This window comes from Falco cherrug, chromosome 11 (assembly GCF_023634085.1).
Source record: "Falco cherrug isolate bFalChe1 chromosome 11, bFalChe1.pri, whole genome shotgun sequence".
Classification (NCBI taxonomy): domain Eukaryota; kingdom Metazoa; phylum Chordata; class Aves; order Falconiformes; family Falconidae; genus Falco; species Falco cherrug.
Window position 1 is genome coordinate 15,774,285 of NC_073707.1, and position 72,089 is coordinate 15,846,373.

Sequence of the window (72,089 nt, forward strand, 5' to 3'; positions counted from 1 at the left end):
TGTAGAAATTAAGTAGAAAAGCAAATTGGAAGAGACTGTGTCATTCAGTCTCTAAAGATTAGGTGACTTTGTCAGAATTTGTAATAAAGATGAAATTACCTGAATAATATAACTTACAAAACCTCACCTATAAAGGCCATGCTGCCTGTACCAAAACAATAGTGCCAGCATGTTGCATACAACATGCTGAGGATTAAAAATGAGGGGAAATGTCATGTCTTGTCTCAGCTGTCAAGGGAGTATCTGCAGGGTAATAGAACCATCTAATCCATAGTCAAAACCAGGAGCAAGATCTCTGCTTCTGCCAACGCTGAAATGGGGACCATCAGTATCAGGGGTGTCAGAATTTGTTCAGGAAAATGGTCCTTCCAAAGATTAGGGAGACGTGAGAGAGGTTTAAGAATTCCAGCTTTAAGGATGGCTGTGTCCCATTATTTAGGTCAAATAACAGCTCTACAAATATTTCTGCATGTTTAGCACTACTGATGATGTTCGGGACGTAGCATTAGGAAGTGTGTAGAATGTGTCCGTAACCTCAAGTTCTTAGTATCGAGATAGAAAAATCTGTATTACTGAATCTAACACGAATGGATATAATCTGCACAAAATTATATTCAAGGAGATCCAGTGCCATAAAGAGTAGCTGAGCCAATTATTGAATCTGGTAATAGTAGGGGTCCTAACGAAATCAGTGCGTGCATATGCACTTGTTGGTTTGGGTTCCTGACTGAGCCCCAAACAGCTCTCGGCAACCCTGAGCCTACTCGCTTAGGCTGACTTACCTCAGGCAGTGAACAAATGCTCATCTATAGCCTGCATGTCTGTGTGCAATTATATTAACAAAGCTCCTTCAATTAGTTCTCTTACAGCAGTAAACGACTGTAGAACACAAAATCACGGACAATGTATTGTTAATTATCACATGCTTAACCTAATAACATTATTATAGAACTAGCTGTGTTTATCCTCTCTTGTTTTCTTATTTTTAATTGTATTATGAACTAAGAGGAATTGTAATGAACTGAATGGGTTTGCGTTTGTTTTCTTTTGACTTTGGTCTTGGAAGGTTATTCTAGATGTGTGAATATTTATGAATGGCAAACATATATTGAAAATAGCGTTAGAGATGTGCAGATGGAAAAGGATCTTCACAGGAAAAGTAATGCTGTTCCATTTAAGTTTGCTAATAAGGAATCTGGGATAACTTACAATATGCTTTGGAGAGTTCACATAGATCCCAAAATACATGCACCAACTTTTTATTGTTCTTGAATCCAGGTGAACACAGTGGCTCACTCTAGATTTACATTCAATAAACCGAGTAGTTTTAAAATATTCTAGCTAGAAATTGATTTACTGTTAATGTTTTAGGTGACAGTATGTCAAACTTCCCATTCTTAAGAGTAACTTGAGCATTTGGAAGAGTAGTTCCCTTTTAACAGGAAACTGCTGTGTTTTAAATGTTTTACCATGTTTTTCTGGAAGATAGCAAAATACGTTGAGTGAAATGTGACCATCTGTCATAGCGGGAGCAGACATTAAATTTTCCAAAATATAAAATTATCTGAAAATATAAACCATTTAGAACCTCATCTATTCCCTACACTGAATAGGGGTTTTGTATGTAACATTTGCATGTTCCAAATTGTTACAATGAGGCCTGCCATACCCAGGTTAATCTGGTTTACACAGAGACATAAGGTAGCATGTATACCCTGACCACTGTAGCACCTTCACTTCAATAGTAGGTCCATCTATATTAAATTGTTTCTGGAACTCCCAAATAACTGGTTTTTCAAATCGATATTTAGTAGTTGCCCTGTTTCTAGTTGTCTATGTCTGGTGACCACGAGTCTATTCCACCTTCCTGCTTGTACTCTAGCAAACACAATTTTTCTGTAGGCATCAGCAGACCTGTTGCAGTGCTTTATGAAATACATCTTGTTAGAAGCAGGAAAAGCGACCCCCAGAAGAGTACAGTTGGTGGTGGTGCAAGAAAGACAAAGGAACTGGCAGCAGAACAACACACTGCTGGGAAAGCATCTGTGCTTTGAAAAGTAGCGTGGGGAGGGGAGAGAGCAGTGTGTGAGGTAGAAGACTTTACCTCAGACAAGATCAAGATAATAAATTTAAACACTATTAATGGCTTTAGTTCATTTACTCAGTCTATTTTTTTTTTCCTATTTTGACGGGGTTAGTAGGAACTTATTCTTTGCAGAGGCTGCCAGAGATGTATGTGGTCAGGCTCACATGGTCAGAGAAGGCTTCAGCCCACATGCTGAAAAGCCTAACCTGTGTCCTGACCTACCCCGTGTTGCCTTCTCTTGCTCTTCTGACCAGTCCCATTAAGTCATGCCCCTCTCTGAAGTATATATAACTCTCAGCAAGACAGCTGGATGTTTGATCTACTCTGGTGCCTTTATTCCTTTAGATGCTTCCTGACAACATGGGCGGAAGCTGCTTCCTCCAAACAGGTATTCGTCGAAAGAGGCAGGGGCTGTTCACTTTTTTTCTTAAACCTGTACGCGTCTGGCGCATTCCAGTGGAAGAGGTCTTACATGGCCCTGCAAGCTTCTGGGTTCCCAAAGAGCACCTGGACAGATGAAGCTCTGGAGAGAGCCTTGGTCTTTCTCTGATTGCTGCGATTATGGTCTCAAGCTCTGTGGTACAGTACATTGAAAGGAAAGCTTCTTTAGTGTCCCAGATAGTTAAGTTATGAAAATCCAATGTGGAATGGCCCCATTTGTGCTGTCAGTTTTGTAAGGCAGGAGTGGAAACCATTATGGAAAGCAGAAAAGAGCCCTGTAGTTCTTCTGTCATACAGAGGTGTCCCATCCCACAGCATTCACCCACCCTCCTCAGCCTGGTACTTTGGCTTCTGCAAAAAGCACAAAATAAAACCAACCCGACCCCTGTCCTGATCCCTACAAAGAGTGGAAATCTCTGCTGAGCTGCTGTTCATTACAGAATGCTTTGCACATAGTTTTTTTATTTTTTCTGAAAATACTTTGTGGCAAACAGTAACTTTAAAAATATATCATGTCATTTGGCAGGAGACAAATATTTTGCACAGCTCTGATAAGTCTTTGATATTTTTGTGGCTGTTTGTGTTGGGGTTTTGGTGGATTTTTTTGGTTGGTGGTGTTTGATGAAATGAAGGCTACACAAAGCTTACGGTTAATTGCAGTTCTCAGTCTGCATCATTTTTCTCTAATACAGAGCCTGGGATGAGAAGTGAGTGGGCTATAGAAGAAATGTGAATACTGTGTAGAATGCTTGAAGTATTTACTTCTGAAGTACTTTTAAAAAATGGAGGAAACAACACAGAGAAAATCCTTTTCCTGTCTGTAACAGCAGAATTCTAATTACATTTAATTCTACTATTCATTCGCTGATGGGCAACCTTTTCTTTCCCACTCTGCCTCTTAGCATCTGTTACACCTCTTATAAGGACATTAGCTTCACTTCTAGAAAATTTGATTTGCTTCAAAATGACTAACTGTACAGCTAAATCTAACTTGCTATTTCTTTTTTTCTTTGTTTTTTGGGTTTTTTTTTTTCTTTTTTGAGGAACTCCCCATTGTTTTATTAGGTATTCTTATTTTGAGAATAAACTAGAAAGCTAGTAGACTTGTCAAGACTGGCTGAATTTCTCAGTAATTGAAAGGAAACTTTGCAAAAGATATGAATTATTTGTAAGGTGTAGGCATATGACTGTCACAGCAACAGAACAAGTTGCTGATGTTTAGCTATGGTAGTAAATGTACATTTAATAAATGAACATGTATTTGTTTTCTTAGTTTTGATGCTGTATTTTAGGAATATGTAATAATTTACATTTGTTCTATGCATGGTTAAATCTTTATAGTTACATGTAACAAGCAGAAGCTAATCCATAAGTGTAAGCAAATGAGTAATATGCGTGAAATCTAGCTGTTAATGCAATTCTTCAGAGAATAAAAATCGGTAAAAGCTGGTGATAATTAAAGTCTGTAGACTTTGTTTGGCTTTGGGCAACAGAAAACGAGTATAATTCGAACTGAGTCCAGAAGGTTTTCCCTCTTATACAAGAAAGTGAAAATAGCCCTTTAATTTCATTTCAAAACACCAAATTTCTTCTGCTATCTAACTAGACAATGGAAAAATCCAGATTACCTGCATATTCTCATACCTAGAAATAGTAAATTTAGACCAATGTTAAAAAAACAGAGGCAATTTTTCTTGTTTAACAAGTGCATGGTTAAATCCAAAGTTACGTGTCATTTATGTAGAAAAATACTAGACCATTTTACTTTACTATATTTTCCCAGTAAAGTGTGCTGCAGCTTTCACCACATTTTTACTGTTTTCAGAGGAACAGTGCAATAAATTTTACAAAGAGAAGCATTGTGTACTAAGCTCAAAAAGCGTGAAATGGAATAGTATTAGACTAGACAAGAATGCCTGGTGTTGAATGACATTATCATTCTTAGCGGCGTGGCTCACAGTCACTCTTGGCTGGCTTACAGTCCTAAGAGTATTTCTGTGTCACCTGAGGAAGTTTCTTAATAAACTATGCAAAGAATCAGGAAAACTGTTTGCAGAACAAGCATCTTACATGTTTGTAATGCATCACATAATCTGGATAGATTTTTAGTTGCCATCAAAGAAAAAAAAAAAGTAGCAGCTCTTATGGAACTGTTTGTATATTTACTGTGAATCTCACAGCTTAGAATGGGACAGTTTATAAATGTACAGAAATATGGGATGCCGGAGAAGGCTGGTTTGTTCCTTACATGGAAAGATAGTACTCAGCATATCAGGTCTGAATAGCTTGCTGTTATTTTCTTTGCAATTCTTAACAGGAATGCAAAAGCGAAAAATAGACAACAACTGTCCAAAGAACAGAATGACAGATTATTATTTTACCAGATTGCATTGTCATTAAGCCCTCATCATAAAACTCAGGGAATTCATGGGCTGATGGCAAGATGGTACAGACCCACAGCTTCTCCACAAGGCTCCCCGCCTTGGTGTCAAATGGGATGTAGATATGCTCAACTTCGACATTTTATGCTGCATAACTGAGGGACTGCAACTCAGAAGACATCCTATATTTTTCTGCTGGGGGGTTAAAAAGACACATGTTTCTGAGAAACATTTTAAGGTATTTTCCTTATACATGAACATGGGCTGGTATTTGGAAGCCTGAAGTACTGCTGTCTGTACTGTCCTTGCCCTGTACATGCTAAGGTCAATAATACATGCAAGATACGATGTCATTATGATTTGAAAGGCTCTCCTCTAAATAAAAAGTTCTGTTAGGTGCAATCTTCCAAGCTATCAATTGTCTGTCTATTAAAACAAAGGATTTTAATACATGTATTTCTTGTCTTTGTAGGTAAATAACCACATATTTTTTCAATTCTGCTTCAGTAATGTACCTAGTTTGTAATAAATTAATAGAGTGGCATGTGATAAGCAAAGACAGCCTTAGTAAGTGGTGTCCCTTATAGCTAATTTCCTAGCAAGGTTTCGTTTTAGCTGTAAGGTTGGCATTCAGCTTGCATCACAGTTGTCCTGTTGCTACAGGGATGTTTTGCATATGTCATGTGGAAAGCTGACATGTAGATAGGCCAGCTTCTACATTGCCTTTCAGCTATCTTCTTAGTCTGTGGAGAAAAGAGATGAATTTTTAATCCTCTTTAAGTATTCATTGCAAAGTGACAGTGTGTATTATGTAGGTGAAAGGCAGGACAAAGCCTTTATATATTTACTTAACTTTCCTGGGAATATGTATTTTTTTTAAATAGCTCCAATAAGGGTGCTGATTTCTTGCAGTCTTTATCATTTAAAATATTTTTAAAGCATACCCTCCAGTTCCCTGGATCAAAACAAATAGAACTGATCGACAATGTAAGTTATGGAAATTATTCAAGAATCCTATTGTGTGCTGGAGTGTGTATGTATATGATCTATATTCATTACAAAGGAAGGGAAATATGCACACATCTAGCTAATTTGTGTCTCTGACATGAACATCTAATTAAGTTTTTTTACTTCAACAGTAACATATTTCTCACTTACGTGGTACAGGTGACTTCTGCCCTGTAACCATTTCCATTGCTAAGTGGGTTGGTTTCCAAGTTGGACAGTTTCATGCAAGAATGTGAAGTTCTAATAATCTTAATTTTTTTGAGAATGGAGAAACTATTTCACATATGTCTTTTGCTTTGGAAAGACTATATTTAAGAAAATCCCTCTCACTGGATAGACCTTAGTGGACAGAGCTAGACAGTGCAAAGTGCTGTCCCTGGGTGACCAGCCAGACATAGACCTTAAGAGAAGGTTCTACTACAGTCCTTAGAAATGCACTTCACTTGAAAAAGACTGTCAAAGTAAGTCAGAAGCAAAAACATTTTCAGGTTATCTTTTACAGTTAATATTAGAAAACTCTAAATGTATGTATTTGGGTACGAAGTAAAGTATTGAGAAAAAATTCCATAAAGTATTTATTGAAGGAAATTGAAAGCTGCATCTGAGGAAAGATTCACTGGGGGTGGGGGGGAAGAAGATAGTTCCACATATTTGTTGTCTGTTACAGTATCCATGTCCAGAGTTTTTCCTGCTCCTCCATATGACCACAACTAAACTATTCTGTTGAGGCTTCCACTTTGGATTTTGTCTGGTCATCGTAGTTTGCACATGGAGACTCTTCAGGCTGTACTGGGAGGTCCTTGGGGAAACGTTTGGAAACACTGATTACTGGATGCCTGTTCCATTAGCAGGAGAAACAAAGAGAAAAGTTCCTTAACTTGGTGCTTTGGCATGCTGCTAATGACTCTAAACTAAGTGGCTGTGGTTTCTGATTTCTTTTGTAGAAAGTCAATTTTGGCAGTTTTTTACTTAAGAAAAAGTATTAGTTCTGTTAAATTACATTTTTTTACATCTGCAGTCAGTGATATGAAAGATAACATATTGAGATCTGCAAACTAGATAGATCTTGTTCTAAAGCCAGGTTATAGACATTACGCTGTGTTACACTAAAAGTCATCTCGGGGCTTGTCTCCCTTCTTCCATGCTCTTATACAGTTAAGAACATTGTCTGCCCCTTTTTGAAGTAAAGCTTTCTGTAATGGTGGAAAACAAAACCTTAGCTGTCTGGAAGTTCTACTAATTTTTTGTGTCGTTTTTTTATTATTATTTTGTTTTGTTTTGGGTTTTTTTGGGGGTGTGTGTGGTGGTTGGTTGGTTTGGTTTTGTTTTCCCCCTGTCATTTATGAGTTGAGTCTCAGCTGGACAAGGGAAAAGCTCAACTTCAGTGATGTTACAGTCATGAATGAAACCTGACATGAAATAAAAGGGGGAAAAATTCTTTTTACCAGATTCCCTTTATAAAAGATAAATTTGCTTGAAAGAGAAATTCTTCTCAGGGAATTATCTATAGGTTTTTTGCCACAGAAATCACAAGTGTTGTCTATAGAAAAGAGCACTATGTAGCTGCAGTGACAGTCTATGAAAATAACAACTAAAGCAAGATTTCTTACTATATGACGAGTCTTAGACCCATGGAGAGGTTTTTAGGTTTTGGTTGCAGCATGTGTGTATGTGCACATGCATGTATGTGTGTGAGACACAAATATTAGTGGGTTTTAAAGTACACATTGACATTTCTATTCATTTATAATTCAAAAGCTAACCTAGCATCCTCTACGCTTCATTAAACTAGTATTAAGCTGTTTTTTTGCAAATCATGGCCTTCATTAACTTCTATTTGTACAGCTACAAACAACTGAAATATGCAAAAACTATTATTCCTATTCATGCATTCCTTTTGATTCAACACAAGAACATACAGCCTTTTTCCATAGCTAAAGAAAAATATTTACTTGCTACTAGAGCAGCAGAATCTAGTCTGGTGCAAAACAGACAAATTTCACCATTTCCTATTGCCAGCATGTTGAGACATGGAAATATCCTAATTGTAGTTTTTATGTATCTACCATCTCAGAATATCTCACATATTTGCTACAACAGACATGAGATGGAAAAACGTCAATAATTTTAGAATACTATATTGTAAATAATTCTTTTCTGCAGAGGGTCAAACCCACAAAATCTTTCAAGGAAAGGGCTTTCCAGAAGAAAGCCAGCTGCATTCCTATTTGTGTCATGAGAGAGGGGAAAAATAATGCAGCACTGAGTATGTATTTATGGAGGAGGAAAAGCAGAAAACCTCTTTAATATATTTTCTAAAAGCTTGGGAAAAGCCATATGGGATTCTCAACTACTTTTGGCCAAGTCAAAGGCCCTAAGCCTTCCCAGCTGGGCTAGAGACAGAAGTGTGGGCTTCTCCCTGGGTGGTAAGAAATACAGGAAAAAGTGGGAAAAGGATCCATTCTTTACCAAATGCATGTGTGGGTGAAGTGAATCCTGCTGTTCATCTTCGCAGCAGGCCATGGTATATCATTAGTGTACTTCTCATCAGCCAGTGGGTTTTGTAGATGAACAACAGATTTATTTCTTTTTCTCTGAAAAGTGTGGTTGAGCAAAGACTTAAACACATACAAAAACCTTATTTTTGTTTGCTAGTGTAAACACAGAAGAAGAGGGGCAAATCAGGACTGTAGTTAGAGTCAGCATTTTAATTAAATTACTCTGTGTCACTCCCCCCAGCACTCTGGCACCACAGCTGACAATAAGCATTTTCTAAAGTCAGTCTATCAAAACACTTAAGATCTGCAACAGCACTGTCAGTGCTGGAATATGCCTGTGCAGTGAGGTTTAAACAAAACAACACATCTTCACCTTGTAGAGCCCCAAGCTGCAGCCAGTGTACATGTGGATCCATTCAGGTTGTGCTCCAGCAGCTCTGCAGCGGGCTGGGGGGGGGAAGGTGCTGGTCTGCAACTGGAGGAGCAGAGAACACGTGCAGAAGCCCTGAATGAGCCAGCCCGAAGGCAGTGGCTTCAGGTGGCCCCGACCAGGAGTGGTGGTGGGCAGCTTGTAGTTCGTACGAGACTGGCTGGGCTCTTCATCACTCCCTTGTGAGGCTGCTTGTTCTCCGATTTAGGCTGCAGCGTTGCTGGGCTGGGGTACCTGAGTTAAACTGAGCATAATTCTGTTGCAGTTGTAGCTCTGTCGGTCTGTATTCTGCATGCTTTGTTTATTGTCAAAATAATCACATGCTGCTTTGTGCTTCAAATATGAGCCTAAAGTTACAGTCACACAAAGCATTTGTTCCTGGGGAGAACTGGTAGATCTTGTCTCATAATACTTGATTTTTTTTTTCTACAAGTGATAAAATGAATAATAAAATAATAATTAAAAGGCATGTGTGTTAATTTGAAAGCTATATGTAATAGCTGAAATAAGGCAGTCTGTAGGGTTTCTCCATGTAGTAAACTTTTATGAAAGTGAACAGCAGATTTATCTGAAAAAGAAGTGAATAGGAAATTCAGGGTTTGACCAAACTTAACAAACTTTTATCAACACAGTATTTAAGTGAATGTCCACTTACTAGTTTTGAACTTCTGTTGTGCATATCCCATGTTCTGGAGTTATTTTCCAGGTGTGTGGTTTCTACCTGCAGTTATTTGCCTTAAAATGAACTGAGTAGGTAACTGGAGTACATGCAAGCAAGACGCAGTTCCCAAAGAGCACTGGGGTTTCGGTTTCTCCCTTTTTGTTCATTCTTGTTCATGGTGAAGCAGACTGGCTCTGTGTTCTGTCACAGAACTGTTTCTTTTTTTAGAAGTGCTATATAGGCACAAGATGGACATGCAAATTGCCCTATTCACTTATAATTTGTGTCTTAGAAGAATTAAATATCTTGCTGCAAACATCGGCGGGGGGAGCAAGCTTTTGCTTTCTTTCTCTTTTTTCCCTTTTTCCACCCTTCCTCTTTTTTTTTCCTTCTTCACCTCTTTCAAACATTAATCCTTCATTTCATCAGTTAAAGGTCTTTGGGAAGTGCCCTGAATTTGGTCCCTGGTGGAGAAATCATCAGAGTGTGTTCATGTTAAAAGAAGATTAGAACTTTGCAGCTGACTGAACATGAGAGCAAATTCAATGTTCATATTAATTAGCTATAATTTCCCAACCTAATTTCTCAGAAATTGATCTTAAACCTACACAATAATGTGCATCTGTCCTTAGAGATAAGTATTTTAGAAGGAAAATCTTAAAAGGCATTTAACATCAACATTAACACCTTTCTTGCATGCACAATAGAAGCAGCAATAAATTCCAAGATACGTCTCTGGGTTAGGTTGAGCAGATTCTTTGCAAAGATTCCAGAGGAGACAAAACAAAAAGAAAGAATTCTAAACTTTGAATTATCCGGTATTCTCTTAATTATGCTCCAGCTGAAGTCAGTGGATCTAACTGAGCTGCCAGTACAATTAGGGGGAGTTGAATTAAGTCTGTCTGTTGGCAGCTCTAGCTGGGAAAGGGAAATGGCATGTTAAGTGGAGTAAGAACTCAGAAGTCCTCTGCCAGTCTTTTCAGATTCTGTGACCTACTATTTCAATAGTGGAAGAGAAAGATCACTTCTAAAGGGTAGGAGAGTATATTTTAGTAAATGGGCAACAAAATGTAACTGTACACACCATCAAAGTCAGCAGATAATATCGCTGAAGTGCTCTGCACCTGCCTATGTGGAAAGTGAGGAATGGAGTGTTTCAGAGCATAAGAGCAAGGCTAACTGGGATGCATAAAGGCTGCTATTGCTGTGCTGGGCGGTGTATTTGCATGAGGAAAGCTGCTGCTTGTTCTGGACTTTGTGTTAGGATATGGTCTGCTTACCAGTTGCGATGAGTTACCTACATATTTAGCCTAAGCTTGGATGATAGACTTACTGTGTGAATATACCCATTTTATCAAAGGCCCTTCGTGCTTAGGTTCTTCCCGACACTTGGTTTCTTCTCACTGTTTTCCCTTGCTCTTTCATACCCTCGTTTCTGGCTACCCGTGTAAGAGAAGCAGTCACCTGAATGGGCTGTGCTGGTGAAGAGCTTCGCTGTTTCTCTGCCTTCACTTCTACATCTTTTTGTTACTTGATTATATTTTTTTCTCTGTCTCTTTTTCTGTTTCTTTTTGATTATTGAGAGTGATGAGGAGGATGATCACCTTCTATTCCCTGTTATCACTGAAGGTTCCTTTAATTTTAGAGAGAGATGTATTTGAAAAGAAACCACCCATGCATGTGTTTGTGGCTAGTTTTTCTTAAATGTAACATTAAGAACATTCAAAACAATAGCAATAGATTACTGGGAATTACAATTACCTTGCAGATTTTTGCACTTCTAGTACTAAACCAGTAATCTGCATCTCTGTAAATCAGCCAATTATTGGAAAAACAAGAACAACCCCAAAAAACCAGGAGAAAGGGACTGACAGAGCTCCAGAACAGAGGCATGTTAGGGCATCAGTGTTTTCCAATTTATTTTTGTACAAAATAATAGGCATTTTAAATAGTCAAAGAATACGTGCCATTAGTTCACCTTTCTTTTTTTAGTTTTTGTCCGTATTTTTGACTTGCCACTAGGTCAATTACAGGACCTGAAGTGCAGGGATTTTTGACCATTACTCTTCTTTCCAATAGAGGCTATCCCTTATTTGAAGTCTTGTGCTTCCACATGACTGTTAGAATCCTTATGCCTGGCTTTTTTTAACCATTAGCTTTGTCATATTCTGACTCATAAATCACCCAAGGGGCAAGGAAGAAAGAAACAGGTTGAGACAGTTATCCTTACGGAATGCAACATGAATTTGGCTTTCTGATACTACAACTGTATGTATCCCCTGGGAATTGTTCTGCTCCTCATTAGGACTCCGTCATTTCCAGTTGCAAAGACATCGTTTCTGTGCTTTGGACCTAGTATGTTCTGGTGGTCTGAATCATGTTTCTCTACTGATGCCTCATTGTCTTGGCTAGGGGAATGAGTAATGTTGTCATCCCAGTTAGCTGGGGAAGAAGCTTAGGTCCGATATTCAGCTTTTGACACCTGATCAGATAAATCTGTTCAGAACAACTGAGATACTGCCAGGGCCAGGGCTGCAGAAGCTTCTGTTTTAAGAAGACACACGGTATGTTTAGCATACTGATGGCAGCACTGCAACTGGCAGTAAGTCAAGTCATCTTTTCTAGGAAAAGTGGTTTCAGGTGTCTGAAACCAGCACACCTAAATTCTTTTAAGCTTTTATTGTGCATAAAATGATAGTGAAAAGTTACCCTGAAGTTGTAAAGTTAAGGCAGGTTACAGGGATCCCTTTTCTGTGTGTGTGAGCTAAACACTAACCCCCTTAATGGCATTGATCTTCTGAGGCTACAGTAAGCAGGTCTGATGTTCAGGCTGTGCTGGCCCCCGTGTCACACCTGCTGTAAGAGGCTGACAACGTGGTGTTAATCAGCACCAGTGTTCCCAGACACGCTTTGTGTCTCTCCAGTGTTAGTAGAGTTGTTAGGCACATATATTGATGCTTTTAGCTAACACCGTGTATGCTGTGTAGGGATAATCACTAAAAAAATCCTGTATGGGTGGATTTTCTTTGGTTTTGCTTTAACTTTTTTTCCTGATGAAGTAACAAGAATGTTGTGGGTCTTACCAGTGTGCTGCCCAGTGTCCTGAATAAATAGACTGAATTTGTTAATGAACACGCATAGGACCAACTGATTATTTAGTGTTAATTAGACCTCTGCTTTCTCATATGCTAATTGTAGGGTCAAATCAGGTAACTCAGCTGTCTGAACCTCTGATTTACAGGAGATCTGCAAGATTTAGGGCCACCAGCATTCAAGTGGTTGAATAACAACAACCTTAGGTGCAGATAGCCCTTGCAGAAGGAGGTAATAATTGTATAGAAATAAGGAGCATGGACAAAAAACCCCTCCCATCATCAACATTCAGAGTTGTCCCTGAGTTGAAGGATGGTTATGGTTTGCAACTTGGATCTACTTTTTAACTTCTTGAAGAAAAAAAAATCCAAACAACCACCAGTTACAGTAGGACAGGAGAAAGGTATTAGAAACTCAGGCAGTGTTGGAGGGAATAATTAAGACTCTATCTACATACAAAGGTAGCTACAGAAAAGGTGTTTGGTCTGATGTTCTCTCTGAAGGCCAAACTGTGGCATCTCAAAGACAAACTTGCACAACTTTTAGAAATCTTTCTGTCGCCAGGTGATTTGAGGAAGAGGGTAATATGTAAATGTTTTGATACTTCTGTCTGCTTTGGAAGCAAAAATTATTAATATTTCTATAGGTGGGAAACCATTGTTCCATTCAGCTCTTGGTATATACTGTCTGTGACACCCAGAGCATGGAGTATTTGATGTTTGATGAACTCTGCTGTTAAAAATATGCTGCAGACAAGGTACTGAAAGTGCTTTTTAGCATAGTAGCTAGAGGAAGGTACTTACGGAATTTAATCTGTGTAGTGTTTGTCAGTGTACTGCTAATCTGCAGATATGTGAACAAGAAAGTGATGACAGTATTAAATAGGCTTCACTTTAAATCTAACTGAATAGGGCAAGAAGAGCAGAGAGGGTACATGATATGAACTTCACTGTAGGTGCTGCAAGACCCTAATCTGTTCTGCAGTTCATACAATTAGGAAGACACAGGCATAGGAGAAATGGCAGGTGCGGAGGCACAGAAGATAAGGGAAAGAAAGAGGATAAGTTCTTTGCAGGAACTGAGTCTTGGATGTGTGGCAGTGGACGTTCTATTCCCTCAAAAGTGGGACAAAATTTACAGCAGTAGAGAGGTCAGCCTTTGGAAGGGAAAGGGACAGGAAGAAGGCAAGAGATCTTTCTACCCCTGCTGCTCTCTCCTATGTCCCAAAAGTTTTATCTATTCCCTGGAGGACTGGATATCTTCCCAGGCCTCACACCTCCCCCCATCAGAACGTCTTCTGCACAGTATCCTTGAGGTGGGAAAAATCAGTTGTGCTGCCAAGTAGTGTTGAATGGGCTTGGAGCAACAGTGCTGTGGCCCCATTTCATCCCAGCTCATGCCCAGAGAGAGCTATTTGCTGCCCATTCCTGCTGCTTCTAGCAAATTATTGCCTGTCCTCACATCTGAGAGTACGAAGGGTCGTTCAGTATGGCACTGGTGACAAAAGCAGAATTTTATGTCATATTTTATGTATGTAACTTTGAACCCCTGCAAAATGTAATCATCAATTAATAATTCCACAAAATATTTGAAAATTCTAGGACTGTGTTCTTTGTTCTGCTAACTGAACCTGTTAAATGGGTGTTGCAGGTGTCCTTCAAGCCACGTGTGCGACACTGCAGCCAAGGCAGAGCAGAAGGGAAACCTAGGTGTAAGGTAAGTCATCACTGGTTAGATTGTATAGAATGTTGCAGGTCTACTCTAGTTTTGAACCGTATGCTTACAAACCCAGTTTTAAATGACCAAGGGCTCAGTTAATTTTGTTAATTATACCCAATTATGAACTGTGCTTAATTATACTCAGTTAATTATACCCCACATCTTTTGGGGGTAATGTTTTGGGCAAACGGTCATTTTTTTGTATCCTTAAAATAAGATGGGATGTCACAAAATAAAAGTAGAAAAAGAAAAGTGGTTGTTAACTATTCCAATACTGAACTTCTTGTACACATCATCTTTCATCATTTACCAGGCAGAACCTGAGGCAAAATTGAGTTAAGACCTTGCAACTGAGGATGTTTTTATATGGAAATGTTTCAACTGTGCTTATTGTCCTGTTAAAGTGAATTGAAACTGTAAGATACTTTACATCTCAGAAGATTTTGTTCCGTACTCCTGAAGGGCTGAGGTACTATTCTCTTTAGCAGAATGACTGCCTGGGATGACAGGTGATGCTCACAAGCTTTCAATTAGCTATTCCAAAGCTATTTTCAGACAGCAAGATGAATTTGTAGAATATCAGTGTGGGACAAGTGGCCAGCTAACCATAGGTTTTTGCTTTCTAAGGGCCTCTGGAGTGAATTAATAAGGCTGTTGTTGTATCATAGTGTTTCTATTCAGTATTTTTTTGAAATTTCATGCTAATACGCTGTTCTGTGTCAAAAGTGAAGTAAGTGTATTGAGTAAAATAATACTGTAAAAAATCTAAAAGCTTAATTCAGACTAATGATAAATTGGTAAAGTTTATGAATTGATAGTCTTGAATTTGGTTTTACCACCTTTTAATTACTTTCTAACTCTCCTTCATTTCACTGGAAGTGTTAAAATGTCTACTAGATAGAAATCACAGAAACTTATCAACAGGAGGATGTGAGGTTAGTGCTGACCGTGGCAAGTTTAGGATATTGAGCTGGGGGATTGGTATACCGGGAGGCGCTGCAGGATGGGTATCTTTTTGCCTCAGTACTCTTAAAGACTAAAGAAGGAAATTACATCAATTTAGGATACTTGCTGTTTTCCTCTTTGTATGATGGTAAGTACTTGTGAGAGTGTAATAGGGGATAGGTCTGAACCACAGATCTGAATTTGAAGTTTCATCTGGATCAAAATTTTTTTTCTACCTCAGCTGTGCAAAAAGAGAGTGAAAGCTATAGTGGCTTTCACCTTTGTCACAGAGGTGGAAAAGTTGGCTTAATTAAATGGACGGGATTTCTTTTTAATGTGGCTGGAGTAATTTTTCTAGGTTGATGAAACCGGAAGATTTTTCTCATTTACTTTAAGGTAAAGGACATAAAAAGTATGGTGAGATCAGCTAGGAAAACATGTAATATCAAGTACTTTTCAAAGTGTAAGTTTCACTTTTGAAATTGTTTCCTTGTTTTATTATCTTTTTATTAGGAATTTATACAGTCATTACTGAATCACAGCAAGAGATCGTACAGTGTGCATCACATGCTGATTTAGTATGCTGCCGTACCATGATACCCTTGTTGCTCTGACTTTTATCTTGTCCCTGCCAACCCACACGCGACACTGTGCCATTCCAGCATGGCATGTGTTTTGTCATCTTTTATGGCTTAGATAAATATAGAACTTTTTTTAGGATGTCCGACAGGGTTTCATTGCTGCCTGTTATGAGGTAATCCTGCAGTGTGTTCCAGCATTCACGTGGCACAGATTTAGGGTGATTTTTTTCTGAAGAGAATAAGACTCATCAGATGAAACAAGGTGTTGCAAATGTGTGTTCCTTAGAATGCCTACCGGGATCTAAGGGCTTAACTTGGGTGTACAATTCACAACACAAAAATATTGGTACAAATGAATCCAGAATTCCTGTATTCTACTACTTTTCCAAGCTACAGGAGCTTGCTGCCAGGGGCATCCATCTTATCTGAGCTACTTTGGAGCAGAATTTGAAATACAAAGAAAGAAAGAAACTAAAACATTGTAATAAAATGTCACGGAAATATATCAGTTGCAAAGAAAGTGGGACGTGTTAAAATTCCTGTAGCAATCGTATATGAACTTTTCTTTCCTCTTAAGTTTACCGATTTCTGGGTAGGAACAACAATGTTTGATTGTTGTATCTCCCTTGATTTTGTTCTACAAATATGCTTGAGTTTGTTATAATTGAAGTAAAGGTGCAAGAGCTTTCCACTTATAAGTACCTATGTTTATGTAAACAAAATGACAGTTCAGACACATTTATTGTTTAATTTCTAACGTATGAACAAATGCAGTGCTGTGGGAGATCAGCAATGTTTACTCGCCTTTGTAAGCAAATAGTTGTTAGTGTATAAAGGGAGTGCTTGTAAGGAGGCAAACATTTCTTGGTATTCTTTTTTTTTTTCCCCACCTTCCATGGATAACATTAGGAATTTGGAACTAAATTGCCATATTTGCTTCACTTCGAATTACCCTGTTAGGTTAGCAGTATGAAAACCTGATTGAATGCTGTACAGTAGTCTTTATCACAAGAGTAAAAGTTGCACAACATTTTCTATAAAAGCTGGAACAAACGGCCACAAATTACTTACCACATTGTGAAGTCCATTTAAAACCTCTGTTCTTTGATGATTGTCTCCCATAATGGGGTCAAACAACTTCAGCTTTGCTGAGCCATCTCCTTGGTAAACAGTGATTCTCCTTCAACTGCTAAGGAACAATATTTTCTACTAACAAGTAACTTCCTTACAGAAACCATAGTCGTTTACAGAGGAAATCATATAGCCTTAGGAGTGCTGGAGGCTGAAACACTAATGGTGTCTGAGAGGATATGGCACCATATAGACATGACACTTGGCTTTACAGGCTCTGGTAAAAAAAAAAGAAAACAAAAACAAACAAAAAAAACCCCCTAAAACAAAAACCAAACAGCATCAGCAAAACAGGTCAACACTTGAGAGGGAACCAAAATTTGATGAGTTTCAAACTTAAGATGTCTGTATGAAATTGGTTTAGGCCTGTGGTGCACCACAGATTAAACTTTTACTGTCTTTTCTGTAGTTGAGAAAACTTGGTCTTTAATTATGGAACAGTGTTCTTGCTATGAGTTACACAACTCTTTGCTGTTCCTCTCACCCTGTAAATACTGATCAGATTAAGTTTTTTCGGAAGAATGTTCCCTCTCAGTCAAAAGGCAAGTGTAAAGAATGAGTTACACCTGTATTATGCCCTAGTGGAGGGAGGAAGAATGAAAATGTATCTCACGGGCAAACCAAAGCCCCTTCAAATACATTAGAAGCCCTAATGTAATATTTAAAAGTGGGGTTTCAAGGACTTTTCCAGGAACAGCTGTTTGGATAAAGAACCATGTAGGCAAAAAAAAAAGTCCACGGTTTTTGACAGTGCTCATGTAAGGCCATAGTTCTTACAAATTTTCTTGGACATTCTTTCTATCCTGTGGCAGGCTTAGAATTATAATGGCATTTAAACAGTAGAACTAAAGAATCGGGAAAAATAAGTGTGCTATTTAATGATACATAAGTTCACAAACAGGAAAATAATGAGACAGATCTTTGCTTCTAATAAAAATAATAAAATGAAATAAAGTTGATGGATTAACAGCAAGAAGGAGAAGCAAAAGAAGATATATAAAGTAAAATAAAATCATTTGATCATGATGGCAATTTTATATTTTCATACACTGTGGGAGTTATTAGTTCTTGCATATGTTCAGCCCAATGAAAAGTGCATCTCAGCCTATCTTTCAAGCTGCAGTGTGTATTGATTTAAAAAGTGAGATGCAAGAAACCCAAACAGAAGACTGGGGAGCAGCTGCTCTTGTAAGAGGAAAAGTGGGAGAAATCAGGAGAGCAAATGAATAGTGAAGTGGAAAACAATCTTATGCAGATTTTAAAATGTTTTAGTCATGCTCTCTTCAGGAACCTGGGTGTTTTCTGAACAGCAAGAAAACTATGGGCTGGATGACAAAACTTAAGACCTCAGACTCCTTTACTGGATTAGAAGATGTAGGGTATCACCGACCCGTTTTCAGCTTCATTGAATTTTCCAAACAGTTGCCATCTTTTCCCCTAGGAAATATATTAATTATTTTTAGCGAGTCTGCATCCTAATCTTTAAATATTGTTGTCTTTCTGTGAAACAAAATGGAAAGATACCTGTTGTTTTCAACTTTTTGGTCACCATGAGCTTGAGCTAAAACTCAATAAAGTTAGCCAGTTGATTTGGGGAGACCAGAACCCAGCTACATTTCATTTCCAACTTCAATGACTGCAGTATTTAAGAGTTGGCTGTCTAAGGCAGGTCTGATTGATTTATTTCTTTTTATGTCAGTGGCAAGGAAGCTTTGGAGATGAACAAACAACATCTTGAATTCTCTACACACTTTCATGCTAAGGGAAGACTATTGTGAGGTAGAAGAAAGTAAAAGATCTTTGCAGTTCAAAGCACACTGCATTTTGCTCACAGTTACCATATGGTTATGGACTTTCACAAATCAATGCCATTTGAAGGTATGGTGTATATTCAGCCACCCATTTGAAATTATAGTGCTATATAGGTTAGATTCAATGTGGCAGGAGACCATATATTTCTGTGAATAAATCTGCATATTTCACATCATATTAATGAGCTTTGTTCTTACCTTTCACAGATAGTACTGTTGTGGATGCACATTGCACGTCAAGTGGGTTTCCCCAGCATTATCTAATAGCAGACTGTGGCTTTAGTCAACCAAAGGTTTGCCAGACTAGGACTGTTAGTGTCCTGTCTCAGTACTTAGAATACACAGTCACAGATGAGGAAGCTATTGGAGAAGGCTGAGTACCAAAACACTGGTTGAAAGCTTTACCAGTTAGCTGAGAAATTGGAAGTGGACATGGGAGTGGAAGAGAATTTTTGTCCATGTGGCTAAGAGTATTCTTAATAATTGAAGAGTAAAAAGGTGTTCTGGTGAAGGAGGTTTTAAGGAAAAATACATACCCTAGTATTAGAGTAGTAGCTAGTATTTACAAAAAGTTCCTCCCAGCTGTGGGAGAAAAAGGACTTGAAAGCAAGATGGGAACAGGGATGGAATCCTGGGAGAAGAGTTGGCCCTTCAGTTGTAGATGGGTGTGGATGCAGGGTGGTCTTGTAGTACTGTAAAAGAGTAAAGACAACTATATTGGATGTCATAAGAGGTGGGAGACCCAAGGGACAGATGCATAGTCAATATTGCCGGAGTATTTATAACAGGAAGTTCTTGCAGTAGCAATTTGAAGAGTGAGGCAACGTTGTACCTGTCATATCACCAGAAAAGGATGTTGTTGAGAGGTCTGGTAAGAGCTTGAGGTCTGGGAAAACAACCAGGACTGTGTTAGAATACTTTTTAGACTTTTGTCTCCAGCCTACATTGGCATGATAAAACCTTGAGGAGCATGAAATTCTTTCCAGGATGGGGCAAATCTTTTGTCTCTTAACCCTTCCATGGTCGTCTTCTTTCTTCTTCATCCTCCACTAGCAGCAGCCCATGACTTCGACAAAGCAGTAACAGGCACCTTCTTGACTTCACGTTCTAAATGTCCTCATATCTGTAACTCTTTCACTCCCTCTTGTCTTTCCCTATTTTGAATGGCATTGGATACAAACTATTCACTTTTAGGACCATTCTTGATACTTTCCTGCCCTGAGTTCTCACACTTAAAAACTGATGACTTTTTAATTCACATTTTAGGAGGGCTTTCCCATATCTTTGATACCTAGCAGTACTATTAGTCTAGCCTCTTCAGACAGTGTCACTGTTATTTTTTTTTTTATGCTGTTATGTGGGAATGTGGTTCACTTGATGGTCACAGCACCCTGCTGAGGATGGGTATTATTTCCTGTTACGTGGAAGACTTACCAGGTCTGCAGCTCTGTGGGTGGTCTCCAGAGTCCCTGTGCTAAAATGAAATGGCCCTTGGATGAGGAGATGTGTTCTTTCCCACAAAGTGCAGGGGCATCAGCACAAATACTATTAAACCCCAAGGCCCAAAGTAATTGCCAGATCTGCTGTACTGAGTTGTGGGCAGGGAACTTAGCCCCTCTGGATCAGGACTCTTCATCCTTGTTTGGATCAAATTCTCTGCAGCCTGCCAGGACAATATGGAACAAATACTGTGATCAATGTGGTCTTTCTAGACTGCTCAGTGAACATATTACCCTTCTACTGCAGGAGGAGTTCATGCAAAATTTTAGATGCCATTCCCTTTTTTGATCTGAACAACATCTGTCCATGTGTGAACAATGGGATAAAGCGGACACTGGCTGGGTTCAGATACAGTGTATCTCAGTGCTGTTGCATACCTTAGTATACCGTAGTAACACTTAATAAAACTATACTTGGGCAATTTGATTAGTTGCTTTTGGGTATATAATGGCTACAAGACTCAGAACACTGTTGAACTTCACGGGCCTGATGTAATTAAGACTCCAAAATTAGAAATAGAAATGTAGCTATTTGCATAGAGATCCTGATGAAGGGAAGCTTTTTTTGTTGCATTTTTATCTCATAGCCAATTAATAGGTACCTTCACATCTGTTACTGTAAGGAGTGAATTTTCTGCCACTAAGTCTGTACTAGAAATGTTTACTGGATCTTTTCTAGATTTGATGTCTTCTCCCTCCACAAGATAAAGAAAAAGAAATGAAAAGTAATGAATTCAGGAAAGTCTGTGATGAAATTAATACTTTCTGGGCAAATCCCTACATTTGTGTCAGGAATTTCCCATTTTGTCTTATTTTGTTATTTCTTAACTCATTAGCTGCCTGCTGTGTTATAAGTTTGGGTGAACCCCCAACTCTTTCTTACTAGAAAAGAAAAAAAGGAACGGAATTTTGAATTATTTCTGCAACTTGAACACCTTTTCTTTTAATAGGACCATAAAACTACAACCATGAGATTTAATAGTCATTATGCTTTGTTGTCTGGAGCCATTAGAAAAATACATTTAGTCAATAGATGTATATTTTCCATGTCTAAGTTCAGGCTGTTTTGGTCATCAGGCTTCTGTGAGATGAGGATAAATTGCCTACTTTAAGACTAGTTTGAACAGTTTTGCTTTGGCCAGTGGCCCTGGTAGTAATCACCCCAACCTCACAAAATCCATCAGCTTTTAGTTCATTTGGAGGACAAAAGAAACAGAGAGTGTTTACCTGTAGGTTATGCTAATGTATTTTGCATAATCTTTTTATTTGGGTTTATGAGGAGCCTGCCGGTGATAGTTTGTTTTTGTGAGGAGTTTGCTTGGTTGGATTTTGTTTTTTATTACATCTGAAGCTGTCAGCTAATTTGGAAGGTTAACCAACTTTTCTGCCTCAAAATGTGTGGTGTGAGTGCTGATACCATTGCTGTTGACACAGCACAAAACTAGGGATTATAGTAATGCGGTTAAGCAGGACGCTATTATTTCTTGTAAAGTACATGAATGAACTCATTTGCAGGTTCTTTCCTTCAGCACTTCTGTAAAGCACAGTTAAACCTCTATGCAATCTATGCCAGGAGTTCTCCTGTGTCTGGTAGTGTCAAAAGATCCACAGAGATATTCATGGAAGGCTGAAGGATAGCCAGAGCTTCTATTTACAATGCCCTTCAGAACACAGTGTTTTGTGACCTTTGTTATATTTCAGTGGCGTAGAAAGTCTATGTTTTAGTAGTCTATATTATGAGTAGTATTTGGCACGAGTGTCTATAAAATTATAGCCTGCTGTTTACATGTTATATTGGTAATAAAAGTGGTGAAAGGAGGGCCAAGACCTTTGTGTTTGTTTTGTTAGTATTCTCAGAGACCCCTCCTTCATACTATGTGCTGAGAAACGTATTCTGTAACATGTGGCTGTGTTTAACATTTAAACATTTGAAAGAAATTGCTTACGTTGTGAGCAGCATGATAATTCAAGGTCTACTTAGAAGTCATTGTCGTCTGCTTTTCTTCTTTTTATGTGAAATCTGGAATTTTCATTTCACAGGCTTTTTTATTATTATTATTTTCTGAAAGTGATATAGTAGTTTGCTTTGTACAGGTAACCACTGTCTTCAGACTGGCTGCATCATGTAGCATCTTCTCCATCAGATGATGCATGGGGGAAGCACAGGGAGAATGAGTGACTGAATACTTGGAGCTCGCAGTTGCAGTGCGTTGCCACTGTGTGAGGAACTGCTGCTAACCAAGCATGAAACAAATTCAGCTTCGATTCAGTTACAAATGCCTGTCAGCAAAGTGAAACAACCCACCTCTCTGCACCCAGCTTAGCACGTGAGCATATGCAGAACGTTTCTGTGAGGGTAGCACTGCCGGTCTGGGAGTGACCACCTGTGAACGGAGCCGTTGTCCTTCACAGTGGTCATTTCTGCTCTGACACACTCTTCCAGAGAGGCGACGTTGATGACCTAAAATGAATCCTTTTCCCTTCTCTTTTTTTCTCTTCTCAGTGGGCTGACAAATCAATTATTCCCACAGCTCTTATTGCAGTTCACAGAATGTATATTTTCCAGAGAGTAAACTCCTTGCCTCATCTGCCAATTCCCTTTGGGCTTAACCTTTCAAAGCAAAATTGCCAGTCGTTTGTTCTCCCAAGGCTTTCAAGCTGTTCAACAAAGTATGAAATGACTGGAAAATAGTAATGAATAAGTGAGTCTTTTGGCTTTTACTCCATCTACTGACATAAAGAAATTTTGGCTCCTGTGTAATTGTTGTACATAATTACAAAAATGAAGTTTCACTGCTTTGTTCGACTTCTCTGTTTAGAACTAGTTTCCTTGAGGTGGCTGTACTCTGGACTGGATGCTTTCGTTGGTGAGGGCAGGGATGTTTCTGGAATAACTTGTTTTCTGAAGTAAAGAGTAAATCTAATTCTTTGATGGCCATGTTGCGAGATCAGCCCTTGGTGCGAGTCATAACGAACTTATTTTTCCTTGCAGTCAGTAAGGCAGTCAGCAGAGCAAAGGGATGTTCTTGATTTGTCTCCTGGGCTGAGCACTGAGAAGGTGGCAGGAATAGAGACTGCTGTGGTGACTTTGCACTGCACAGGGATTCCTGGATGAGAAAGTCCTTGTGGGGTAGGAGAGGCAAGTATGGCAGGAACAGCATTCTAGCATACTACAGTTGTTTCCTTTAATAGCTCCATTCTTCCTGTTTTAATTATTCTAGAACACTGTCAGAAATAATTAATATTAGAAGGTCAGTAGTGGTTTCTGCTTAATTAGTTCTGTAAACATTTTTTTAAAGAAAAGTCGGAAGGGATATTTTCCAAACATAAATACGAGCAAGAAGGGGCTCTAGCGTAGAGTGGAGCTCCCCTGTAGACCTCACAGGGAACTGAAAGCTAAGCCGTGGCTGGTTGTGCCCACCGCTACCCCGGGGACCGTGTCTGGAGTGGAGCTGAACCCAAGCCTCCTGGCCCCGTGCCATGCTTCAGCCTCCCCCTGCGCGACACGGAGCTCTCCTGGGGCCGAGCGGTCGCTGCACATCTACGCAGGGCTTCAGCGGGGAGCTGAGACCAGTATAAAGGACTTCTGAGAGTCCCCTGTTGTTCCTGGAGGTGTTCTAGATCAGTTAAAATACATCTCTATGTATCAGGTAGCGTGCTCGAAACTCAGCTGTGTGTGGAAGAGTAGGCTGAGGCTTGGGTATTGTTACTATTTAAATAAAGTCAAGTGCCAGTAGATTTAAAAAATACCGAATGCAGGGTGGGAATTGATTTTGTCCACAACACAGCTGACTTTATGTATATAATACATGAACTAACAATGGCTTCATATTTTCAACGTGATCTATCACATATACTCCTCAAGGTATTTCTTTTTTGAAGAATATGAGTATTCCACTGTATCGTTTCTGTACATGCAGCCTTCTTCCTACCATGTTTTTGTGGTGTGCCTGTTTAGTGAAAAAGCATCAGTTTAGAGAACACTCCTATTATTATTTTAAGACTGTTCTTCTGCTATGTGTTTGAGGTATTGTGATATAATTAGCTACCTAGCAATTATTAATTTCAATGAGAGTGAGAAGCCTAAATCTTCTCTTTCTCTTATACTTTTATCCAGATACTACAGTAACCTTTCTGTATTTATGAACACCCTGCCAATACCCTCAAAATCAGAGTTGGCTCTTCTAAGCAAAAGCCTTAAAGTGTTTTGTAAATTGCAATAAAATTTGTGCTGAATACTGAAAATTAAAGTTGGTGTTCTCAGTTGTTTCAAATTGGCTTAGCTAGGAGGGAGTGACTTTAAAATTGAACAAAGAATTCAGCAAAATGACTGCAAAGTTATTAAGAAAATTATCATTGGATATGCACAGGCAAATACTGATGCAATTTTTTTCTTTAAAGCTAAAACCTCTATCGAATGTTCTCTGGCTGTTGTACCAGTTTCCTGCTAAATAGTTTTTTGTTTAGCTTTATTGAGTTAGGTATTGGGTCTGTAGCTTAGTTAAAGTATTCCTGCTGATCTAGTATGTTTGCATTTATCCAGGCTTTCTGTTTGGCCCTCTCAGACAATCTCATGGGCATTAATAAATTAACCTCCATAACCCTGAAACTGGTAAGAAGGGATTAGTACTCCTGTTTCATAACCGTAGGCTGAAATTAGAGCAAGGAGAGAAATGTGTGTTGCACTTGGTAATCAAACTTTTATTGTGTTTCTGGAAGGTATTTACAGACTTGGAGACTGCTGAACAAATATATATACAGTAGAGTGATAAAATTTAGTGGCTTAATAATGACAGAGCATTAAAGCAGTGACAGTGTCAGGGTAGAATTTAGAAGTGCTGGCTCTCAGGTTAGCACTTTAAACACAGCAGAGTGCTGCTTCTTGTTGGTTTGGGGTGTTACTCGGACTGGTAATTCAGTGGTTAATCTCTGGGTAACAAGTTGCAACTGAGGAATCCCTTTGATCCTTTTGATTAAAATCCATTAAGATAGATTGTTGGGAGGAGCTTATAAACAGTATTCTTAGTGCAGAATTTTTTTCAATGCATATGAGGGGTGAGGGGCGAAGACATTAAAAATTCCCATGAGTATAGAAATGGATTGGATCCCTGAGTGACAGAGATACACTTTACCTTGACTTCTGTGGTACTGTGTGTACCGAGGCTATTAATACTCCTCTGTATACACTGGCATTTTCACATAATTTTGTGCAATATTGTCTTGCATGTAATGTGGACGAGGCATATTGAAACCAGAAACTTATGGGTAAATAAATGGGCTGTTTTTTTCTGATAACAGATACTCACTTGTGCCAAGTTATTAGCATTGACATGTCTTACACTGTGGAAATCCTCAACTCTGTTTATGCATGTGGTTAGAGAAGTGTAACTCCCTTATCTGAGTAGCACAGATTTAGCCAGAACAGTGATACGCTTCTCTGTCAAATCCTTTTTCCTTTTTTCTTTCCCTTCAGAAAGGACTTTCTTTTTGAAATTTAGGAGACTAATTTTTTTAGTGTTGATACCCAGAGAAGGTCTGTTCCATGCGCTACATGCAGATGCAGGATGGGTTGCCATACGTTCATGGGGCAGCTCCATGGGAATCCATGGTGCAGCACCCATCGCCAAATCTAGCACTCTGATCTAGAAAGATATGTTCTGATATGCAGATAAACCATGCAGTTTATAAGATAAAATTTTAATTCCAGATATTTTCATTATTTCCATAAAAAATGTTTTGAGTGGCAAGTCCCTGTATTGAAAGGTTTGGAGTGCATCTTTCTCTTTTTTTAAAATCACAAACATTACAAGAGCTGCTTCTCACTATTAGTGCGGCTTTGGATGCCATGGAATGGTCTAGGTGGTGCTACACACTGAAGGCAAAAGGCCAGTTGTGGATAGTAGGCATCCTAATCTCTTAGATACCACGTTTCAGCTGAATGCAGATCCTGAATACTGTGGTTTGGCTGCACCAGTCTGAGGTGCTCCCTTTACAGCCCTCCTGGATGTCCCTCAGGAACCACTGGCTTTCCTAGTGCGTCCCATGAATGGCCTGACGCTCTAACACTTGGACAGTAACCTTCAGCAAGGTGACACCTATATTCCTTCACAGACCTACCCTGAACCTCCTGCCTGTCTTTAGTGTTTGCTGTGTTCTCCAGGCCAAACCCTGGAGCTGCTTATTGCTAAGGCTTTGCAGTGCTATAGCAAAGCAGGCCCATCTGATGTGCGATCTGCACGCCCCTGCTAAATATAAAGATGCCCCTCATCTCCACTATGTCATGGTAGTTAGGGTAGAGGGGAGTTTGGCTCAAAGCCTTGAAGAAAAGCTAAGGGAGCACAGAGGACTAAATGTCCTTTCTGCTGCTGACTCTAAATAGTGAATCTTGATATGGAGAAGGATTTCAGAGCTGATGGTCAGGGAATGCTTCCTAAATGCTGCAGTGGAGCTGATCTGTAGCAAGCAGTGCAATAGTAACAGCTACTTCTGTATGCTTTCCTGTGTCTGAAAATTTCTAGGAAAGCAAGCAGATTTCACATCTTACTCCTCGCATCTTCTTTCTCCTGTCTGCTAAACCACAGGTGCAACGACATGTGCAGCACTCCTGTGTTCACAGGCAATGGCAGTTATGCAGAGCCTCTGAATGTCCCATCTATCTTAACAGCAGAACCACCCTCTGCCTGCAACCTGGCAGACATCAGAAGGGTTCAGGACACTCGCAGGATGTTACTTCTTCAGTAATAAATGGATACAATAGATCATCCAGTCAAACAAAGCGTAGCAACAGAGGCTTAAAAATCTTCCTTTCCAGGCATATAAAAGAAAAATGCAGAAACATTTACATTAAAAAGAAAAAAAACCCCTCCAGACCCTCAAGTATAGAACTACTATGACTTAAATGGTCAAAAGTACCTGAAGTGCTTAGATGGCTTAGCAGACACTTCTACATCTTTGCAAGTCAGGCCCTTACTCACCCACCTAGTTGCCCATTCTATTTCTAGTTGCTTGAAAATAGGTGTAATAGTCTTTTCCTCCCTCACAGAGTAACTATAAGGAAAAATAGATCAAAATGTTGTGCTGTCATTCTTCAGTAACTCTACAAGTGTTTTATAGGAGTGTTTTTTGGAGTGTAACACTTACTAGTTGCACTGCAGTGTTGCCTTTGTTGGCCTTACTGGGAGCTAAGGGTTCCTAACAATGTGCCTGAACAGCAACTGCTGCAACGCTTTCATCACAAACAGCACATGGTTCCACCCTGCTGCCACGTCTAGCATAAAGTTGTTGCTGTTCATGTTGGTTGATGTGCTGACAAAGGACGTACTGTTCTTTGAAGCCATCCTTGTTTTCAGTTTTCCATGGTAGGATGCACTTTTCTTCGTGTAAAAAGTAGGGTATGTATGCTGTTCTCCTCCCTTGCTTATATATGATGGTTGATATAGCTCTGGAAACGCAGTGTTTGTTCTGGTTTTGATATGAAACTGGAATTTGCCAGCAAAAATTGCTTCTATTTTTCTGTTAATTATGTCTGTGATGACAAAAGAGAGTCCTGTCAAATGTCTGTCAACGTGCTTTGTAGAACAAAAGCCTATGGTAAAATGTTAATGTAGTGGAAAAATAAGAGGTAAAATATACTTGAAAGGAGATAAATTCTTGGGTTGCCTAAACAGACGTTCCCAAGCTTTTGCTATTTAACTCTTCCAAATAACTAGCTGTTGTAATTAATTCTGTTTCAAAAATATTTTTTAAAAATTTCAGGAAGTGCAGCTGTTGAAAGAAATAACACATAAACTTCATTGACAGTCTTTGGTATTAAAAAAAAAAAACACCACAAAGCAGCAGACAAACAAAACCCCCATCACCCCCAAACCTCCAAGTTTACTTTTGTTTTTCTCAATATTCAAACAAGATAGGTGACTGGTAGTTACCTATTTGACCCGGTCTATCAGTTGACCTGGCAGTCACTGATAGCTATGGAGGGGAAATAATTTTTTGTATCACTGGAACAGTCAGTCTTCCAGAAGATGTTGTCAATTGAGTTGGAAACAATTAAGAACAAAATTCATAATGTTCTAAATTATGCAATAATGCTGCAAGGCAGAGTAGCATGCAAATGGCGCTAAACAAATGAAATAATTACTTAGGTGTGCAAAAACCTGGTTATTTTCAGAAATAATGTGCCTGAGCTCATTTCAGATCCTAACACTTAGAACATTGATCATACCAGGTTTCTCTGGAAATGCGTGTCTGAGACTGTAATGATTTTCTTCCTGAATAAAATGGAATTAAATACCTATAGCTTGTGCAAAGGACTAAATAAATGTAAAACTCGTAGGAAGCTAGAACAATTTTAAGACAAGTATTTTCTGAATAAAATATTTCTATGAATCCATGCTTCAGACTTTTGTATTTGTCTAGCATTCTTGGCTTAGAGCAAATGTGCAGCAGAACTGTCGAAAATGGAATCAAATATACTTGTACACAGTTTTACAGAAGCTCTGTGCATTTGTTTGATTATTGCAGCTATTGAGTTAGTCTGATTTCACCAGGTTCTGCACAATGCTCCATGTTGCTTCTGCGGTGGTAGTTCTCTTCTGTAGTCCCGCCCGTTATGACATTTTAAAGCTTCTAACAAAATAACATATCATGTCAGGTGAGTAATGCAGAAGGGCATCAAAAAAGGTTCAGTTTGTGAAACTGAATATTTCTTTTTCTTGTGTTTCTTACTTAGTCTTTGAGTTTAGGAGCAGTTTGAGGTCCTTTAGTCTTGAGAACAAAAGCCTCATAGGACTCGCCTACCAACAAGCTAGATCTCGTGAGGCTAAATAACATGTCTCAAGTCATGCTGTGAATTAGCAGAAGAAGCACAAAGGTTGGAAAATTATCTGTACTCTCCCTAGATTGTTCAAAGAAACTGATGCACAACAGTTCTCCCATTGGAGAAAACTTCAAGGAAGCATCTGTGTGTTACATGTGGATTGTTGTGTAACGCTGGTGAAAGCACTGTTCCATTTTACTTTCCAATACTGCAGTCATTGCCAGCTGTATTTAGTAACAAACATATGACAAATGTTGTTGGCTTCAGTGCAAATATTTGGGGTTTTTAAGATTAAGTACAGTCCAGAGTAATTGTAAGACCAAGGCAGCTATATATATAAAAAAATTTAAATATTTATATATTAAAAAAATTAAATATATATATATGAAAAAGAAGAGATTTTCCTATTAGTCTAAACTGTTTCAAAGGTGATCAGATGCTCTGGGAACAGCCTTGCAAGCAGTCGAGGATGCTTTTTACTGCTTATGTAAATCACGTTGCATATCTAAGGAGGGGAAAATAACCAACATACCTCCTGAGATTTCATTTTATTGCTAAAATTGTCCTGATTTGGGTTATGACAAATACAAATTTCTATGGAAAGAGGACTTAATAAACTTCACTGTTAACCTCTTGATGAAACTTTTAAGTGCTACTTACTGTCACATATAATATTGCTTTGCAGCTTTCTTGAAACCTATCTGCACTACTACTAACATCTGATTTTGGACGAGATGTAAGTCCATGACCTTAGACCCCATGGTTGTTAGCAGCAATGACGTGCTGAGCTAGGGCTACTTCTTTTGGCCCTGGAGTTTCCAGGTATGAAGAAACCTGTTCACTATGCAACATGTAGCCCAATGAAGTCAATGAGGCAAAATTTCATTTTACATCTGAATCAGCATTATTGCATAATCAACATCCCTGCTTCCTCCCTCCAGTGCAAAACTGAAGTAAAACAAATGTCCCCATTGTCTGCAGTTCATAGGGCAGAAAACCAGGGATCTGCTGAAGCGTGCGGGTACAGGTGTATGTAGGGAAGGGAGGAGGAAAAATAGATGCAAATCTGCTCACTCAGTTAACTGGAAAGCTTAAAAAGGCATGGATTTAGAATGGTAGCTCTTGTATTACTTTTTTTTTTTTTTTTTTTTTACTGGGCAATGTTTATTCACTGCCAAGGCTACCCAGGACTTCAGTGCATGCATTCATAGCAGTGCAGCCAGTCTCTTCTATGTCTCTCCACTGCTCTCTGCTCACGTATGAGCTGGGGGAGGTCACTGTTGCAAAAAATTGCTGTTTAATATCTGATTGTGTAGGTTTTGGTACCTGCTTTGACCCTGGGAAGATTTTATTGCGCTACCTTGAAATATTTCTTCTGATAGTAGTATATAAATCATACAAAGAATTTGGTTTTGGTTACTGCAAGGATAGCCAGCAAACTCCCCGCTACTTTTTTTTTTTTAATTAAAATTCTATATGAGCCTCATCATTACATAAACCACTGTTACTGATATTCTTCTGATACAGAAATGCTTCTTTGTGCCTGCTTCCAGATTTCTAAACTTTGGTAAGCTGTTGTCTTTGCAGAAGGCCGAAATGGAACTGCCAGAAAACCAGTTCTATACAAGGGGCACTTACAAGTTTGCAGATTGTGCTGAGACTCAGCTGTGGGATATGTTCGTTGCTTTGTTTTTCATGTATTTTCAATTCTGGTTTTACTCTGTTGAATAAAATGGATATCTTCATTACATGTACCTTACTTTCATTGTTTAAATATGATAATTAGATGTCAGATCTTCTGCAGAATTTCTGAATCACAACAGTTTTTTAGCAAAGAAAATGGTAAATATCTCTGTTCTCAGTTGCCAAGTCATGCTGATGTCAAGGTCAGAAAATCCTCACAGATACATTTTCCCTCCCAGCTCTGATGAGAATTACAATTTCACCTGTTTGTATGTGTATAACATTTCCTCTAGCTACTTGCAGGGAAACAATTTTAAAGTGTGATGAAGAAATATATGGAATGCAATGCAGAAATTGTGTACACAGTCTTCAGAATAGTTGCCCTCCCACCAGCACTGACTAGGACACTGAGCTTCTTAATAATTAAAAAAATTGCTGTCTGTACTGAGAGTTTTTAAACTAGTGTTCCCCAAATTGATCTTATTAACTGATACAAAGAATGTGCTACTTGGATTCAGCCTCTGAAACAAGCCTGAAGGATTTAATCACATTTATTTTGAAATCGGTGGTTGATTTTTGGAATACCTACAGCAAATCCACATGGTGAAATGCTTTGACATTACTAGAAAATTACAGTCATGTGGCAGCCTTCCATCTATTTGAACTCTAACTGATGTGAAAAAATCTGTTTAAATGTGAACTTCAGCCTATGGCTTTTTGTCGGTTACTTGAAAGTGGTGGTGGGGTTGTATTTGGGGGGTGGTGGAATTTTTCTTTATTTAATTGAAGGAGATAAATGAGATGGTGTGGCAGCTATTGCCATCAACAGGGTGAGTTTAAAATATTTTCTGGTTACTTGTAATGCCAGGACCAGCAGCTTTGCTTGTTTTTAGATAAGGAGCTAATTTGATAGTAGGTAAGGAATTGGCAAGTGCAGCTGCATATTGAGTATAATTGTAATGCCAAATTAATTATTGTAAGAAAAAACTTGCACATGACTATAAAGCATACTGCATATTGATGCTGCTTAAAGAATTTTCCCTATAGAAACTTAACAGGCACTGCAGCTGATATATCATACTGTAACTTAATTTAAGGTTAATTTGTGCAACATTCAGATAATTGGTTCTTCTAAATTAGGATGTTTGCATAATATTAATGTCACTATCCATGAGGGAAAAATATGCAAAAATATGATATTTTTATATATATTGAATCTTAATTTATCTTTCAGATCTTTTAAATACCTAATGAGAAAGCTATAGCATGTATCTTACACTGAAAGAAAACAGATTCTTTAAAATATATGACTATACATTAACTCTGATAATGTCTGTTACAATGCTGCTCTGTTTGTTGCTTCTCGCCGTTTGTCAGCATCAGCTTGCCGGTGCAGATTTATGGGGTGGATTTAGAGCTTTTATTAAGTGGCCAGTAATACTACGTAACAAGCAATATCTGATTATTTTAAAGTTCATGTTATTTTCTTGACTATTTTTTTTAATGTGCTAGAAAGAGGATGTGTGTTTTTGAATAAGCCTATTATTGATGCACTGAGTCTGTGAAGTGTTTGTATGTGACTTCTGCAAACTGTCCCCACTGGACACATTTGATTAAATCATGCTAACTTGAAATTTTGACAGACACCGTGATTCACATGGCCTATTTAGAACTTGTTTTGAAACGAAACCTAAAAAATACTCAATCTTCGCTCATCCCAATTGCATTCATTAAAGTAATAGATTGTCAAGGAAGACACTTGCAAAAAGGAAAGATAATGCTTTCTGAACCTGTACCAGCTGAAGCAATTATGTCCCTAAACAGACCATGGAATTGTTGTCTCCCAGGGAACACATAATTTAAAAACTGGTTTATGTTTAAAACCATAGATATCTTTGTTTCTACCTGCTGTTAACATCCAATCTGATACTCGTTGAAATCTTTCTACTGATCCAATAGACTCAGCTCCTGGCTCTGCTAGCAAACGTCACTGTTTTCTCTGGGACACAAAGAGTAGCTAAGAGGTGCTGCTTCTCTGCAAGCAAAAATCTCGGCTCCCTGTTCGGCCTTTATTCCTCACATTTGTTAGAATTTTGGCCATTTTCTGAATCTGCTTTTTCTCCCATTACACTGCTGCCCTTTTCCTAACCTTCTGTGCCCCCTACGTTTCCTGGGTTGGGTTCAGCAGCTGGTTATCTCTAGCTATCATCTACTAGTCTTTTCATAAGAGGTCTAGTCAAGACTTGAAATAGATATGGAAAATCTCAAAAAAGACACACTAGTTTCCAGGTCTCAACATTCAAGAAGAAGTCATCCCCAAACCTGCTCAATTGGATCTCATCACCCAGAAGTCAGGGCTCAACTTTTTTCATCATTACAGCTTTTTCATTCTGGCAGAGGGTTAATGATGTCCCCACTCTTCTCCAGGTGCAATTTACTGGATTATCTTCCTCTTTATGTGGTGCTAGGCCCTTGAATATCTTCTCTGCAATGCTTACAAGGTTCCCAGGCAGCTGGGTTGGTGAGAGCACAATCCTTGTCAGCATTGTATTCTGCACAGGTCTGAGCACAGCACGGTCTGTAACTCCACCTGGGAAAATCAGGAAGGTTGCAAAGAACTGGATGTCTGTGCTCTTGGGGAGGTAGGGCTGTAAGCTCACATTAGGGAGACTGACGGTGAAACAAGGAGTAATTCTGGTTTGGGGTTTGGGTTTGTCGTTTGTGGTTTTTTTTTTTTTTTAATCTTGTGACAGTGCTTATATTTTCCCCTGTGCTTTTCTGTGCCTGTGAGGAAAACTTCCTAAAATCTACAGTTAAATAAAAGAGCAGGTTTATTTGGGCCCCATCTGAACCCTTTATCACTCATTCATCAGGCTGTTTGATGGCACATCAGTTTGTTTACAGGCATCTGTTTGTGCTTAGAGTGTCTGTGTCTGTGCGTGAATATATGAGTGGAATAATGCATACATATATATTTTATGCAAGTCTTTCACTGTACCCTGTGTGACGTTTTAATCTGAAATATCTGAAAATGCAATTTAGCTCTTGGGTCAGACCTTCAGCTGGTGCGAAATAACTTGAATTCAGCGCTGGTTTGCCCAGGCTACAGGTAGGGGCTATTCTTTTCCCTGAATAGTGATATGAGTTATACAAGTTCTTGTTTCAAATTATTGCTAGATTAATATGACATAATTCAGCTATTAGACATTACAGTGAAATTTCCATGGTGGTCAAAGAACTGGTATAGATCGAATTGCTTGCATGCTTTAGCTCAGCGCATTGCATTGCAGTCCTGTCTATCTGTTAGAAACAAACACGGGGCTAAATGCTGCTGATCCTGGCCCTAGCTATAGCTGGCCATGCAGTTGGCTTGGCTGAACTTCCTAGGGAAAGCCTTATCTTAATGTGGGGAAAATGTAAAGTCTTACACAGCAGGTAAGACATAAACATTGTTGCTATGCCATGACATTTTTTGGTCACTCAATAGAGCAGACAATGTATTTAAGAAAAAAGTAAGGAAAAGCCAGGCTGGCATCAGGGCTCAGACATGAGCAGCAAGACTGATATTGGCTTCATTATACCTATAGTTACTGTGGTTTACATTATACCTATAGTTACTTTCATTTAAAACCGCCAGTGTGCATCAGATATTTCTCTGAGTCTGGGGGACCAAGAACATATAGCCATAATCACATCAATATTCGACTAAATGTAAATGAAAAGCAAACATCTAAAACAGCCAGGACAAATTTTCTGCTGGGTGATGTTGTTGATCCTCCAGTAAATTCAATGGAGCCATATTAATTTGTGCAAACTGAACTTCTGTTGCAGTTAGCATTATTTTTTAAATAACATCCACGGCACCGGAATAATGAGTTTAGTGGCCATGGAATGAGAAATAAAAAATTCTGCCTAATGGCACCAAAGGCAGCCGTTCCTTTGGCTTGAAAAAGGAATAGACCTACCATAGTTCTGTGGTTCAGCTCTGGGTTGCAGTTGTCCACTATTTCAAGAGGTAATGTGGGATGTGAACTTCTACATTTTGCTGGTGTCAAGTGCTACTTTAAGTAGGGTTTTTCTGACCAAGGAATGGGAATGGTTTGCGAATGGAAGTGAGTCTTTTGAGGGGACAGGAAGAATCAGCTGTCCTGTGAGTTTCTCTGAGTTAAGACACTGACTCCTCCATGAACACCACCTGTGCGGACCGTGGCTCTGCATGGAGCCATTGCCTCTGACGAGGGGCAAGAACACGCCATCGCACAGGACCGGTTGACGGAGCTTTTGTTGAGTCGTGTGTTAAGCATTCTGAGGTCAGTCCTAGCTTCTACTGTGACAAAAATGCCCGAGGGCTGAACAGAAGATGAAGCAAAGGAAAAATGAGTTAGGTTCAAAAGCTTTCAACATAGAGGTTGGGAAGAAAAGAGACTGAAGGAATTAGAGCTCACTTCTAAAAAAAAAACAAAAACAAAACCAGGACCCAGAGGCTGGTTCTGGCTTTTAGGGCCAGCTGCCAGAATCTTCCCGTAGGAATGAATTCTTTCAGTGAAAACTTTGCTCTTTTGATGTTGATAGCAACATTTATGTGAATTTCAGTGGAGCCAAGATTTCACTTTATATATTCTGGTAAATTTTTAATATAAATGTCACCGCATGTTTAGTGTATTTTGGGGCCTTGTTCACTTTACCACACTGAAATAAAGAGAATATTTGTTCTTACACTAAATATATTGAGCTGAATTTTGGCACATAACATAAATGCCATGTTTTTACAGCAGAATGTCCTTACCAGATTTGTAGTATTGCTGACTGCAGAGGTCTATGTGCAATGTTCATTTCAGCAAATACTCTATTTTTAGATCCTGTTTGTTTCAAAATCTAGGTCAGCTTGCTTGGCAAACTGGTGAGAAGGATGTGCTGTAATACCAGAAGGTGTAGTTCTTACAGACAATAGACATTGCCTTTTTCATACAGGTGATATCAATTTTATTTCTAGGTTAGAAATTTCTGAAAGCTTTAAGGATTTGTATGTTATTACTAGAAGGAGGATAACTTGGTGGCGATATCTCCATTGCAAATATTTTTTATTAGTTATGTAAATTCCCAACTTTTTTGTATCAGAAAATACTAAAAAAATATTTCCAGAGGAATTTGTGTCTATGAAAAAATGTCAGTGAAGATGAAAATTTGAGAGACTAGATTCTCTAAGAAATTTATGACTGTTAATGCAGATATCATCTGAGGAACATAAAACACGCTTTTTCATAATGCTCGAGAAATTCTCATCTTTCACTTTTTTGTACTTGTGCAGGACCTTACACGTGGCCTTGCTGAACTTCATGAGGTTTGGATGGGCCCTGACAGGGTCTCTCTGGGTGGCCTCCCTTCCCTCAAGCAACTCGACTACACCACTCAGCTTGATGTTGCTGAGGTTGCACTCAATCTGACTATCTATGCCATTAATGAAAATATTCAATAGTATTGGCCTCATTACAGACCCTTGAGGGACACCACTTATCACTGGTTTCCATTTGGATATTGAGCCACTGATTGCAATTCTTTGCATATGACCATCCAATCAGTTCTTAATCTATTAGTCCATCCATAACATTCATATCTCTCCAACTGTTTGGTTTATGCCTGCATTTTTGAACCAACTATTTTTTTGATGCAAGTGTATTCTTCAGCTCTCTTTGGAAGAGACTCTGGCCTCACAGCTTCTTGGTTAGAAGTTGGTTGGTCCAGCTTCTCTTGCATGATGGAAAGGTTCTTACTTGACCGTGCAGGATTTTTGTCTTAGTTGTATTTGCATTTACTTTTTCTTTTCAAGTTTTTATGGATCGACAGATGTTCAGGGAAACAAGATACTTCTTCCTAAGTATTTTCTCTCCTCCCGCAACTCTTCCATGCTTGAACTCAACATCATTTCTGTAACATAGCAGTCATTTGCAGAAACGAACTGTGGCTTCAAATGAGGCATCAGCAGGAAGAGCAGATGAGCAGTGAAGAAGCATAGATCACATTTTCATGCAAATATACTACTAATAAGCTGAGGGAACAGCCCTCTTCTTGAAAATAAACATGCTAGTTTACTGGAATTAGCATCTAAATTAAACCTTTTTCTAATTTTTTTTATAGAAGGTTGTAATTTGTTTTTTTGGTTCTACCCCGTGACATACAATTTCATTTGTTATTGGTACTGCAACCTAAGCAGCTGCTGGATCTTTTTTCTTTTTTGGAAAATACTATCAATCTTCATATATGAACTTGCTATCACAGGGTAATTCAACCTGAAAGGGACCTCAGGAGGTTTCTTGTCCAACCTCCTGCTCAGTCAGCTATGAGAGCAGACCAGATTACTCAGGGATTTATTTAGTCTGGTCATGAAAACCAACAAGTATGGAGACCACACAGCTTCCCTGGGCAACCTGTTCCACAGCTTGATTGTCCTTGAGGTGGAAAAGTTTCTCCTCTCCTTATATTAAGTCTGAAATGTTTTTGTTTTGAATTATGTCTGTTATCTTACCCTCACATGATACACCATGGTGAAAAGCTTGCCTCTGTGTTCTGGATAAGGTTATATGGAAGGATGCTCGTAGGTCCTGCTGGAAGCCTTCTCTACTCCAGACTTAATCCAGGTTCCTTCAGCCTCTCCTCACAGGGCAAATGCTGCAGCCCTGAATGTCTCGGCTGGCCCCCCACTGAGCTCACTCCTGTTTACTGAAGTCTTCTGCTAGTGGGCCCAAAGCAAGCTCTTGGTTTACAGAAATAATTTTGCACTACTCTTTCAGCACTTTTGAGGTATGTAAACCCTGTAATTCAGGATTCAACTACTCTAAAAACGAATGTTACAGGCATTAGTGTATAGGCAAGAAGTTTTCATATTAGATTGTCATTTAAGGCATGTGAAAATCATAATCTTGTTGGGTGCTAGGCCAAACAGCAAGTCCAATTTTGGCAGATGGGAAAAACCCTTAGTGAGTTTTATATACAACAAAATAATAGAGTAGGAGCATAACAATTGCTGTGTACAGATGTCCTGAGGGGAAATACAACACATCTAACACATCTGCTCTAATGTTCATCAAGAAAGCTGGCCATATTCTGCTCCAGAATTTTTTTTCCAGTGCTATTAAAAAGGCTGTAGTACAGTCCTTATCAAGTCTAACTGAAATTAATGGAAGGACTTAACTTGCACTTGAAATCTTCTATCCAGAAATGTATTTGCTAAGCTGCCTGGAAAAAAACCCAACAACAAAACAAAACCAGAAAACCACCATGGTTGAACAGGAAGATAGGAAAGTTCTCTGATTTTATTTTTCTTCCTCCTATTCCTGGTCCTTATTTCCTACAGCCATATCTGACCGTTCCGAATGCTGCTGGAGCTATGGGAGAGTTAGCAGAGTGCAGTGGGGCAGTTCAAAGAATGCCAGCCTTTGGGCACTTCTTACATTGTGCATCCTACTTTGCCAGCTCTCACTCCCTGCAGTTTTTAGTCTTACATGCACAAGGAACTAGTTATGTTTTCCTGTTTGTGCCTAGGACATTTCTGGAAAGTGAATATCCCAAACTGATAAGAGTATGTTACAATAATGCTTAATTTCTTTTCAATTTGTTGGTCTGGAACTTTTTCAGTCTCTGTCTGTGAAACAGTTTAGAAGTGAAACAGTGACTTGAATTTCTGCTGTGATTTTAAAAAACCTCTCAAGGAATAACAAACTAGAAATCCCTATTACTGCCTTGGGTGTTGTATTCCACCTTTGCTAATCAGGCATACATGAAAGTCTTCCCAAATAGCCTTTGAAGACAGAACTGAAGCAGCTGATGTATTCGTTTCTCCCCCATGAAAATGACCTTTTGTAGGGGCCGAGAAATTTCCATTAGTGTATATTTTTCCAATAAGGTGTGTGTGTAGGGGTGTTAGTTTGGTTGTATTTTTTTATTATTATTTTTAAAGGCTAACTTTTCATGTGCTTTGAAGTTCAGGTGGAAATGAAAACAAGTATTCAGTATCTCCCTAAAATCATTGAAAATTTTGGAGGTAAATAGTACCAAACGATCTTCCCTACTCTAAAACTCACAAGGCTTTTCTGTAATATAGTGTCTAAGTTACTTTGATATTTCCTTACAATACAGAAGTTGTTTTCTTTTTCTTTTTTTCCTCTCCTCTGGTGCAGGCAGAATGGAATCTTACTAGAGGAATTCTTATTTTGCATTGTTTTAATTGGAAAGCAGCTTGCAGAATGGGCGTGATTGGGAAGTACAATTTGCTGTCAACTTTGTGTTTTTAACTTGTGCAGTATGGAATCCATGTTCTTCTGCTCCCAGACCATAGGCTTCTCACAGAGTTACCAAGGAAAGGCTTGCTGAGTACCAGTAAGCAGTGTGGAACCGGTGCTGAACTTATCCCATCCTCAGAGATGGTTCAATTCATTCTGATACCTCTGTGTGTGTGTCCGCGTAACTGAGTCACGTATGTCAGTAGATAAGTCGTTGTGGAAAATCAGCTTTACAAAGAGTTCAAGGATGTATGGTATGGTCAAGGCTACAAGTAGCCTATAGAAGGGGTATTTGGAGAAGTGTGTTAATGCAAGTAGCAGATCAGAAATGCTCATCACCTTTTCCAGTGAGAGCAAACCTCTTTTAACGTGGCAGCAGGGGAGAAAAAACAGTGGAAAGATTCAGATTTTCAAGCAGGAAAGGGAGTTTCCTTGAAAGTTGGTGGGGTATTTTTTTTTCTTGAAAATTATATGGGCATTTTAGAGAACCACTTCTTAACATCACCTGCATTGTATTGACAGAACTGGAAGTAAACCATTAGGTTTCACATATATACTTTGTCAGCTGCACTTTTTTTTTTTGCTGGGCTATTAACTGAATAGCAAAGAACTGATGCTAACTCCCACCATCCTGAGCTGTAACCCATCAGTTCAGCCATATGAACAAACCCTCTGCTTTAACATTAAGAAATGAATTTTGAAATGCAGTATTCAGTATTGCAGAAATGCCATTATTTTATTAAAAAAAAAAAAAAAAAGAAAGAAAAAGCTTCAATAATACTACACCAGGCATAATGCTATTCATCTACCATGGGTCATTCATACTTTTCCACAGCTCAAGGACAGGCTGTGATGTTGGAGGATGTGCCCTTGGGGTACACTGCCAGAAGAATATTGACTTTTAGATATTTTTCCCTTGCTGTGTTCAGAGGGCGAGTTTGATCAATGTATTGTAAGAAAGATAGCTTAAAATATTCATTTGGTTCAGATCAAGAAAGATGACTGCTTAAAAAATGATGCTGCTTCATACAGCTTTCTGAACATTATTTTTCACCCATAAATCTGTCATTCCTTTTAAGTGATAATGCTTATTTCTCTGTTCAAGAGCCAAGATGATAATTTGGTTAGGAAGTTATATTTGGGTGTTTTGGTTTTGCTATAGAAAGTTAATGGGTTTTATGCAAAAATTTCTTGATTACTTGAATAAATGTTCTCCCAGGGAAATAAACTTTGATCTTAATCTTCGCATTTAGATTTGTAATGCGCTTGGAAATATACATCTATATGCATTTCTCATTCATTGCTTTATAATTGGAAGTTTCATTGAGAATTCTATGAGTTTGCAACACTTTCCTCTTAGATGCACCTTGCAAAGCTTACTTTATCTATTGCATAATTACTCAAGGCTTAGCAAGTCCCACCTGCAGCAAAGCAAAACCAGAGTTATGAACATATGCCTGATTTTATTTTTATGACTAAATCAGCTATAGGAACTACTTTTAGGCTTCCAATTGCATGGCCTTACTGACTTACAGCTACTGTGCTCCTAGGTCATGCATGTGATTTCTTGAACTTCAGTGGTGGCAGAGGTAGATGAATGCTGATTATGTGTGAAAATCCTATGTATGGTGTAGAAAACATAGTTAAGGAGAAACAGGCTATTGCTGCCAATGTTGGAGCAATGTGTCTGCATCCTTCTCTTGTTTACCTTTTCCACAAGATGGTCTGCATTGTTATACAAGATACATCAATGTGGAAATTATAGATTATATTTTATAAAAATCTTGCACAGGATGAAGCCCCAAGTAGTTGTTAATCCCATCTGTTATTAACTGGCAAAGTTTATTCCTTGTTTTTATTAGGTTAGATGAGAGCAGAATTGGAGGGTTTTTGACCTTTCTTTAAAAACAACAAAATTCAAAAGGAATTTTTGCATTTTTAGGTCAGTACCTGGGAAAATGTTCCTTTTCTGCAAAGTACATTTTCAAATTTAATTTTTGAAATAATTTTATAGTAGCTGTTGAACAAATCTAGTGTTAAGGGGAGGTTAGGTCTTTTGCTTCTTGAATAGCTTGCCTCAAAGCAATTAAAAATGAAAACGTAGGTTTTGAACTTCCATCCACATTTGCTCGCAAGCCTGTTTAGAGCTCTTAGAGCCATGAAGCCATGAAGTGCATTTTAGCAATTAATCTCAGAAAGGAAAAGTCCTGCTGAACTCAACCTTCTATTAAATTTTTTATACTTTCATTATCAAAACTCTTTAGCTTGTGAATTGCAGTCAGAAATAGCATATGCGATGCCCTCCCAGACCTCAGTAAAAGCAACAAATCCTACTTTGGCAAAATACTATTCACTTTATATCCTTGTATGTTGTGATCCCTAGCTTTTAAACTTCCTTTTTTGTACAGTATCATTTTCTGCCTTTGGTTTGTGGGTGTACAATAAAAATAGGCAAATACTGATTTTTCATTGTGGATACTTTTAGATGCCCTGCGTTTCTGTGCAAAACTATTTGCAGATTTTTTTAGACTGCCTTGTAAGAAGCTGAAGGCACTCCTGTCTGTTTTGTCAGCCAAGTTAGGAAAAAAGTGATGCATGACAAAACCTTTAGAGAGAGATCTCAGTGCAGCAGATATATTTAAGATGTATTTACACTGGATGCTTGTTCTACTGGCATACTCCCTAGGGCAAAATTCAGTGTCTGTTTCCCTTTGTATCCTAAAAGGACTGCCTCCCAGGAGTTTACAGCCCGACTTGTTTTGTTAATAAACTTTTACTATCCCTTGAATTTCTTGGAGTGCTTGTGACAGAAGCCAGTGGAGTTGAGGACGTGGTGTTAGCTGCCAAAAACTGCTCTCTTGTAGTGTCAGCTGGCAGAGCGCAAGGCTGCATGCTTATTCCTCTCCTCACTTTCCTGTCTTTCTGCCTTGTGGTAGGTGGGCTTTATACATACATAGCATCTTTTCTCTTAGTGCTACTCAGGGTGTGCTCATGCTGTATGTTGGCTGGCACGATAGGTAGCGTTATGAAGCCTGCTTGGTGACATGCCAGGAGAGAGACAAGCCCTTTCAGCATCCTGTCTTCATGCCCTCAGAACCGGTGCAGAAGGGCTTGGGACTCAGATGGGCTAGACTAGAGCATGGCTTGAGGGTGTGAGGAGTATTTGAGGGTGCAAAGCTCGCTGGGATGCTGATGAACTACTGGGTAGAGCAAAGGATGTTCAATCTGACGGAGCATCTTTTGCATGTCTATATACTGTCTATGCAGAACAGTCCTTGGGGAAAAAAAACTATCCCCAGGTGAACTACAGCACTGAAAAGAAAACTGGTTCATCTAACCCAAAAATAGGGTCTAAGCACAAACTAATATACATAAAATGTACATGATCACAGAGGATCAGGACATGGAATGAACTGAAGAAAGTAGTTATGACAAGGTAGTTGTACCTTTTATCTTCAAGGACGTAGAGTGCCTGTGTCTCCGTCAGCTGATGAGATGAATCTTCTTTTCCTTCATCTCAGTGGCTTAAATTTTGTGTCTAATTGCTGATTTTGCTTTGTTTGGCTTCCAAACGCTGCTTTTTGCTATGATGCTGCCTGCTAGAGTAGTCCTCTTCTGCACCTAATATTTTCTTCCTGAGTGAGCTCTGTTTGTTGATGTGGTGACTTGATTACCTCTTTTTTTCTGATTACCATTTTTAGTTTACCACTTGTAAAACATTTGCTATAATCCTTGGATTATCTCTGTGACAGTTTTGTTGGTTTTTTTTGTTTGTTTGGTTGGGTTTTGGTTGGTTGTGGGTTTTGGGGGTTTGGGGTTTGTTTGTTTGGTGTGGGTTTTTTTGTTTGGGGTTTTTTTTTCCTTCTTGTCCAATTCATTAACAACCTTCAAAAGGGACGGATTGTATGTAGTTTTCCTGTGTCTATTTCCCTGGCTCTATTATGTACAGTACATACTAGTGGCAGACTGCCTGGAAAGAGGTTTGGCAGAAAAGTTCTTGGGGGTTCTTCATGAGCACCAAGCTGGCTGTGAGCCAGCAGTGTGCCTTTGAGGCAATGGTGACTAACAGCCTCCTGGGCTACATTAGGAAGACCATTGCCAGCAGGTCAAAAGAGGTGAGTGATATCCCTCTAATCAGCGGTGCTGAGACACATCTGGTGTGCTGGGTCCAGTTCTGGGTTCCCCAGTCCAAGAGAGATACAGACATACTGAAGCAAGTCCAGCGAAGGTCCATAAGGATGATTAAGGGCTTGGTTCATCTCTTATACAAGAACTGAGAGAACTGGGGTTGTTTAGCCTGCAGAATAGAAGCTTTGTAATTGTTTTATCAGTGTTTATAAATGTCTGGTGGGAGGCTGTAAAAAGGATGGACCCAAACTCTTCTCAGGAGTATCCAGAGACAGAAGAAGAAGGGATGGGCCCAAATCAAAATACAAGAAATTCCATTTAAGCATAGGGAAAACCTTCCGGGGCTTCTCTGCACAAAGAAAACCACTTTAAGGGATGGGGACTGTCTATGTGGATGCATAGTGTCCCTGGTAATCTCCATACAAAGTACCAGCCAAGGATTTCAGCTCCCACCTGGACTTTTACTCACCCCAGAGATACAATTTCAAGATTTTCTAGTATGAACTTGTCCAGGAAATTGTATCTGCACCCTGTTGTAACTTTTGCATGAATTTCCATAAAAGTTGCAAAAGATTAAAGAAAGATCCTGACAACTTGTTTGTTTTCTTGCCTCCCTCTTGTGACAAACAGAGCTGGAGTAATGAGAATGATAGGGCAGGACTGGGTCAATGATATGCTCTTTTTCATAAGGAAAAAGCAAGGTGAAATGCACAGAAAGCTGGAACTATTCAGTGAGGTAAACATGCAGCAGAGCGATGTAGATGACTAAGTGTGAGAAGGTTAAGCTTTCTAAGCACTCCAGAAGACCAATTTGCAGGACACCTGCTGTTTGCTTTCTATTTTATGGAAGTAGGTCGGGAAGAAACTAACGGATAGCTCCATGCTTGACATTTATTATTTTTCATCATTTTTTGTTCCTTTTATTGATGGCTTTTACACACTGATTGTGTTGAAAGCTGCCCTGGAGATATTTGCATTTGAATCAGTCTGGCTATTTAGGGAGAAAGCCAGGTCACATAAAAGTCAAGATGTCCCCTCACAATGAGACAGTTGCTCTGTGAAATAAGCCAATAACCCGTTCACTTGACACGTTAAAATGACAGATAAAATGCCTGGGGCATAGTCTTACTATGTGAGTTCAACAGACTGCAGATATAAATGGCTTTCCTTTATACCTACATTTGCCCTCTGGATGCTTTGCTTTTCTTGAGCCATGAAGGTTGAAGAGATGATATTTATGTATTGTTAGTTCTAAGGTAGAGGTGAGAACTCAAGGATAGGTCCACAGGCACGCTATGTTAGAGTGTCAGTGATACTGGCTAATTGGTACTTTTAGGTGCCATACAGATTGGTTGAACACATGTGGTACGTGAGCAAACACAGAGGGGGAAAAAACAGATCTGCATGAATATAACACATTAGCTGCCACACAGGGCAAAAGAGAATTGGTGTGAAACTGGAAAATCAGCTATTTATCGAGAATCACACAACCTTATTGCTTATGCCAGGAGTCTACATAGTCGTGCTCCTCTGCAGTAGATGTGAAATTGGTAGAAACCCTAGGTGGTGGTGTGCCAACAACTGTAGCAAATCTTTCTTTTCACGAGAATTCTTGAATTCCATTCAAAACACTGGCAAAAGCTTAAGTTTTTCAACTTACGTAACTAGACAATTAGACCTTTTATATTTAGCTCATTCTCAAAGTACCTCTGGGATATAGCAGTGTCAGTTCTTATCTGCATTAGCATATGATAATGCCATTTACTATGGATGAAACTAATTTGTACAATTTACCCATCATTCAGCAAACTAAAGATTGAGGAAAGGCATTTGAACATTTCCCCTGAAAAAGCTTAAAGAGCGAAATTCGGTGGTTCTAAACCCAGCCTTTTTTTCTAATACATCCATACTTTGTTAATGACAGAAGTGCTGTGGAACACTTAAAGAATGTCTTAAAGACTAAACAAATAGTAACCTGAGGTGTTTAGGTAGATACCTGAATCTGTTAGTTGTAATGACATCCACATCATGGATGAATGGAATTGCTCTGTGTGCTTTGCTTTATCCACATCTGGAATTAAAGGGCATCATGTCCAGGCCGGTTTCTAAACAGAATTTTTAAAATGCCACTCTGGAGCAACTTGAGCTGTGGCCAGAGGAATGCAGGCTTTCCCACTGATCTGTCTCCTGGAGGATCCCTTCCAGTTTTAGCAGCATAGTGTCCTTCATGGAGAGACTACACTAGGGTTCTTTCTGGTTTTATCTTAAAGTCACAGGGGAAAAAAGTCAATGCAACAGGAGCTCTTTGAAGTAATTTTTGTAGTTTGACAGAATGACAATAATTTTCTGTGTCAAGCATATTAACATTTCTAATTGCGCTCCTTGTCACTGGGGACAAACAACCACTTTTACCAAAGAGTTTCTGCTTGCTCTTGCAGAAGAGGCTTGTACATTGCTCCCTGCCATGGGGATTCTTTTTTCCATGTAGTTTCTGCCAATCTAAGCTTGAAACTTGATTTTGGTGCAGACTACCAAATTTCCAGACACCATTCTGGGTTCAGATTTATCCCATTATTAACCCTTCTATGTCTCCGAACAGCCATTAAGCAGATCATATTTTTTAATAAAACAAACTTAGATTTTAAATGGGAAAAAATGTAGGTTTCTGATACTTAATAGATAATTATTGTAATAATTAACTGAATTAAGATATGACCCATAAGTTTTTTGAGTAATCTTAGTTAGCAGTACTCATTCTACACAGTCCTGAGTCATGAAAGCATAATTCACTAAAAATCAGTCTTGGCTACAAAAACACATGGCAACATATTTTTATTTTTAATTCTTTCAACCTATATCATGGCAATTGCACAATGCTAGCAAAAGGCATAACCAGAATTACAGATACCTTTAGGCAATAACAAGAGTGCTGCCATAGCCTTTGTATAAATTGCCCTTTAAGGGAACATGTGACCTTAGTCACTTGTGGAAAACATGGTATTTTTTCCTTTTTAGTCAGTACAATGGCACTAAGACAGGGAGTTGAGCAGGTTTGTAGAAAATAAAGTGCAAAGAGGAGAAGAGCAGCTTTGTTGAAAAGACACTTTCCAAAGTTAAAAAGAGTGATGGTTGAGAGGAATAAGGGTGATTTGAAAATATCTGAATTCTCCTGGAGTACCTTGGCTTATACATGTTTACTCCCAGCTTGAAGGTGGCATCTTCTTCAAGCAGTGACAGAAGCCACGTTTATTGCCATCCTGTGGCCAGATGGCTGTGTCCTGGGTTGGCTTTGAACTTGTCAAAATGTGTAAGAGTAATTTCATGTGAGAAAAATAGATCAGGTGAGCTACCCGCCATGCTGTTTTCTTCTGCCCTATCTCATTATTAAGGCTTTATAGCAAGGCAGCATTGTGGCTGTAACATAGCAATTACTGACGTATTTGAGATTTTATGTAGCACGTACTTACCCGCTGCTTTAACAGTGGTACTACTTTGTAAATTTACAAAGGGCACTAGTATAAAGAGGCGGAAACAAGATACAAGTTACATGTTGTGTCTCGACAGTGTATCAAAGCGTGGTGCATAAACCCTTGGTAAAAATAGGCACTGGAGCTCTTATGCAAGTGTTACAGAAGAGCGAGCAACCTGCGGAGATAAACTGAAGAGGCAGGATGCTGTTTATGGTTTCTTGCTTCGCACTTGAGCAGGTCCAGAGCAGCTCCTGGGAATTACTTCAGCAGCCTGAAGTTCCCTGGCTGTTTCTGGAAAGAGACATCTGATGAACTCTTCAGGGAGAGAACGAAGTAAAAATCATTCTGATTCTTCCATGGGCTACTCATGGAAGGTCCTGCTCCTTTCTCTAGGTAACAAACCTTGTGTGTAGAATATAATCCAGTTTTCCATTATTATCAGAGGCCCTGCGGCCAGGTACACCCAGACAGACTGACTGGGTTGTTACATATCTGTAGAGTCTGCAGCTGTAAATACTGCTTTTCAAAAGTAGCTTGAACTGACTCACCATACTATAGCTATACATACCCCAGCACTTGCTGATGTGCTGCCTTTTATCACATAGGTGCTGTGCTGCTGGTGGTACTGGACTGGTGCTCATCAGTTTGTGGCTCGATTGGCAGGATGGCTTCCTGGGCATTTGTAGGCACTTCACTCTAAGGAACAGCACAATGTAGACAATATCACAACGTGCTCGGTGTGGGAGGGGAAGGCACAGATTCATAAATAACTAGAGTGTGCTCAGTTGCTTCATTTGACAGGGAAGCACTTTGCTGGGGAAGAATTGTCCAGACATGTTTAGGAGTACTGCCTTTCTGGGCTGAAAGAAAGACTTTGTCTTCAAATGAGAAATAATTGGTAGTTCAGTCTTTCAGAAGGTAGTTAAATGAATAATACCTCTCATCTGCCCAAGAGATAGTAAGGCATCATCGTCAGCTTGGATCTTTCTCTGAGTTGTTGCAAGCACTTACTTTCTGTTAAGGAGAAAAGTCCTGAACAAGCAGCAATAAAAAGTCACTGAAAACTGGCAAGCTATATGTGTGTTATGAGTCTTGAGGAGATAGATTTATCCAGCAGTTTTTAATGAAATACACATACTGTTCTACAATGTGTGATATTACCTCCTCCTGTTATGGAAGGAAGGCTGCTGCAGGAATGCATTCTGAATAATGGTCTTAATATTAGGAAGGAAACAGTCACTAGTTTCTTACCCTCATTTTGAATATGTGCTTAAATAATGCTAAAATTTCTTTTCTTCAGTTAAATCATATTTTATTCTTATTAAGAGACTGATTCTGTGGCACCCCGTGTTCCTGCAGATTCTTCAGCACTGACAACAGTGATGCCCTCAGCACATTTGAAGCATCTCTCAACACCTAGCAGGAACAAGTCCTTAACATTTTTACTTTTATTTTGCCTTGAAGAGAATCTTAGAAGTTTAGAAGGCTTTGGCTGACTCTGTGTAGGACTGGGGGATATGTGTCTATAGGAAATAAGAAGGAAAACAAGAGAGATGAATCCCTGGAAACTGGAGATGTGTTCTTTTAAAATCCAGTTATCTGCTGGGAAATAGAAACAAAAGAAGAATAATTGAATGGGACAGTACAGAAAATCTATCTTTGTAGTACATTGAGCAGGGCGTATTTCAGCTGGCTGTCTGTTACATGAGCATCATTATTTATCTGTTGGTAGCTTGCTTCTGACATTATCACTAAATAAGTACTACAGTCTGTTGTCCATCATCCACGTTAATTTGAAGATGCAGCATCTCCTACTTGGCCTCTTTTACTTCAAGAGCAAAGCAAACCAAACAACCGTCAGTTGTCTTGTAAAATAACTCGGCTCCAGAAATTAACCACATATTTGCAAACTCTGTTTAATCATTTAGATCTTTTGTCTCGGAACAGAATACTTCTCAAACGGAATAGCTTTGCAATTCAAACTTTGAGACCTTTTCACCTGGGTGAAAAGGAAAGAGCAGCTCAGTGCTAGCCTGCCTCTGTGAACAGTGTTTTGAGGAAGGAGTTCAGAGAGTCTGAGAGACACAGTGCAAGGGCCACCATAAGAAGGCAGCAGGGAAGTGGTGAAGTTACTCAGTTGGTCAGTGCCCAGAGGGTCCATACTAAGTCGCAGTCAAGCTTTGGTCTTGCTGTTACCTCTCTATAAACTGAAGTAGGGTTTGTGCTGAAGGCAGTGTTCTGTTACTGCTTTGCTGGGTCTCTTCTTGCTGTCTTCCTGTGCAGGAGGTTGTAAAGATCTAACATAAACCTGATACTGACACTTGCATTGAAGCATGTATTTAAATGTCACTGTGAAAACTATTAATAGCTTTGGGGTTTTTTTGTCTCATGATGTTTGTTAAACAGTTACCAGGCACATTCACTACGTTTCACACAATCAGCAGTGGTTTAGTGTGTGTTGAATGGGGGCAGTGTGGAACGATGCAGTAAAACTGTCTTTTTGCAAGCTGAAAGAACAGCAGAATTTACAAGGCCATTCTTTAATAAGATGGATAACAGATTTTTCATGCCTGAGATACAGCATACTGAATACATCAGTGCAGCTGCCAGAGCTCTAGAAGCAGCACAGCCATGTTGTTATGTGCAGAGTACGGCTAACCAGCCCTGCTGATGGATTCATGTATGCTGAGATACCTTCACCGTGCTGATGGGGCTAAGTACAAACATTCTCATGCTCCAGATGGGCCTATTAGCTTGTATTTAGCCAAGGCTTGGTTGGAGCCCTGACACCTAGTAAGGCACAAAAAGACAAGGGTCAGGAAGGTTTATAAACTGATGTGCAGAGTGGTACCAACCTGTGAAGAGCACTAATAGTGCTGCTGAGCCTGAGCTAATTAGCCTGCTCAGCATCTGAAGCACTGGGAGGCAGTGTGTGGTTAGGCTGTGGTGTGGTGTGCTGACACCAGCTGCCCCAGCGCAGTCTTGGTGCAAGAAATCCTCTGTACCTGGGCACAGGGACGTGGCTCCTTCCAGCTGTGAGCTGGCTCCAGCACTGGGCAGGTGCAGGAGGCCACTTGGGAGGGGTGTACCAGCTCTGGCGCTCCATCCATAAGGACGTCAGAAGGCATTACAAGGTCAGGCCAGATTTCCCCTTACCCTAGCGTCCTGCCTTCTATAGCAGCTACTCCCAGCTGGCCCAAGAGGCTTGGGAGGAACAGAACAGGGTCTATATTTGGTGGCTTCTCCCTGGGAGACTCTGACTGAACCTGCAGAGAAGACAGAGCGGACTATACCTATAGTAGTCCTAACATGTATAGCTTATTCCCAGAGAGAAGCAGAATCTGAGGCCAGACCAGCTGTCACCTCTGCCCCAAGTCTCCTTAGGGAGCACCTATAAGCTTTACTTGTCCTCCCCATTGCCCCAGCTCCTGCGATATTACAGGTGCATGGCTATTACTGAAACTAGCTTTCTTATGTTTTGCAAAGTTTACATGAAAATAAACTCCCCAGAACTTTATTTTGTTATGGTAGATTCATAATAGCTGCTTGTTTATATAGATACTAAAACATGACATTTAAATGTGAAACAAAATATCGCTGCATAATATGGTTGGCAATGCTGACTTTTTAATGGGATAATACATAAATCTGGTGCTATCATCTCATTGCTGATGACTGGGAAATGGAGGGATGGGCGTTGTCAACTTTTTCAGCAAAGTTATTATTTTTACTAAATTGTTGTGCATGTTCTGACTTGTGCTCCTGACACATGTACCTGTATAATCCACATGTAAAGGAAGATTAGGAAAAATGACACTGGAAGTTGTGTGGGGAGGGACTACAGTCAGGTGGATATATCTGTTACCTATTACTTGGCATTTCAGTAAAAAAGAAAATGTACAGATGAAAAATAAACTGGCAGGTGGTTAGCTGAGCAAAATACTGGTATCAAATCTTCAGTCTGAGAATAGATTTAGCATAAATAATACATAAATCTTTGCATTACTAGTAACATCACATTTTTGAAAATATATTGTTTCAAAGGAAACACAGTGAGCCTTGAATAGATTCAATGACACACGTTTCCTATCCCCTTATCTGTCTAACTAAATGGATTTTACTGTAAAAAATAGTTTTGCTTTGAAGAGAGCTTTAAAACAAAATCTAGTAAGTAGAATTTAGTTCATATGAAGTATACAGTTCTGAATATAAATCATCCATCTCTTCAACAAGAATTTACTTTTTTGGTATATATCTTTGGTATACTTATTAATGTGGATTCTGGTGTGATCAAGTTTGAAACCACTGTATTAAGTATGCATTAGAAAGGATGTAAAGAAATGGCCTAAGAGTAGGGTTAGAAAACCCCAAACTGCATGTGTTTACCTAAATGTTGATGTTGGTAGTTTGACTCTATATTTTGATCTGATGGACTGGAAAGCAAAGAATAACTTTAGCAGCCGATGACACTGGGCATGGCCCAGCCCAACACTTGGGAGACGTGGCTGGGAGGTGGAGAACGAGGAGTCCCATTGGCTCCAAAACTCCAGAAAGCTCTCATTTGTAGCATGACCAGTCAGTATCACAGCAGCATCTAGGATTTCAGTTGTTTCTTTTCCTTTCTTCTTTTTAAATAAGCAAAGATGAAGTATAACAGAGGCAGAGCCACAGCATCCTATGTAGGTCTTTTGTTCTAAAAATTTAAATTATCATTTGCTTACATAAATGCAAATAATAAATATGCATTACCTTTCAGTGTTTAATAAAAAAATATCTTGGTTTGGTGAACCCCTAGTGGCATGTCACCCTTGAGCAATGGAAACATGCATCTAAAAAAACATTCCTTGGGTGAGCCAAGAGTCTGGAAAATATGGCATTCAATCTTTGCACATAATCTCATCAAAGATAAAATGATTTCACTAAGGACAAAAAGCCTGTTGGGGTTTCCTGCTGTATTTACATTTCCATTTGGAATATAAATTGTGCTCAAGAGTGTGTTTGCTCAGTTCTTTATGAAGCTGCCAATGCTGAACTCCTATCAGGCCAAGCAGCAGTTGACTCATCTGACCCTGGGGGAAAAATTGCTCAAAGCTTAGTGTACTTTAAGTGCTCAGTCAGGGATTACATCTGTGCCAGCAACAGCCTAGAGTCTTGGCTAGCTTATCAAAAGCAGAGATGCTGGAACATTTCTTTTGGTAGATTTTCCTGTTAAAGGTGTTATAAAGATCCTTGGATCACGTTGGGATGCATAAATGGCTCATGAGATGCATGAACACATAATTTGATATTTGTACTTGAAGGAACCGTATACGTGATTCAGGTGGAGAGCAAGAAAACTAGCTGGAACAAGATCAGAAATAATAAGGTTTAATAACTTGTAAAATATTATTTTGTAAAACCATAGTAGAAACTAAAGTACAACTGTTTATATAGATACCTCATTGCAAACACAGAAACTATCAAGGTGACTTTAATAGACAGCATAATATTAATTTTTCTGCTTGAAATTCAGATAAGACAGTCTAGTGTGTAAAATAGGGGGAAAGGACTCTCAGGATGATTAGAAGATTGGGCCATATAGTGAAAATTATTGTTGTAATGTGACAACATGAATATAAATCTTCAATTCCACATAGAGACAAATGGACATTATGAAAAGCAAATAAAAGAAATGTTGGTTGTTTGGGTTTTTTTAAAATGTTTCTTAGTAAAGCCTGGGCAGAGGAATTGATACAGCCAGGAAAATGCTCTAATTACAGTATCTACAAGCATTTAAGCTCAGGCTGAGGAGACTGCTGGGAATGGCACACATTTTAATGCTCACAGTGGAGAAAGCTCCATGTGTTGAAAGTAGTAGCCTTAACTTGCAGATTTTAGAGTATATTTGGAAAGATAAGTAAGGACAGTGTGGTCTTGGAGCTTTTCCATGCATGCATTTTTGCATATGTTAAAAGGAAGGTGGTAGGTTCCCTAATATATCAAAAATGCTCTGATAATCCACCTTGATGTTCCACGCTGGAATCACAGCATAGTGGCTAAGGCAGCCAGTTAAATTATTCAGTTTGAATAAATGTTCATTCTTGTCTCTATTTCCAGATCTCTTATAAGAGAAAACCTATTTTTCTATGGATGTCTTTTCTGCTATTAAGATGTATTTACAAAATCACTTTTGAACACGTTTGTCAATTCATGTTTGGGTAATAGAGATTGTTACTTATATGGCTTGATAGACTCTTGCTGGGAGAATTTGTGGAACTTCAAGCATTAATCTGCTGCTTGGAACAAAGGTGGAATGTTGATAGTGAGCGGTTCATTTCTAGTCTGAATATGGTGGCATTCCTGCTAAAATGTGGGCTTACACATACACACACACACACACACACCCTCCTTAATATTCCTCTTCAGGAAATCCTACCTTAATGCAACAGCTGCACAAAATGAGGACTTCATCCAGGATAAAAAAAAATGTGGTTCTCTTTCCATCCCACGAAGCTAACTCTTCATGTCTCTAGTCATGGGATACTTCTGAACCACTTGGCAACAAATTCACTTTTCAGAGAATCTTCTACTGCTGGTGTTTCTGAGCAGCTGTGTGTTGGCTGCAAAGTGTGAGTGTGTATACTCCTCTTTACAACCAGCACACAGTTTTGCTTAAGCAATGAGGCACTTGTCTGCTTTGTATTTTAATACTGCTGGCAGCCTACAAAATGTTTATTCTGCATGTTCCTATGCATATGTTTGGAAGGATATGTAATATCTCATAAGTGCTGATGTTGCCTCATACTAACACATTTTAGTCTGAGAGTTCTTGCAGTGGTAGGAAATGCAAAGTTCTTAGCTTCACATTTCATCTTTTTTTCTTTTTATCATTTTTCGTCTTTAAATCTCACAGCAGAATAGATCTGGAATCCATGTGGTTGAATTTTACATTGCAGCTGATTACACTAATATTTTTGCCACTCTTGCATAATCTCAGCTGACATCCGTGACATTTCAGCCTGTTTTGTCTGGTTACTTTTCCATGGCAAATACTTAAAATCTTTTAAAGACTAAAGGTTTGGTTTGTTTGTCTGTCAGAACTCAGTGATGACTGTTTTTCTTTGATTTATTTTTGTATTTTGATTTGGACATACGGACAAGAGATCGCTTTACTATACCTGGGTAAAATGTGCAGTATTTTATCAGTGGTGGTAGCTTACAGTTTTTATGCTACCTGCATAACTTTAGCATGCATGAGGACTCCTCCTACCCAATGGGAGAACTAAAATTCAGCTGCTTTGGAGTATTTGAAAGCTGGTTTTGTATTTATGGTTTCTCCTAACTGTGTGTGAACCAATAAAAATGAAGTTGAGTTTGCCAGTATCAATTCCAGGACAAAGGTGTTCCATGCATGATGAATCTGTGCAGTTACTGTCACCTAATGAATTCAAATGTACAGCGTTCACAGGGAATTTCAAGCAGCACCAGCTCTAATTGCCTTGTTAATCTTACAAAATTATGTCCTTTTTGAAATTTTGTTTAGAGTCAGTCAGCACAAAAATATTCTTCCTGCTGAAATAACTTCATAGGCAAAGTTCAAGTGAGCAATTAGTGATTGCATCTGGTTTTGAGTTATTTTCCCAGCTTGTCGTAGTTCAGTTAATAACCTTTTAAAATTCTGAAGTATGTCCCCAGGCAGCTGTAGGTCTGTTTCCCAAATCTACTTCAATGTTCGCGGTGCTTGCCTTTCTGGGACCATCTGCTTCTCTTCTCCAAAGACTGTAAAATCCTTGGCAACCCCTTGAATGAACCTCATGCTTCCTAACATGGAAGAGTGTAGCACGAATGCACAAACAGAAAAATTATGAGAAGAATCTACCTCTGATATTAAAGCTGGTTTGCATTCTATCACTGTTTCAAGAACAAATTTTATGCCTCAAAGCACCTATCTTTTGTAACTCAAATGCTATTGGTCATGCAATCATATACTTCTGTTACCATTGCAGGCATAGACCTATGCAAATTTATATATATATATGTATATAAGCATGTAATTATATGAACAGAATGGTGCAGTTTTTGACAAAGTATCCTTATGGCTGGTTTGCTCATGCAGCGTCATCTAAGAACATATTCTTACAAGTCCATAATGATCACTTTTATAACCAGAAGTCAGTTATGTGGTGGGGTGTCCTGGCTCAGGTCCCTACCTCCATATGTTTAGGCACTGCTTCTCAGGAAAGCTCTGCTTTCCAGCCAGGACTGCAGCCAGACCCTTTGTATTGGAGTATCTATCTCAGACTTCAAATACCCTGTGGTGAGCCTTGCACGAGCGTGCTTTTGATTGAATATGCGTTCCCGCTGATGATATAATTTGGCTTTGAGTTTGTGCAAACAGCCATTTGTACTTCCCGTGCCTCCACATTTCATTTCCATGCTCGCTCAGGTGTGAGATTGCCGCATACCTCTCAGAGAGGCTGCTTTTTTTCTTTCAGTGACAGCCTACCTTGCCGTATCATCATCACTCTGTATCTGGGGCAACTTACTAGTTGTTCTTCCATTGGAAAACAGGCTTTTGTAGACTTTACTACATCTTACTGATAAAACAGTGACAGCAACGAATGAGGTGCTTCAAGCACAGACTCTGTCAAGCCTGCCTCCCCGTAGCTCAGAAGAATCCTTTCATTGTCAGCTAGTGTGACCCGCACCTTTCAGTCACTACAGTCTTTCAGTTTTGGAAAAAAAATGACCTTATTAAAATATTAAAACAATAATGTGTTGCAGGAGACGTACTGGATGAAAAAGGACTCCTGGGCACATACCGATATCCTCCTCATTTCATGCTTGCTCCCATCTTGGAAGCTTCTCTGAGTCTGTGGTTTGTGTCCCTGGTGTTGAACGTGGGACATGCCCCCTGCCTCTCACTTCTTTTCCTGCAATCCTTCCTTCCTGATCACTTATCTAACAGGAACCTAATTTGGGGAACAGAAATCAGTTTTACCAGACTGATGATGGTCACTTTCACCTCACCTTACTCATTTGCTCTATGGAGTTGTTAGAAAATGCAAATGCACCCAAGGGGATGCTTCCGCCTTCTTGGAGGTTTCTCTGACTTGTCACAAGTTTTTATAAATCCTATATCTGAAGAAGTGCTCGCTGTTCCTTCATCTTATCAGCCATGCATGTTTCACAGACCGGAGATGACAGTGCTACTTGCCATGCTTTTTCCAGTCATCTCCTTTCTATTTGTTATTACTGTGACAGCCCAGGGAGGATTACATGAGAGCATCCATCTCCCTTTGGGAGCAAAGAAACTGGTTAAAATAGCAACCCTAGCAGGTTGAGCTCCCTGTGTTCTGAATCACATTTGTTGTTTAATAATAAAGAACCTGGATTTACTGTAAAGGAACCTGTGCCCTTTTTTGCCCACTCCACTTAGGAGAAGAACTAAGAGCTATACATATATATATGTACATCTTCATCCCTTGGACATTTCCTGTGAATTGATATCCTATTCCAAGAGATAGGGGAGTTTTCCACTTTGCATTCATGAAAATGAATGCCTGTATACAGATGCCGGTCCTCTGAAATCCGTCCACTCAGATGAGGGACATATATTTCCATTACAGAATACGCAGCGTGAGAGCCTTGGGAAGGAAATGTGACTTGGAACAAAGGATTATTTTTTTTTCAAGTCTCACTTCAGATGTAACATAACTTCGCCGCTTGTCAAAAACAGGCTTAGTCATTTCTTTGATTTATCTGTATTATTCAGTCTCTAGACTTTGTTTGCGGTTCCTTATGCAAAATTCAACACAGTTGCTAAATTTGTGGCCCTTATATTTGCGTTTCATTTTAAATCAAATACTTTTTTTGCATCACTGTTGTAAAATATTCTCAAAGGACATCATTAATATTTCATTAGTATATTCAACTACAGCTAACGGTACTACTCAGGAAAGTCTTTTTTGAAATGAACTGTGTAATTGTGATCAGTGTGGTCTTTATCCAAAATGTGATGAGCAGAAAATACCCAATGACTTTCCACAGTCTTTGACTCAGACTGTTATGTGAACATTTCTGTGTGTATCTGGCAATCAAGCCTCCCTTAGCCGGTGATGTCTCTCTCTCATGGAAGATTATATATGCTTTTAGAGAGAAAGAGCTTAACTTAAAGAAGAAAATAAGACTGACCCCTTGCTGATGATACACGATATTTACAATTAAACAAACAAACAAGGCACAAGTTATCTTCTTCCACATACTGTTAGATTTAAAATAGTATCACCCAGATCGTTTTCTAAATTCAACAGAGAAAGAGCAATTGCTGATTGCTGCCAAAATGCATTTATTTGAAAACGAGGATTTTTTTCCATAAAGCTTCTATAACATTCATATTCATTTATGACTAGTATGAAAATTAACTAAGATGTATGTTAAAATTTGCATTGACCAGCTGTGTTTTAGCTTACATCTCTCTACAGAAAATTCAAATTCTCCTTGAAAATTAGTGTGACTAGCTAGGCTAGCTGTTTGGGCAGTGCTAAGGACAAACTGATTGGGTTTTTTGCCTCCAAAATCTAACACAGATAATGAGGAGTATAGCGATGATGGCTGAATGGACAGAAGGTGTGAGAAGGCGGATAAGGTAGAAAGGTATCTGCTGATAAGCAAAACCAAACAGACCCTTGCTTAGGTAAAAGCGATCTAAACTTTCAGGGGCAGAGAGAAACAGAAGACAGTTCATGTGAGAAAAACAGCTGGACTTTAGAAATGTATTGAATAGTGTAACAAAGGATGAAGGAAGTTAAGCAAAAAGCGACTTGACCTCAAAAGGTGCAGTTACCTCTGTATTTATTAATATTTTTCAGGATTGTGGTATGGCTTTTTCTAATTATTAATAAAAATAATGTTCTATTTGTCTGTTGAATATTGAAAATCTTGCAGCTGTGGACACACTCAAGGCTCAGCAGAGATGGCTCTGGCGAGCTGATGGTTGGGAAAATCTTATGATGATGGAGTATTTTCAGTTCAGTAGATTTCTGATGTCTTGATAGGGCACATTTTTGACACTTAAATATTCACCGTCATTAAAGCTGTTATTGATTTGCAGTGATAACGTGGAGGGCTGCTTCAGAATATGCCTTTTCACTGTGGTCCTTACAAAAAGAAAGCCTCTGCCTCTTACTTCAAAAATTAGCACTGGCTAGACAAGCATATCCTGCAAATAAATACTGATTCCTGCCTTGAGTCCTGTTAACTTCAGAACATCAGCCTGAGAAGTACGGTTAGATTCTTGAAGAATGAACTTGTTTCGTCTTTTAAGTTCAAACAGTCTCATTTTTTCAACCAAAAATCTCTTCAGTTTAAGCTGTGCTGGCAGAGCTTTTGGTGCAAAGAATCTGATTAAATATGGATAATCAAAAGGAAAAGCCAAACAAAACGGAACATAAAAATACAGTCATAATTGTTTATCCACATTTTAAAATCTTATACGTTTAGCTGTTTTTAAAAATCCCAACCAAAGGCAACACTTCAGACTTTTTGAAAAACTTTCCTGACCCGGAGTTTCCAAGTTTGCCTTTACCTGGCTAACAGGTGCCAGTGGTGCCCAAAAATCACTTAAAAAAGAAAGAAAAAGAAGCCTTTATCACAAAAGCCAAACTCCCACTTAGAAGCAGATTGATAATTTTAAGGAAAATACCAAAACAGGTATCTTTATCTCTGAACTAGAATCCCAACACAAACAAGAAAGAGATAGTTCCTCTCTTGCGGATTTCCCTATTAAAGACACTGGCAGTTTGTCTCCCAGTGAATGCATTAGCCCTTGTGTTCCTGTACCTTCTCACTTAGAAAATTCTTATTTTGTGTGTGTGCAATGAAGCTTGTGTCAGTACGGTTTATAATACATCCCAACCTACATGCCCCCTGTGCGTGTATGGGAACAGAGTCAAACACAGTTTCCCTGGGTCAGCAAACAATCCAGGCTAATCTTTGTGACTCATTCGACAAGAAGATATTACCAGCTAGTCTCAGTGATGGAAAGTTTTAATTATACTAAAATTGATTAAACCAAGCTCTGGAGAAGCTCCTCTGATCCTAGAATAGCAGCTGAACTGCATGAAGGGCTTTGGTTGAATAGATGTTTTCTCTCTCTTTAAAGCCACAGTGACCTGGATGTGGACACCTCTTGCCTGATGGCAAACGCTGTCCTTCCAGGGCTATGGTTTCAGGTATTCACCATAGGCTGTCTTAGCTCCACCAGCTTTGGGGTATTTGAAGCCTCTGGCTCATGTACTCAAGAAAAAGCTTCCGACATTGTCCCTTAAGAATATTTTTAAGGTTTTCTGTACCTTCTTTGGCCCAGTTCATACATGCTGCTACTAAAAGAAGTCTGTTAGATTTTTCTGGGTCTGGCCAGGATGGAAGGAGGTAATGCTGTCTGTACTATGGTGGTGTCTCTCTAAGGGAGGGAGCTGTTTGTCTTCTATTTGTGCTCAAAACATAAGTTATAATGTGCTGTAGATACTCAGGTGTATTTCTGAGGGTGTTCTCCCTGCTAGCTATGGTGGGTGTTCTTCATGTTAGAGAAGATGTCCACAGAACTGAGACTCTGGAGCGCTCTAAGCATGAATTAATGAGCAACTATTCATTTTCTATAGAGACTTTTCCTCTGGCATTATCCTTTCATTTGGTGGACTGTCCATATAACTGATTATGGCCCCACTCCCCTTCATTATGGGCAATCCTTCTAAAAAATGTTAGATAAGAGGCATTAGCATTAGAAAACACTTGAAGATTTAGTACAGTCAAAAGTGTCAAAACAGCTAATTGAATGCTTTCAACTCCATGACTAATGAAAGATTAAGTTACTGCAGAAATATGTCACAGGATTCTACAAACTGTAACTAAAAATAACAACCTTGTTAAATTTAAAGATAGTTAAATGTTAGCGCAGGAAGCGTCTCTGCAGAGAGCTTTGCACCTGCTTGACAGCACCACTGCTGTACATTTTGGTGTCTTAAAACATATAGACTGCTTCTAAGTACGTTCCTCAGAGTGGGACCAGACCCTCTTTGTCTGCAGGTATCCAAGTGGGTTTCCAGTAGGAACAAAGAATCTGTTAGGCATTAGGAGGTTTTATCCAAAGAAAACAATCCAGTGCATGTCAGCTGGTAGTGAGTGTTGTTTAAGAGGCGGCATGCTGCTCTGCTGCTCTGTGTTTATTTGTCCCAAATATTTCTTTCTCAGGTCCTGTAGGGTTCAATATAACCCAAATCAGAAAATGGATGTTGCAGGCATTCTTCAGAGGAATCATACACTAGTTGCAAATCCATGGCTGCAGTGGCAGCTGTGTAAGCATAGGAAAAAAAAAATTAAATCAGGCTTTCTTACGAATCAGCTCAATTCATTCATCCAATCTGGAAATCTGTCACCTTACTTTTACTGACAAATGTCGTCACCTTATCCCAATCCATTGCTCAGCTCTCTTCTCTTCACATGTTCCTCTGTTCTCTTAATTTTGCCAAGTCTCACTTTCCCTCTTTCCTGTCTGCAATGCCCAAAACTTGCAAACCGTATTTGCTTCTTTACTAAAAAAAAAAATAAATAATAAAAAAAAAAAAATCTTTATCATCTTTTTTCCCTACAGAAATGTCTCCTGATAAAATACTGGAAAATCTCAAATTTTGTATCAGACCAAGCTCACATTCCTTTCTTACCAAGTGAAAGAACCATGAAAGTTGTATCATTCTTGGTTTTGTAGGAAAAATTGAAGTAGATTGTAATCTCTTTGGCTAAATCCAGGTTTCATAGAATGAGTGGTCCTCTTTGGAGGAAGAAGATATTTTAGGGTTCCAGAGGGAGGATGAAACTGGGAAACTATGTGTACCCTCTCCATGTCAACAGAAAACACATAATTCATGCAAATGCTGTATAAATGCAGTGGAAATGTTAAGCTTTTCTAAGAAATGTGCCCATACATGTAAAACAAATAGAAAACCTATGGCATAAGCCTATTTCCTATGCTTAGCTACTGCCTTAGTCTGTGATCCTAAGCCCACTCTGAATAGAACCAATATCCATGGCAAGATGAAATTTGGTAATCTGTTTTTTCACTGTTGGCATCGTTTTAGCTGCCCCTTGGAAAGTCACATTCTGATAATCAAGACATAGGCACAGATTTTAAGTGGAATTCTATTGTTTTCAGTGGATTTTTAATGAAGGCCATTGAGAGATGAAAGCTTTGGTGACATGGAAGATATAAAAGAAGGGTCAGAGGTGGAGATAAGAAGGGAAACCTTTTCCATTCCTGATCTACACAACTTTTCATGTCTTAAAAAAGGTGGAGATTCCTGGTAGGTTTCCTTTGTATTTCCTTTGTGCTGTTCTTCCTTAGGGAGATAAAGAGTGAAAAGTTTGAAAACAATTTTCCAAAAGTAGCTTTTTTAGCTATTGCTTGTTTGCAATAAGTGTACAAGCTTAGTTTCTATTTCTCAGTTATTGTTTAACTTGCCTTTCACCAAGGTACTTTGTCCAGCTGTTCTGGTATGTATGGCAAACACTCGTAATAGTTTTCTCGTAACAAATACGATTTTTTTCCCAGAAATCACTGCTAATTTTAGATCTGTGTTTGATTCCTTTTTATTTGTCATTCTGTGTCTAGTTGTCTCCCAGCTCAGATGTGACATTTCTGGAATTATGTTAATATAGACTGATCTTCTCAAATACACCCATGGCCAGTTTGGTTTCCTCTGCCTGATGGACAAAAATGCCTTCAGATCTGCTGATCTGGCAGAATCGAATTCGGATCATCAAGCAGTTTGGGACCATGTTATTGGGGCTCCACCTTACGGCAGTTCAGAGCAGAATGGCAAAGGCATAACTTCACCAGGTTGCAAGTTAGGGAGAAGAAATAAGATTGATAGTTGATATGAGGGAACAATAGCTTTTTTTGACAATCATATTGCCTACTTTTGTAGGGATATGAGTGCCTTGCATTTACTCTTCTAAATATAACACTCAGAGAAGAACATGGGAACTTAAATGTTTTAAACCTATTACAGAGTGGGGTATTCACCATACCTTATTCTAAAATTCCTTCCTCTTTCTTGGAAGAGGTCTTGTTTACCAGAGTGGATTGTAAAACAGTATAAAGTATTTGTTGCTGAGTAGGAAGTAACTTTAATTTCTGTTTAAAACTACAAGTAGGCATAGTCTCTGAGAACAGATTGTTTGGATTTATTGAGGGGATGGCTTTAATTTCTGAGTAGAAATCAGAGTCACAGCATGTGGGTGCAGGTGTGTGTGTGTGTGTGTCAATCTACATTCAAAAAAAGAAACAGGTTACTTCTTGAATTTAACTGAGCTTTGGACTTTGGTTTGATGGGTTTAAAAGACCTAATGGATCAAAATTTTTGATGATTGCTGTAAATAAATGATAACATTTAAGTCACAGATAGTAGAGGAGGGCTGTTGGGCTGTCCTAAAAGCCAGAAGATTTCCTGTTGGAATGACAGCAGATCCACTGGCACTGGTGTCAACGCATCCTGTGTGACAGCTAATGACAGGAAAGCCTGAGAATGGGAAGACGCATCCTGCATTCCCAAGCTGTTTACATCTCTTGCCTGTGGTTTTCTGTACCTTAGCTAACACGGAGTTTATAAGGTGCCTCTGAAAATTAGATTCATTTTTAATTCAAGAAAAAAAGTGCGTGTGACACTGGTGAGGTGACTTTGGCCAAATTTTGCTCAGACTTAGTTGTGTGGCAGATGAACTTGCAAGAGCCTGTAATGTTTTCAGTAGTCAGTGATAAATTTTGCCCTTCATAATCTCACTTGGACCAGCAGCCATCAGCGTGGCAAATTCTCCATACAGTTGTACCCCAAGGTAGAAACTAGATTGGTGCATTTGCTTGAAAATCCAGTAGTAAACAATTTTGCTTTTGCAGGATGCAATTTTGCTTACTGCCCTAAGGTCCACAAAAAGTAAGAGTACTTGTAATAGTGCCATTTTAACAGCATCTTACATAATAACAATTTATTTGGCCTGAATATCACTGTGCAGGCAATTACCAAAAACCATCCCTTTTAAAAATAATTTGTAATTTACAGAGGATAGGAATGAGGTCTCGAATATAGCATTAGACACGTAAATGGTGAATAATGAACAAAGAAGATTCCAAATGTGATAGTGATGATAGCTGGGTACTTTTTGCACCATTATTTCCATGCTGGGTTCTTATTGAAGCTAAATCTGAGATTTTCGAAATTTTTCAGGCAATTATCATTATTGTTAATATCTGTAACTTCTCATGGGCTCCAAAGGTCTGTTTCTCCATTCTTCACCTATGACAGCTCTAGCCAGACTCAGAGTAACCAAAACCACTGTATGAGTAGCCAAGGTCACAAGGAGCTTTGCAGTTTTCCTGAAAGCTGTGTGCCAGGGATACAGATCTAAGAATAAAGCCATCAAACAAATGGATAATGGCATAGAAAACTGTAGTTTCTTCTTGAAATATTATTTTTTTTAATTTTCTTGCACTTCATTAATGCAGTTTTGTTCTACTCCTTTAATTGAGAATCATTTCTAGAAGATACATTTCCCTGAGGTTTTTGTGAAGACTAGGAACAAAATTAAATTCCTCTCAAATGCTGAGGTCAAACATAAGCAAGTTAATGAGAATTAGTTTAAAAAGTTGATGGTTGAATTCTGTCTTTAGATTCCCAGATGAGGTTCTTGGGACCTTCTGTGAGAGCAGTACAAATGTGGCTGTGCTCAGAAATGGTTTTGTCTTTTCTGTTCATGTTCTGCAAGCATCTGCCCGAGTTTACATACTTCATATGAAGTACAGGACAATATTTGGTTCAAGTGAAAGGGGCTAATATCACAGTATCACCAGCTCCACCTGAGACCTAATAGTGTTTTGTTGGTTTTTTTTCCTTAAAGCTTTAACTTCATTTTACTAGCTATTAGTATTTTGGGGGTTTTGTCATGTTGATAAAGTAGTATTTAAGAATGATATCCACTGAAAAAACATCCTCTGTTGCCTACTATAATTATTTACTATAATGTTCTGTGTGCACACACCCCCATTTTTTAATTAACTTCTTTTAAATAAATTAAAAGAAGTTGCTCAAGAGACACTGTGTGCTGCTGCAACCTGCTTTATATCGGCCCCAATTTGAGCAGTGGGTCAACCCACGAGACTGCCGTCCTGTATTGTGCTATGGTTTTGTGATTTCCAGTTATGCGATGTTCCTAATATCCCACTTTACAATGCAACTGATTAAATTACACTTGATTTAGTTTACTATAACCTTTAGTTTACTATATTCTGGTAAAAAAACCCCACCACATGCTAATATGAGGCTCAGTCCAGCCTAGAGAAGTCTGCAAGAACAACAGCTATAGAACATTAATTTATTTTTTTATTATTATTATTATACGATTTAGAAAAGAGAGGTCAGCAGTCAGACTATTTCTGGAACCCAAAATGGGGCAGAAAAAACAATTACACAATGAAAGGTTTCTACTATTAATAATTCAAACTGGAAACAGCTGTGCCTAGTCTCTTGCTTACCCTCCAATTTGCTGTTTGCACAGATCAGACATGCCATTTATTCAGTGCTTAGAGTAAATAGAAAAGGTTTCAGTGACTCTAGTCCTGACTAATGCTTGTGCTTTGTCTATTAGAGGAGCTCTCCTGGGTGTTCTAAATTGGAATAACTTTATTGAAATGATTCTGCATGAGGTTCTCCAAGAGTGAGGAAAGACCAGTTTAGTTGTTTTAGTGCTAATCCTGATAACATAGTTTATCACGTGTGCTGTGAATGACACTTTGTGCATATGTAAGCAGTGAAACAGTACAAACCCAAGGGAAAACAAGATTTTCCATCATCTGTGGCTTGCACTTAGGCTGAACTATGTATTTTAATAGTTAAAAACTCCTAAGGAAATAGAGATGCAAAGTTCAAGACGTTTTTCTAGTATTTTATGTTGACTATAAACCCTGGGTGTGAATGCCTGTAATGTTCAGCTTGTTGGTCTATATTTCAGAAATCTGGTAAGTGAATTAACTTCTGACTCAAAAAGCTGTTGAAACACAAAACTTCCCCCCCCCCGCCCCCCGCATTTGTAATATAATTGTGTAGACTGACTTTTCCTGGGTGCTTGGGTTTTGCATCACATGATGTGTTTGAAGAAAGACCTTGACTTTCAAAACACTGCACAGGTTAATGCTCTGGGGACTCTGGCTGACTCTGTGGAGTTCCTGCTAAGTACCTAATCAGATTATGAGGTGGTGCTTTTAAATGGGAATATCTCAGATGAGAAATCCAGCTCTCTATTCATGGAATTGAATAGCTGGCTTAGTTTTCACTATTGCTCTGCAACTTCATTGTATTTATAGGATAAGAGTTCTCAATTCAACAGAAACTACTATGTTTCTCAAAGTTATATGCAGGTTTGAAAAATTTCTCATGGAAAGGTATGCCTTGAGAATCTTACTTTTTCACTTTAGGCAGAAGCAAGCAAATAAGATGGTGTTTAATAAGTAGTCTTCTGGACTATGTATGATCAAGCCCACTGTGGAAATGTTAAATCAAGGAGGGCCTGCCAATGACTGGGTATTCATTAGGAAGTGTGGGTACTCATCCATCCTGTTGCTGAAGTGCTGAGGCATGTACTCCCCTGGAGCTGGCTCCTGGGACCGAGAGGGTTTGCCAAAAGACTGGAAACAGCTGACCAAATTGTATTGCAGGCAATTCAGAACATTTTACAGGTGATAGCGTTGCCATATTTGCAGGACACCAGTGCAAAACATCTGGGTTAGTCATCTTTCTTTTCAAATGAAATGATCCTGTTACAAAACACTTGCTGTAGCTGTGTCTGCATATGGACATACTATGTATGTAGGTTGGTTTGCTCACCTGGCAATCTTTTTATTCTATAAATGGAGATAGTTTCAGTTTGAAAGCCTTTTTTTTCACATTAACATACAAAACCAACATCAACTGAGGAAGTGTAATCATGGAAGTCCTGTATGTACCTTTTCAGTATGGTAGCCTTTCTTAAAATACAGAAGCAGATGTTATTTTTTTTTGAAAGGCAGGGTATATGGCAGAAATCAGAGTAGATTCATATCCAGAGGTATAGATTTAGTTTACTTAATAATTTCCTCGTCTTCTTATTCCAGCAGAACTGTAATCTTCACTAGTGTCATTACATGGTGTTTTCCTGGAGTAAACTGTTTACCATCAGTTTCTTCTTATTTGTGCTGAAATACTGTTTTCTTGCTTTGAGGTAGATTCAATGTTTTTCTTGGGATCTGAATAAAAAATACTCTTGTGGAAAGGAAAAATGAGGACATAGCACATAGGTATAAGAAAGACAAAAGTTTTAATGCATTCTGTTAACACTTGCATATGATGCAAGGAAAACAGTGCAGTCCAAGTTGGTTAACATTTTCTCTATTTTTTTTACCACCAAGGTTAGAGTCATCCTTCATACAGGGGTTGAAGTTCACTTAACTATCTCGAATTTGAAAGTACTGTAAAAGTTATTCAGTAAAATATAAGCATTACTTCATATTGCCTAAAGTAATAAAAATTAGATAAATGAGATGTAGCTGTTAAGAGACTGGAATTTGTGTCTCTTGTGACTTCTGGTTGATATTTTTGGCAGCCTCCCTTGTCTTGTTTTCCTGCTGCTTCTGAGTCAACAGGGATTTGCACCTGCTATTGAAAAGGCATATTTATATCTTTCAGTCTTAGCTAACTACAGACGCTGTGACACCTTTGTCACCTACCTCATGGAGCAACCTCCTTTCCAGTTTGCATTCAGCTCTCGGCACAGAGGTACCGTTTGATCTCTCCTCTAGAATGCATGCGGTGCCTTTTAACAGTCGTGTGTGGCAGGGATGAACACGAACGTGCTGCTCACTGAGGACACAATGAGCACCGCAGGAGGGGAGAGGCACTTTGTTTGTATTCTCTTTTTCCTGTCATTCTGGGTTTTGTGTGACTCTAATGTTAGACCAGTGGCAGCTAGGCCATTTATAAACCCTTTTTCTCCCAAGGTTAATCAGGATATCCAATGTCTGTGCAGAATATTAAAAGTGAGTTCAAGTGAGGTCTTAATCTGTTTCCATAAACCACTGATCAGAGGTTCTTCCAAGAGATTGTAACATGCTGGAGAAGCAGTGTATGGGGTAATATGATGTAGTTTCCTGGTGGTGGAAACAATGATATTTTAATTGCTAATCTGACACAAAGTCAGTAAAAAAATCTCTTAGAAACTAAGAAAATATACCTACTTGATACTGACTTGTTCTCCAGAAAAGCTGAAGCGGGAGGAGATCCTTTATTCGTTCCTATTAATTCCTCACAAAAGCAGTCTGAGTTAATGCCACAGCGGTCTGAACAACCCAAACCAGGGTGCCTTCCAGACTACACAGCCCAGCCACAAGCAGAGGTGGCCCCTCCGGTGTGCAGCAGCAGCTGCTGGCACTCCTCTGCATCGCTGCCCCAGCACAGGGTGCCCCGGGTACGTTTGTTCTTCTCTGGGCAGAGATGAACATTTAAGGGGGAAATTGGTGAACCTGGAGCAAGCTGAATGGGAGTTAGGAAGAGCTGACAGGTGAAAAAACTACGTTGTGTGTCTCACCAAGACAGCTATCTGTTGCACAGGGGGACAATCCATTCTCCATAAGTAACAGAGGCAGATACGGTTCCAGGATACTCGGGACCAATATTTTTAATGTGACAAGACTCTCTTTTGCTTATGTTGTAGTTGTCAGCAGCAGATTGGCACATAGAGGATAGGATGAGATGCTTAATACTTTTAACCTATATATAGTTTGAAGTGTTTCTCTAATTTACTAAAGGTTTTGGATACCAGTTTAATGGTATTCCACACCCTAAAGAGAGTAAAGGCCTAAGGTGCTAAACACTTTTAAAAAATTAAATAGGATTTAAATGCTTGGTTCTTCTAGAATTAGAATAGATTATTTAGAAAAGCCTGCCTGTGTCTTAATTTTTCGTAAGCTGCTTTTGCTATGAAATATTTGATAACTGTATCCATTCTTTAATGATATGTGATTTCTGACTGGGAGTCTTCTCGCTGTAAGAAGCTGGGATATTATTTTAGTTCATCCTTAAAAGCTGTTGATAGAGAGATTTGCCCTCTTTATTGTCCTTTTGACTGGTTTTACCTGAGGGTCAACCAAAGCAAATAGGTGATGCATTGTAAGTCTAGCAGGAGCGGGATGTGGCTGAGAGCTGTGGAGCCTGTGGTACCTGCTTTGCAGATACAATAGAGGATTCGTTTTCCAGTTGGCCACTTCCAGCATCCTCCTTTTTTAAGCTACTACAGTTACTGTCATGCATTATATTTAATGCGGTAGATTCTTATGAGAGAAAGTACATCTGCCATTGTAGAACAAGGTAAAAAACCCAAGAAATTATATTTGCACGTCACACTATTTGCTGTATTTGCAAGACCTAAACTTTTTATCTAGCACGTCTTCCTGTGATGTACTACTACTCCCTTTCCTGTTTTCCAGAAAACCTCATAGAAAGAGCTCTTGAAAGGAATTAGAGGAACTAGTCACAAACATGCTCTTGATGTTTCTGCTTTGTAGTTCCTGGATGTTTGTTTGGCTTTTAAATTCCTCATAAAAAGAATAATGGATGTCTTCTATATGCAACATTTTTGCTATTAATCATTCATTGGAATTCAGGGATGTTCACACAGAATTTTAAATGCGATGTCTAGTCAGAGTTATAAAGGCATATAGCCAGGGGATGTAAAGCAAGCATACAATAAGAGTGAAAGATCAGACTGGCCTGATTTATTCTGGGTTTTAGGTTTTTTCTGTTAAGACCTGCTATGCATGCTCTGTTGGCCTACCATATAGGTTTTCGCTAGACATATGTAATACCATGTAAAATACATACATATAGGGTCAGCTGAAAAAAACTGCTAAAAATGAATAAGGGGAAAAATTGTTTTAAAGATCTTTATGGAGTTATCTTTGGCATTTGCAACTCACAGCTGCTTTTTATGTGCAGTTTTATATTGTTGTGATTCTGAAATCCAGTGGTTTCTAGTGAATGAGCCTTGAAAATACAGATTTATTCTTTAAGAATAAATTAGCTTAAGAAGGTGTGTAAATTACCATGTTTAGCAACATCTTCTTCAGAGTGCAGAAGTTCTGCATCTCCAAAGTAATCCCAGCCCTTTCTTCCAAGAAAGCTGTCACCTTTCTCAGAAATAGTGTTGCCATAGTGTAGTCATAGAAGGTATAAGCAAAATAGGGTTTTGTGGAGAGGCAGTATCCTGTATTATATATAGTTAGGGGAAAAAAAAAAAGACCAAAAAAAAAAAAAAAAAAAGACAAGCTTTTTGGCACATTGTCTTTCCCTAGTACCAAAAACATCAGTGAAATGTCTTCCATGCAATAAAATCCCTGTTTCCAAAAGTCATCGATTCTAATGTGTTTGCCACTTTTCTGACGGAAAGCTTCTTCAGTAAGTAACCCAATTAAAACTTTTCTCCAGAGAATTTTGAACAATAATGATATATTTGGGGAAGGAGTTCCAAAAATGTAAAGTACAATCCTGGGCAAGCTGTAGGTTGGCTGGTGACACAACAGGTCAAAATCAAGCACTCGGCAGCCAGGGGATGGCAGGAAAGGTCCGTGTCTGGCAGGGACCAGATGAACGGTGCCAGGTGGGGAACATGAACAGAGTGAGCAGGTGGCCAAAGAAGCAGGAAAGCCACATCTGCTGTCAACAGCTGTGTGGGACAGCTGCTGTACCTGTTTGATACGACATTTCCCTGGATACAACATTTTGTGGTACTACAAGTAGTGCTTAAGGCTCAGCATACAGAATGGGGCCAAGGTTTCCAGTTTGAACAGAGGTGCAACCAGCACAAGCAATAATGAAGGCAGGGTCTTTGTGTTGCTGTTGGTGACATTTCATGAGCTCCTTATCAAGCTTTACCCTTTTCTGCTGTAGCATCTCAGAAAAATAAATGTTACCTGTCATTAAGAAGGTAAGACCTCTGCTCTACTTTCGGTTTCTCACTGTAGAACATTGTTAAAGGCAGAAGAGATGGTTTGGAAAAGTAACTGCTACTTTCTTGATGCTTTTAGAAGCCGCCACCTAAAAGTATCCCTCAACCTGTTCACTCAGGTGTTTCTCCCTATTGCTTTCTTTTAATGCCTGCCAGCACTTTGGCTGTCAGTGAATCGCCAGTGCCCACTCTACTGGGTACCTTTTCATAATTCCTCAATGAGGGCTTCTTCCGACAGCCCCAGAGAGTGAACCCATAGCTGTACTTTGAAAGCACTTCCACTTCTATGGTGAATAAATGCAGTAGGCTTTGTTAAAAAATGTTAGATATCTCCCTCCCAGCCCCAAACACAAGAGGAGGCTCTACTGAACGAGAGGCAAACTGGAGAAAATGGAAGGAGGGTCACTAGCCAAAGAGCCCTGCATGAGGTGGCAGTCTTGCTTGTGGAAAACCTGCAGGATGGAGTAGAACTACTAGTTTCTTAGTCATTATGGGTTCACTACATGTACCCTGTTTGTTTGGTTTTTTTGATGAAAGGATTATATTCACAATATTTAACTATAGTTTTCTAGTCTATTATTCAGTATATAGAAATGAAGGAATCTAACAGTGCCTTTATCCTGGTATTTGTATTCGGTTAACTGAAAACGGGCAGCAGAATGACTAATAGTATTATATTTAATTCTATTGTAATAAAAATAAATGGGACTTAGACGTCTGGTAATGTACCTCATTTTTCCTTTTTTCACCAAGTCAGCCAGATAAATATTCAGATATTCCATTCACATAGCTTCAATTTATTGTTCCAACCTTATATCAACACATTTTAACGCTGGAGTACTGGCAGGCTCCTTCTTGGTAATGTTTATCAGCCTTCATTTGCCTGTGCAAAACTTAAAATATTTTGCATTCCGAATCAGTTAGTTTTAGTTTTGGCTATATTTGGTATGCTAGAACAAAGGAACACAGATGATCAGTAATATTCTAAGAACTGTTTATCTGTCAACCAGTGATAGTCTCTGATTTCCTACAGTTGGAAGGGATCGATTAGTATGACAAAATGCTGCACTTCCAATAGGTTTTATCGTATGTGTGTTTCAAAGAGAATCTTTGGGATGAGTCACGCACACATTGTGCACTATTTATCCTTTATTAACTCATCTGGAATACCATAGTGAGTAATTGGGATTTTCAGTGGTTTATGATATTGATATTCAGTGTAATGTGCAAAAGCTTAATTGGTTTTAATTGAGCAGTAGTACAATAACCATTTCCTTTCAATTCAAAAGATCATTTTGGGCTAAAGGCAATCAGAAATCCGAAATGCTTTTTATGATTCATTTTCCTCTGTTTATTTCAGTTTTGAAATTGCAGCCTTTCTCTGTTGACAGGCTCTAAAAGAAAGAATTTTGTTGTTCTACTGTGGATTGTATTTCTTAACTCAGAGGAGGCATATCCTTATGTCATGATATCTATAGAACTAAGTAGCTGTGGTAATACTTTTTAATATATCATTTCAACCACACGCTGTTAAACCTTTACTTTGCACAGTCAAATGAGCTAGCAGAAGAATCAATGCAAATGGTAGAAAAACTGTTTTGCCTGTATAACACTATTAGGTAACAGCTAAATAGTTTATAGATCTTGTGGGATCACCAGCATAAAATATTGAGGAGCAGAATATCAGAAGTTTTATTTCTAGCAAGGTAGCTGGTGCATCAAGGACAGGTAAATATTAATCCTGCAGTTGCTGTAAAGCACAACTGTGTGCAAGGAAACAAAGGGAAAAGAACATTGCACTGAGACGTGCTAAAGGTGGGAGAGAGCATTAGCCTTCAAAGTGAAATATTTTGCAGGTTAGCCAGCCAAGAACAATATTAAATACCAGCACCAGGGCCTTAGGAGAGTGTACAGATGGGGCAGTCATACATGGAAATGGAGGCAAAACAGCAGCGGACTGGTTCTCAGTCAGTGTGCAGAAAGCTCAACAGAATGTTTATGTGCTGTAAGGTGTGCCTAGACAGGCACATATAACTACTCAGTTCAATTAGCTGATAAGCTTTGCCTTTGCTATGCTGCTCATGGCTACCGGAGCCAGTTTAAGCTGATGATGTTGAACTTGCACTAGAGACAGAAAACCAGCAGTTTCCAGGGCACAAAGTCTGAGTTTTGTCTGTTCATATGCTCTCCCTTGTCCTGGGAGGTGGTTTCCCAGGCTAGGTCTTGGTCCATCCCTATGCTGCATGGTCTTGAAGACACAGGCCTGTTCAGGTATTGGCCCATGGGACCCCATCAGGATGCTGCTGTATTGCGTATAAGCCATTTGCTTACGTCTTAAGGCAGGCTGAATAGGCATATTTTGGTCTTGATTGCTA